The sequence below is a fragment of the Lactuca serriola genome, chromosome 3, assembly GCF_051521515.1.
Source record: "Lactuca serriola cultivar US96UC23 chromosome 3, Lser_US96UC23_V15, whole genome shotgun sequence".
Lineage (NCBI taxonomy): Eukaryota > Viridiplantae > Streptophyta > Magnoliopsida > Asterales > Asteraceae > Lactuca > Lactuca serriola.
In genome coordinates, this window is record NC_136410.1 from 71,879,223 (window position 1) to 71,951,311 (window position 72,089).

At 37.5% G+C, this 72,089-nt stretch overlaps 2 protein-coding genes, 1 non-coding gene and 1 pseudogene across 3 annotated transcripts; all 4 read left to right on the plus strand.

Moving 5' to 3' along the window:
• The first annotated feature begins 16,955 nt into the window (after positions 1–16,955).
• LOC145095377 (protein FAR1-RELATED SEQUENCE 5-like) lies at positions 16,956–18,910 on the plus strand. Its single transcript, XM_079033266.1, has 3 exons — positions 16,956–18,077; positions 18,154–18,403; positions 18,480–18,910. Exons 1-3 carry the CDS (start codon positions 16,956–16,958, stop codon positions 18,908–18,910), a joined length of 1,803 nt encoding a protein of 600 aa, XP_078889392.1.
• Positions 18,911–22,776: 3,866 nt separating this feature from the next.
• Positions 22,777–24,228, plus strand: LOC145094507 (amino acid transporter AVT1I-like; annotated as a pseudogene).
• Positions 24,229–44,866: 20,638 nt separating this feature from the next.
• On the plus strand, positions 44,867–48,537 carry LOC145092586 (uncharacterized). The gene is made up of 13 exons (XM_079030534.1): positions 44,867–45,024; positions 46,053–46,224; positions 46,325–46,454; positions 46,557–46,659; positions 46,743–46,866; positions 46,971–47,036; positions 47,121–47,159; positions 47,249–47,329; positions 47,399–47,446; positions 47,522–47,572; positions 47,672–47,740; positions 47,842–48,099; positions 48,171–48,537. Exons 2-13 carry the CDS (start codon positions 46,072–46,074, stop codon positions 48,432–48,434), a joined length of 1,386 nt encoding a protein of 461 aa, XP_078886660.1. The 5' UTR covers positions 44,867–45,024; positions 46,053–46,071; the 3' UTR covers positions 48,435–48,537.
• Positions 48,538–66,490: 17,953 nt separating this feature from the next.
• On the plus strand, positions 66,491–66,597 carry LOC145096686 (small nucleolar RNA R71). The gene has a single exon (XR_013704056.1). It is a non-coding gene; the product is annotated as a small nucleolar RNA R71 (small nucleolar RNA).
• Positions 66,598–72,089: the final 5,492 nt, after the last annotated feature.

Sequence of the window (72,089 nt, forward strand, 5' to 3'; positions counted from 1 at the left end):
CCGAGCATTTACGTTTGTCATCACAAAATCATCGAGGGGCCCAAAGATATCGCTTTTATCCTACTTTGGATAAAAGGAATGGATAAACTTTGATACAATGCTTGCTTGCACTTACTCACCGAATCACACACAACAATATGTTTTATGACACCAAGTTACTAGTGTGTTTACATATTATCAATGTGCAACTGATTTGCAAGATACAACTCACACATTTCGGTTTCAAGAATATAAGATGTTATCGTCTCACCAATCACTCGTCATACAATTCATGGAGTGATCCAAGTGAGCGTGGGTTTAATCCAATGCCCAAATCATATTCATAAGCACTCATGAACGTTGCAGCAAACATTTGCTTATGTCTAATACCTTATAGACAATCCACACACCAATTCACGACAATCTTCATTCATACCTACTTCCAACATATGAACGACTGTGGCCCATTTGAATAATTCGATTATTCTTATTAAATTCAATTATTCTGGAAGTCAAAACATGCAAATGTGAAACACAAGAATAATACTAATCACATATGGCCTCAAACCTTTGAGTATAAATAAAATGCCTTTTATTTATCACCATATTGATTACTCATTATTTGTCGTTTCGGGTAATCAACTTTTTACTTGAATTACAACACTTGTCCCATGCTCCTAGCATGCACACAATGTTTACCTATGGTTCTTACTTTGTGAAATAGATCACATTGAACACATTTCCAATCATTCTCATTTCACAACTCCAAATCCTTTTTCATAAGTGTAAGAATATCAAATACTTGCCACTTATAGAATATGCTAGATTCTAACACTTTATGCAATGATCCTTTCGTAATATCATTGCACCAAAGTCACAAAGACTATTGCCAATGATATTACAAAATCTTCTATCGGAGATTGTTACAAGACAATTCCTTAGACATGATGTCTCTCACTCAAAGTACATTCCTTTGAACATCCTTTTGCATAAAAGTTTCTAATCTAGACATAGATTTGTTAATATTCAATTCCCAATATGGACATGCTTCCATATTTTCCATATGACAACTCATTCTTAATAGAATCTTTTCTATTCATAATAATGTCGATATGGTCCATCCAATACCATGCTTCCAACTACTCACAAGCAACCAATCCTCATCAAACTTTGGATTATCCTTTGATAGTTGTTTAATTATTTTAGTCAAAACCAATTCTAGTCCCTTTTCCCTCTAAATGCGCTCGACATTTGGAAAATTTTAGAATTGTAAAATATCAAAGCATTTGCAATCGATCCTATACCTGAAGCGTATGGGACACAACGCATAATGTTTTATTTGCTATGTTCTCAAAATTTGAATTGTGAAGAGGAATGTCGTAATCATAATCGAAATTTTAAGAACACACTATGTACCCTTGACTAAATTTATTAACACTTCTCAACCTAATCCTTTAGATTTGAAATGAAGCATAATATGCTCTCCCTTAATTATAGCAAAACAACTTTACAACCCTTACGACTTTGCAAGGTATAACTCTTGTTTTCTATAATTAATATTGTCAACTTGCAATACGTGCCTTAATAATTATACAATCATAACATTTATGCTCCCACTATCATGATGATTATTATAAAATATAACACTTATGCTCCCACTAGCTTCGACATGTATTTAGAAACAGCTTAACTTTCAGAAAAACAATGCTTATTGAATTTCTTAAGTCCATGTTTCTAATACTTAATGCTTTGATAATCTTTTATCAAGGCTTCTTGAACTTATACACCTTTGCCTTCGATAGTTCATATGTGTGTCGAAACACTTAAGACTAATTGCCAAACCTCACAATTCAAAATATGGAAAGGGATACCGTAACCATAATCGAATTCGAGAATGCAATTTTACAATCACTATCTTCTTAAAATCTTTCTTAGTGAAAGCATTTCCTCACAATCATTTTCATGAAGGAGGAAATCTTATGACATTTAGATTTAAACGGTGTATTTGTTCCTATCCATGTGAATTTGTTAAAACCAAGGTTTACGACAAATTCAAACTCATATGGATCGAACTTTCTTAATCTCGATTTCTTGCCTTATGGTAGCACAGTTGCCCACCACGTCTTCCAAGTAGTTAAGCAGCTCACCGTTTCTTATCAATGTACTTTCCATTGATCAAGGTCCTTGCCTTTTTTGCATTCAATTGAGAACTCATAGGACTCACATGCATAATTAACTTTATTGGATTGACACAGAAACAAAATAATGTCATCACGATAGGTTGTAAACCTCAACTCGTGTGCTAGTGATGATCGATAAGGTTTATTTGATTTGTTCTTGAAACCTTTCAAGACCATTAAGACTCCCACTGACTCCTTGACATATAAGATTCTCTTGTCAAAACATTTCTTGACAAACAAATATTCAAGAGTTAGTGTAGTTTTTATCAAACACTTCATAAATTGGTCCTAGTTGGTCTTTGTCTTATCCAAGACATCACAACTTTCCACATTTGATGAATGTTATAAACCTTTAATACTTTTCACTCATTGTCACAATCTTAACTTTAAGACTTGTTATTGGAACGAAGTATGATAGACTTCTTGATTTAACCATTTCCTCAATTCTTGATTCCTCTTCTTACACATACAATTGTACTAAGACTCACTTAGAGGATTAATTGAGATATGGTTCTTAATCATTAAGACCTATCATAAAGCATAAAAGCTACTCTCCCTTCTTCTTAGAATGGAGAAACTTTTATCTTTCTGCCTACTTGATTCTTCTTATTCGTTCTGCTATTGATCTAAACCCTTTAATCAATTCAGAATTACACTTAATCTTGTAAGTATAATCATATTTACTAAGCTTTTAGTAAATCATGACGAATATCTTTGTTACTCTTATGGTGAACTTGATCAGCACACAACTTTGTGTACTCAATCTCCTAGTCCTTCACTTGACACTTTGTCAATGAATTAGTCTAATTTCAAAATATGAAATTTCTCATTCATCGTGCAACCAAGTTGCATGATTCCAAGTTTCTGTCCAATTGAACCTTGGGCGATGAAAACTCTCCCTCTTTGGTAAATTCTCGACTTTCCATAACATAATAAGAACCAAATCCATTATTGCTAATAATAGAAACATTTTAACATCAATTTTTCATACACGCCATTGTAAGGATAAATAAATAATATAAAATCCAAATTTATTTTATTGCGGAAAAATTTTGTCCTTACAATGCAATTCATTGAAAAACTATGCTAATACATCTTTCTTAGCAATCTAATTCTAACTCTAAGTAGTAGCTTAAGAATCCAATCTTCAAGAAATGCGATCAAAATCCATTCCTTCACGGTTAGATTCTGCTCACTTCTTCCTTTAAGCTTCCTTTCTATTCTTCGATCTTACAAAACATCAATTGTAATCTTATCACATTATGTATTAAGAATCTAGAATAGAAGCTTAAAAGAGTTAGTCAATGGATTTTACCTAAAGCAAAGTCATACGTTTTGACTCTCCCATCTCTTAGATCTCTTAGGTAAATAGGGAAACTTCGTCTCTAATGCTCCTTCTATTGGCAATAAAAGCAAATTGACTCTATTGGAACAGGACATGGAACTACTTCAAACATCGCCTTTCTCTTATGATCAAACTTTTTGATCATAGCATGTCTTTCGTTGCCATTGTCTATATCCATAGAGGTCTTGAAGGCAGATTCACCAATCAACTTTGCTTTTCTATTGCGCCAAACCATTTCTGATTCAGCAGCAATATGCATATATGTGAGATCTATAAGGGTCACGTCGCGGTTCATCATATAGTACTCTCTTACGAACTCACTATATGAGTTTGGAAGTGACTGAAGAACCCAATCAACAGCCATTTCCTCACAGACAACGGATCCCAACATTCTTAACCTATCAATGTGTGACATCATCCCTAGGACGTGTGCACACACCGACTTTCCTTCTTTATGTTTACTTGCCAAAAAGGCTTGAGTGATCTTGAACTTTTCAAGTCTTTGAACTTGTGGATCAGGGAGAATAATTTGAGAAGGATGAGGAAGTGAATTATGATCTCTTGTTCCTCGATCGAATCGTGGAATATCATCTTCATGTGGAATGCTTGTTCCACGGGATTTAGGAAAACCATAGTTGTCGAACTTTGACATCTACAAAACAGGAGAAAACGAATTCAAGTTAGTTGATTGATTGAGTCCTTAGTAAATCACCCAAATGAGATACTAAGGCTAGGACCCAACACAATATTCTACAACTCGGGAGAGGGATGTCGTAACCCAAATTGCAGAACATTTGAAGGTAAGTGAATGACGATTCACTAATTTCCACCATGAAAAACGAAAAAGAAATTTAAGTTTTAAATCTATGAAAACTCCTAGACCCTTTGAGATTCATTGAACTTTCAATGGCATGTTTAAATCTCGATATGCCCCTCTTGTTTGTGACTGGGATGTCGAGTATCACAAAGCGGGTGTGAATAACCATGCAAACTTACATGGTGCTCTCACATGTTACAGTCATCTATTCGATGTGCCGGTAAACCACACACGCTCCACCGAACTATGACAAACATTGAGTCACCCTTTGCTACCTTTGCTCAGAACCATTTAGTGTGCCGGTAAACCACACACGCTCCACTAATGTCTTCGCAAGGGCACAAAGTGTAATTTCATGGAATTGCATCAATTCACTTTTGCCTAAGTAACTAAGATTGGGAATTTTGAAAACATTTAGTTACTTTTTTAATTCATTATATTTATAATGGAAGGTTTCGTCCTATCCTACCTGTTCGGCTAACGACCCTCCACTAGTCAAGAGTGCGGTGGGTAAGAGTGGATACCCATTCAATCGCCATTTTATAGGTAATTTCCTTAAACACCCCTCATAGACCAGCTTCGTGAATGAGGCCTACTAACGGTAAGACTGACTTTTACTCATACATATATATATATATATATATATATATATATATATATATATAATGTTAGACTTTTAATGTTATATATAGTATAGGGTGTATTTTATACTTTTAAAATATTAGGTGGTCAAATTTAACAATTATACCTTTAATTCAATTAAATTGTAAACCAAAACTTTTATGGATTTATTAAACCTCTTTTAATTATACACTTTAATTAATTAATAAAACCATAAGGGTGTGATTTGAACTTTTTCAAAACTATACTAGAGTTTTAGAATTTAACATTCCTAATTAAACTTTTAATCAACTTTTAAATTCCAAAACTTGAGGGCAAGTTTTGAAACATTTCAACACATTAGAGTTTTGAATTTAAATATACATCAGAATTAAACCATTTAATCAAAATTTAAATTCCAAAACTTGAGGGCAAGTTTTGAAACCTTTTTCAAAACATTAGGGTTTTAACTATTTAAATTTCAAAACAACAAAACTTTTGGGTTCAAATTTAAACTATAAAACCTAAAGGGGAAAATATGAAACTTTTCATAACAATAAGGATCAAATAACAAATAATCTTAATTAACACTTAATTACATAATTATCCATATTTGATTTATTTAATGATTTCTTGCAAAGCAATTTATCAATTTAGTCAAAATAATTAAACAATTATCACATAAGGAAATAATTATCTTATTAATTGATAAAAAATCTTCAATTAGATCAAGAATATAGTCAAATATATCATAAAATCGGATTTATATTGATCTAACAAGATAAGGTAACTATCCATAATCAAAAACAGCAAGAAATCGCGAAAATATCCCCATCTGACGAGTTGACTCGTCGAGTCAGGCTTGGACTCGTCGAGTCTGCATGGACTCGGCGAGTTCAGCTATGGACTCGGCGAGTCCAGCCTCCAGAACACCAAAAAATCGAATTTTTCAGATATACAATGCATCAATACAATTGAAACCATTCTAGGCTCTGATACCACTAATGGGTTTTGGTCATAAGACATCCTATGTGCTCATACAAACCCTAATGCTTGGATCTAGGTTTCTTTATTGTACATGTTTTGAATCCAATACTATAAACCCTAATTCTAGCATATGGAAATCGATATTAACATATAATTAGGTTTATGATATTACCTTGATTGTTATGTAGCAATAACAATCCCAATTCCTCCTTGAATTGACTTTGGAAGGCTTAGAGTCACAAGTGTCACTCCTCTAATGGCTCACAAACACCATAAGCAAGAGGATGAAGAGGAGAGAGGATAAAGGCTTCCCAAAAACATGTGAAACCCTAGCAAGAAGCTTAGCCACGTTTTGGTCCTTAAGGGGTCTATATATAGTGAGGCTATTAGGGTTATCTATCAAGGAAACCCTACTTTGGTTGCTTAAGCCCTAAGCAACCCATAGACTCCTTTAATCAAGCCCTTGGATGATTTCCTTATGGGCTTCCCATAAGAATTCGTCCACCTCTTGATTTAAGTCAATCCATGGCCCAAATTGCAATTATCTTATAATTACAATTCCAATCCCTTAAGTTTAATTAATCTCTTTTAGTCACAAAACTAATTACCAATTAATTATTGACTAATATTAATTAAACAATATGATTTCTCCTTTAATATATTATTCCCATAATATATTAATAAATCATATTTAATCTTTTCTCTCCATAATTCATCCTATCAAGTTGCTTTGGTGAAGGCAACCCAAAAGGACCATGCACCATCGGGTCAAGTAGATACCAAAATAGTTATGGACTTAGACACTAATCCAACAAATTTCACATTTTGCCTAAAGTAACTATGATTTGCGAATTTGAATAAGCATTTAGTTACTTTGTACTTCATTATACTTATAATGGAAGGTTTCTGTCCTATCCTACACGTTCGGCTAACGACCCTCCACCTGTCAAGAGTGCGGTGGGTAAGAGTGGATACCCAGTCAATCGCCATTTTATAGGCAATTTCCTTAAAGACCCCTTATAGACCAACTTCGTAAATGAGGCCTACTAACGGTAAGACTGACTGTTTACTCATACATATATATAATATTAGACTTTTAATGTTATATATAGTATAGGGTGTAGTTTACACTTTTAAAATACTAGGTGGTTCAATTTAGTAAATTATACTTTTAATTTAATTAAATGCAAACAAAACTTTATGGGTTTATTAAATCTCTTTTAATTATACACTTTAATTAATTAATAAAGCCATAAGGGTGTGATTTGAACTTTTCAAATTACTAGGGTTTAAGAATTTAACATTTCAAAATTAAACTTTTAATCAACTTAAAAATTCCAAAACTTAAGGGCAAGTTTTGACACATTTCAAAACATTTAGGTTTAGAATGTAAATATTTCAAAATTAAACTTCTAATCAAAACATTTAAATTCCAAAACTTGAGGGAAAGTTTTGAAACTTTTCAAAACATTAGGGTTTAACTTATTCAAATTTCAAAAACAAAACTTTTAAGTTCAAATTTAAACTATAAAACCTAAAGGGTGCAATTTGAAACTATTCAAACAAGGCAATTATCTAATTTTGACCTAGTCAAATATCTTGCAGGATAATTCATCAAATAACTCAAATAAAATAAACATTATCTTATAAGGTAACAAATATTTGATTAAATGGTAATTATCTACTATTTTGGTAAGGATATTCACCCAAAATCAATAAAAATCGGATTTTATTAATTAAAAGTGTTTATGGTAAGTATCCCAAGCCAAAAACAGCAAGAAAATTGCCAAAAAAACGCTGCCAGATCCTCAGACTCGTCGAGTCAGAGACTGGGCTCGCCGAGTCAGCCAGACCCACCGAGTTCATCTACTGACTCGCCGAGTCGGACAAGCAGAAGCCAAAAAACTTCGTTTTCCAAGCAAAAAACGATCAATTAAGCATTAAATTCACTAACAAATAGCCCTAGTCTCTGATACCACTGATGTGTTTTAAGCTCAACATCAATCCTATGGTGTACATGCAAACCCTAATAGCTTTTGAATCTAGTTTGTCTAATGAACATGCAATTGAATATCCAAAGCTATAAAACCTAGATCTATCATATAAGAACTGAAATAAGGGTTTAGTAATTACCTTTGATTGTTATATTGTAATAACAATCAATTCCTTGCTTTGATTGGCTTCAGAAAGCTTAGTGCCTCAAGTGTTGCACCTCTAATGGAGTCACAAACACCATTAAGCAACTTGGATGAAGAGGATAAGAGAGGAGGCTGCCCAAAACATCTAGAAACCCTAATCTAAGAGTTCACCACGTTTTTGGTGCCATAAGGGTCCTTTATATACTTAGGCAATTAGGGTTATCAAGCTAGTAAACCCTAATTTGACTGCTTAAGCCCTTAGTAGCCCCTGGACCATTCCAGAACTCCCTTGGACGATTTCTTTATGGATCTCCATATAGAATTCGTCCATTTCCATCTAATGGATCCTTAGCCCAACTTTGTAACTATCTTATTATTACAATATTAGTCCCTTAAGTTTAATTAATCTCTTTTAGCCACAAAATTAATTATCAATTAATTATTGACTAATATTAATTAAACAATATGATTTCTCTTTTAAAATATTATTCTCATAATATATTAATAAATCATATTTAAACCTTTCTCTCATTAATTCATCCTACATATTGCTATGGTGAAGGCAACCCAAAAGGACCATGCTCATAATCGAGTCAAGTACATACCAAAATAGTTATGGACTTAGACACTAATCCAACAGTTAAGCACCTAAGAGTGAGATTCGGATTCTTTCCGACTCAGGATTAGGGCTTGGTCCAGTTGATGCGCGATCACAGGAGTTCATCTCATCGGAGATTACTTATAGAGCTATGGGAATAGACCTCAATGGTCTTTCTTTTAGCCAAGGAAGGACTTTAGAAGCTCTCGGTAGTTGCCTCGAGGCCTTTTGGTCCAGATTTGTCGCGGGGGAAGTTAGGGGTTCATTGGAAACCCAAGATATGTGGACCTTAGAATCTTTTGGGAAGGAAGATTTTATAGTTGGTTCCTATCATCAAGACCAGGATTCCGTCAGATGTTTGCAGGAATGTCATTTTGTGCCACTTCAAGGTGGATATTGGGGACCTGTATCGCTTCGGAATTGTGAGAGAGTTGGATAAGTCAGATCTCAAGTAGGTTCTCTGTTATTGCTTGGGTTTATCAAGGATTGTCATCCTGCATGCCGAGAAGTACTTGATGAACCTACAGAGGGATGTATTTTGTGAAATGGGTCCCGCGTATACCGTTCGTATCCTGGATCTTGGTCGGGATCTGTTAAGGAGTATTATTCAGAAAACATTGGTTCAGGATTAGAGCAATGGTTCTCTAGTGAATTCAGAGTTCAATGGTTCTATCATTTTTTGGGTATGGTCGTTAGCTGTCTAAGGAAGAACTTGGGAGTTCAATGCCCTACCGATTATAGGAAAGGGTGGGTAGCATGAAGATAGTGGAGCCGGTTGCGAGTGTTAGATGCATGAGTGTTTGGATGTTGTATGTTCAAGAGGAATGTACTTTCGTATGGGTTATGATTAGTTAGAGTTCAGTGATGCGGCCAGATTAGAGGTGAGAACGAGGATTCGTCAACCAGAGTGAAGATTAAGGCCTCTGGTTTTCAGCATGGGAAGTGAATTAAGGTGTCAGACTGGACCAGATTTCATGAGTACTCTTCAATATTTTAATGGATAGGCGATCTTAGGATGTAACCAGTGATTGATCGCTAGCATTAGTAAGCACAGGGTGTCATCAGTAGGATACTAGGAAGCGAGAAGGATTGGGAGTCCTTCAATTCTCACGAACCGTGAAGACTTAGCCGAAGCTAAGTGTGGGAGAATCAATCAAGTGTCCAGGAGTAGAAATAGGTGTGAAACTAGGATGAGTTTCACATCCCCGTCAGGGGGAAAGGCGGTCGAATGGCCGTCTAGGTTAGGGATTGGGTGAGTTGGAAGTTTAGAAGACGTTCCAACGTTTGGTTCATGTTTTCCCTTGGCATCAGATATCAGGTTTTGGGAACCAGGTTAGAAATCTAGTTAGGACTCAAGTTCGGTGCGTGTTAAGTCGAGTGCATGTTCGACCATTGTGAAAAGTGTTGTAAGACTGCGGGGGCAGCCGTAGCATTCACTAGCGATTAGGTAGCATGGAAAGTGTTGTAAGACTACGGGGGTAGCCGTAGCATTCACTAGCGATCAGGTAGTATGGAAAGTGTTGTAAGAGTGCAGGGGTAGCCGTAGCATTCACTAGCGATCAGGTAGTATGGAAAGTGTTGTGAGACTGCGGGGGTAGTCATAGCATTCACTAGCAACAGATAGTGCTTGAGTGATGTAAGTCTGTGGGTGTAGCCGCAGCCTTCACTTGGTTGGTAGATAGCATGGGCGTGTTGTTAGGACGCAAAAGGAACAGTAGTACCCACCAGTTCGGGTGTAGCAGTAAGGATATGGAAATCCACGGATTAGATTTCAGAATTACCCAAAAGGATTAGATCAGGTTGATTTAGTGATACGACTGTAGGAGTGCCACTACAGTTGTGGGATCAGGGAAGTAATGGACTGTATAAGATTGCTTGTGATATAAGGCTACCATCGATTAGGTAGCAATCACTTTTAGCCTGTAATTGGTGACGTCAGGATTCGACCTATGGACCCGGTCGGTTGGATCGGGAGGTTGTTAGAGCCATTGTGGCATGATAACTAGTGGCAACTAGTTCCATAGAAGAATTCCGTTCGAAGGTCGTGTGACACGACTAATTGCGAGTCCTTTGGCTCCGTGACCGAGCCGGAACCCGGTATTTCAGGAGACTGACGGATGAATTGAGACCAGGGAGGTCTTGATAGATTTTGGGGGCAACTATATAGCAGCGTACTGCTTCAGGTAGTTCAGCATTCCAGCATTTGGGTAGTGATAACATTTTTGTTCAGTTTGCGAGTACGGATGGAATAGTTAGATGATTAGGGGAGTGAAAAGTCACTCATATAGAAAGTATTTGAGCCTTGGCCAAGTATTTGTGGTCTACAAGGATAATTGGGTCTATGACCCTGTTGTATAGTGGGAACCTCGAGTTATCAGAAGTTGACTAGTCAGTTGAGGGATAAGCGGGCTGGTTCCATCGGTAATGATTCAGTATGATTGGTCTGTTAGGGATTCAATCCATCTTGAGACAACAGGTTTTAGATGAAGTAGATGTGATCTTGTTGTGAGGAATTCGTTTACTTGAGGATTTTGGGGCTTGCGAAGATTGGTCACGGCTACCTTGGGAATGCTAGGGCGTGCTTAGTATGGTGATCATGTTACTGAGTGGTTTAGTGCATGAGAAATGGTAAGGAATGATTTCGAGGACGAAATCTAATTTAAGCGGGGAGAGTTGTAATACCTCATTTATTTATTTAATAAATAAATAAAGTAATAAATGCATAATAGCCCTAAAAGCGGAATAGTGTAGCAAGAAGTTAGTTGCGGGGGTTAAAAAGTCATAATTGAAAGTTTAAGGGGCTAAAAATACACATTTCGGATTGATTTATAAAGGATTTTGAAGTCAAGGGTTGAATGGTAACTTTTGGACTTCATTTGAAAATAAATTGAAGGGGATGGACTGTTTAGTAACTGTTGGATTAATAATGCAAAGAATTATAAGATCAAGGGTGTAATAAGTAAATATGGGAGCTGTTTTGGAAAGAATTTTATGGAGAGGGACTGTTTATGCCATTATGGCAATAAGATTTGAGGGCATCGGGTATATAGCCATAACCCACCGGTTCCTTAACCCTGACCCTACAGAAGTGCAGCCGCCATCCTCCCACCCTCATCCCCCACGGTCTCCGACGCCGCACCTCCGACTACCGTCGTCTAGCTGGGTTCGGCCACTACCACCGGACCTGTCTCAGCCGCCATTACCATGAAAACCTGACTACCGTTCCAACCTTGCCACCCTGCCATCATACGTCGCCATAACCTCCTCTGCTGCCTTCGGTGAAGTCGTGAACGGCCGCAGAAGCCCCCACCTAGAACGGAGGCGGAGCTGTGACCGGTGGACTCGAGTCGTGTGCGATCGGAATGCTCAAGGTGAGGCTACTTTTCATCTCCTTCATCTATTTTTCTATCTATTTGGGGTCGTAACCACTGTTGGTTGCTATTTCAGTGGCGTTCCGGCAATCTCTTGTCGCCTTGTAGGTGGTTGAATGCTTGTGTGTAGCCTTTAAGGGCCGCTTATGGAGCTAATCGGGGTGTATGTGTGTTAATTTGCTCATGGGAATCAAGAAAACTGTCGCCACCACCATGAGGTGGTGGTTGTCACCGTAATCCGCCGCTGTTACCGCTTACATTGTTGCTGTCCTCGCCAACCACCACCAGGTGGGTGGCTGGGGTGTTTGTTGCAAATTAGAAGCGTGTGTTTGTGTTTTGTGTGACTTTGTGTAGCTGGAAAATCGAGGACAACCACCACCACCACCGTGAGGTGGTGGCTGCCGCCACGTGCCACCGCCGGCCACCACAAGGGTGGTTGCGGGTGTGTATTTATTTAGTGTAGTGTGTGTGTGTTTTTTTTTTGTATTTTCTTTATAAATTGTAAAATGGAATAATGAAAGGAAATTGAAAAGCACCACCTTAGGGTGGTGGCTGCCACCTCCTGTCACCACCGGCCAACATGTCGGGTAACGGTGTGCTTGCCTCGTTGAGTTTGATTTGTTTGGGGTGCTTGAAACCCTAATGGGCCTTGTAAGCCCTAATGGGCCCAATGAAGCCTAATGGGCTTAGTAGAAACCCTAATGGGCTTAATGACATTCTAGTGGGCCTAATAGGCCCAATAAAGCCCTAATTGACCTAAAAGCCCAACAAAATGATAAATGGGCTTGTATTTGGGTTGGAAAACCCTAATGCCAATAAAACCCTAATTTTGGGGAATTAATCGAGACACACGGGAATTATTTAATAATTTGAGATATTAAATAATAGTCATTGGCAAAGATTAATCTAAGCAATATTGGAATTAATGGATTAAGTCCTTAAAGGGTTAAGTGAGAAACACTTAACCCTAATCGTCATTTGATGTGAAACCCTAATTTCACTTGGGTTTACTATTGGGCCTTTCTATTGGGCCTAGATGATTGGGATAATAATGGGCCATCCAAGAGCAAGCAATTGAACTAGAATAATTTAATGGGCCTAGGGTAAGGCCTATGTAAGGGGTTTGGGCCCAATTTGGAAAATTAGGCCACAGATGGGCCACAATTTGGGCCTTGATGATTACATGATGTTGGGCATTAGAATAAGACCATGTACAGGCTTGACCCCAGTTTGGAAGGTTGGGCCATATGTTGGGCTTTGATTCCTAGTTGACTTTGGGCCTAAGGATTGGGCCTTGGGCTTGAATAAGCCAATGTTAGGGTAATGCAGTAATTATCCCAACTATGTACTTATGGTCATGCAGTGAGACTTAATTATTAATTGGGTGTTATTTTGGTGTTGACAGTTCGAGAATCAGTCATTCAGTAGTTGGGGTTGAGTCTGTGGGATTTCAGCAGTGTGGGATTGAGTCTGTGAGACTTCAGCAGTGCCAAGTGAGTCTTCTTACTATACCTTACCTAGAGTGGTAATTATCTGTGACTGGAAGGTCGTATATGCTTATATGTGATATGTGATATATGTTTTATGTGATATGCTATGTTATGAGTTGCCTGGTTCCGAACGGAAGTTCAACAGAGTTGGGCCGGAAGGTCAACAAAGTAGGATCGGAAGGTCAATAGAGCAGGATCGGAAGGTCAATAGAGCAGGACCGGAAGGTCGTCAGGGTAGGGCCGGAAGGTCTACCAGAGTCGTGGAACCAGAAGGTCCACTGAGACACATTGACCGGAAGGTCTAGTAGAGTTATAGCCTCGAGTGGCTAGTTATATGTATGCGGTATTCTGGGGAGCTCATTAAGCATGCGTGCTTACTGTGTTATGTGTTATGTGTTTCAGATACTTCGTTTCAAAAGAGAGGAGCCGGCTTGGTCGCAGCGCATCACACTATGTTTTCCGCACATGAGATCTTTGGGATTACACTCTGATATGGTTTTATGATAATATGTTTTGATTATTTACACTTTGGCCTTGACATGAGATATTAATATGAATGTTTTTATACTATTGGTTTTATATAATAACTTAATCAAAACGATATTTTTGGCCTTGAATTTTAGGATTTTACACATAAAAGCGCGTCGTAAGGTTACGAAACACAAGGGCGTGTCGTCTTCTTCTATAACATGGGCTTCCTTGATACGCATTACGTATCATAAAGGAACATCATAAATGCGTGTCGTAAATGCATGTTGTAAATAGACGACGCACAAAAGTGTGTCGTCTGTCGTTATGACAGGGCCTTCCTTGACACAATTTGTGTGTCGTCTGAGCGTTTTACGACACGCATTATGTGTCGTAAAAGGGTGTTTTTGTAGTAGTGAAGTTAACGCTGTAGTGTTATATTTAAATTAACAATTTAAGTATTTTGTCCAAACTGTTCAAAAGTTGTAGCTTTAAACTGATAATGGTTTACATACAACAACATATTAAATATAATAAAATAAATATAATACGTTAAAAGTTAAAGACATAAATTTATAAGTAGAAGTAAATATATTATTTTAATATTGAAATTTAGTTTAATTATGATTACACTTTAAGTTTGATAATTATTTAACCTTATTAACCAACTTATAATCATTATTATAAGGACACTACAATTTATCACTTTCAACTATTTACAAAATATTCTTTGGGTTATTTAAGTTAAACTAAAATTTATATTTAAGTTAATCATGTAATGTTATATTTAAATTTATAATTTAAGTATTTTATACAAATTGTTCAAATGTTGTAGCTTTAAAATGATAATGATTTACATCTAACAATATATTAAAACAAATAAATTAAGTATAATATGTTAAAAGTTAAAAAACATAACTTTAAGTAGAAGTTAAGATATTCTTTTAATATTGAAATTTAGTTTATATATGATTACACTTCAGTTTTATTATTTATTTAATCTTATTAACCTACATATAATCATTATTATAAAGAAATTAAAAAGTCATGGGAGTTTCAAATGAATGTGGTGAAAGGAAAAAATGTTTCCTTTATAAGGGGAATGACTGCACCTTGCTCAAAAACACATATATAGTTGAAGTCTTCACAAATATATGTTTTCTTAAATATAATAATAACGTTGTTGTTAAATTTGATATAATAATTCATATACTAAGTTGATATAATATATTGATTATTTTGAATTATATGATAATATAGACAACTATTAAAATTGCATAACCTGAATCATTTTAAATTGACAAAAATGCAAAATTGGTCCCCGTGGTTTGCAAAAAAATGTGGATATGATCCAAAAAGTTTCCGAATTGCACCATTGATCCAAAAGACAAAAATGCAAAAATGGTCCCTGTTGTTTGTTATTTTTTGTGGATATGTTCCAAACCTTTTAAAAATTGGATTTCTAGTCCTTATTGAAAGGTTTGTTTGTGGAACAAGTCCCTGGGGTTAACAGTCGTTTGTTTGTGGCTGTTAAACCCCTCACATGCATTGCACACGAGGGCATAAATGTCATTTTACTTGAGGGACCATTTTTACAATTCCTGAAATAAACCCGCGTGTTAACGTCTTAGCGCCATATTACACACAAAATCACAAAATATTTAGTTATCTCTTCCACTTCCATCTTCTTCGTCATTCGTTTTTAACGCAAAAACCCTAATCAAGATTTGGTCCAAGGTGTTTACTTGTTTTTGCTTTTCAACTGTAAATGGTGTTCGTAATGTGGGTGATTAGGCCAAAAGGTGAGACGTATGACATCACAAATGAATATGGTTAGTTTCACTTATCCTCTGTTTACGAAATTTTGTTAGGTTTCTTGATGATCTGAAGAACAGAGCCAAAAATACAAACATCTGATAATTTCTTACTTAATGTTTTTTGTATCTTGTAGAGCGTGTACCAACAATGTTCAGCATAAAGCTACACCATGGTGGAAATTTTACGAAGCTTCCAAACACAAAATATGTTAAAGGTGAAGTGCGATATATTGATTTAGTAGACATTGATGAGTTCTCAGTTCATGAACTAGACGCAATGATGCTCGAGCTAGGTTACTCTGTACCCCCAGTAATATATTACCATTTTAAGATTCCTCATGAAGACTTGGATTTTGGCCTCAGAGCTTTAGGGAATGATGATGATGTCTTGAATTTGGCTCAGTATATTGGAGATAACAAGGTCATTGAAGTGTATACAGAACATGGACAAACTAATTTGCTGACCTATTTTATGTCTCCAAAAGGAAAGCAAAAAGTTATTATTAAGGAGGTCTGTGATGGTGATCTTCCAAAAGAAGCAAATGTACCTCAAGTACCAGCAAAGGATAAAACCCCAATGATAGATGAAGCTAATGATCAAACACAGTTGGCAGGGTATATGTCCTTGATACTCTTTGACAAAGTCCCTACAGAAGTTTCACCATAGTATAGAAGAAATGGAAGGGTGAACTCAATAGTTGGTCAAAGTTCTTGTGCCAAAAAGCTTTGTTTAGTTGAATTGGATGATGTAGTAGAAGATCAAGGTGGTGATCATGCTAAATTGGATGATGTTGTACAAGATCAAGGTGGTGAGAATCCTAAATTAGATGATGCGGTACAAGATCAAGCTGGTGAGCATGCTAACATGGATGATGTGCTTCAAGATCAAGAGGTTGAGCATGCTAACATGGATGATATGGTACAAGATCAAGGTGGTGACCATGATAACTTTGATTATGATGACTTTCATTATGAGAACTTTTCTCATGATCACTTTGATCCTTTTGATGGAGAACATTATCAACCACCAGAAGATGAGAATGTTGAAGACCATCAGTCTGAACATGAAAAGTCTGCTGACAGTGATGATCTTGGGCAACAATCAGAAGAATAATATGATGAACTTGTTGATGATGAAAACAATGTATCAGAAGTGGAGGTGGATATGAATGAATTTAACCTCAATCTTGATAAGGATTATGGTTTTGTTCAAATGGATGGGTTTCATAACGAGGTTGGGACAAATGATGAACATGAGGACATAGAAGTCATTGACAATGATAGTTGGGATTCTTTAGATGAAGGGTCAGAAGATGAAAGGAAAAGAAGGTGTGTTCTTAAAAATCTGGCTAAGGAGAAAAGATGCAGTCTTGGCAATGTCCATAAGGCCAGTTTTTATGTTGGGCAAAAGTTTAAATCAAAGAAAGAATTGAAAGAAAAAATTGACATGCACGCACTAGGAACTAGGAGGAATTTATATTATAAAAAGAATGACAAGCTTAGACTTCGGGCATTGTGTAGAGGTGTACTCCCTGTCATCAATGCAAGTGGGGTGGTGGGCCTTAATACCAAAAATAAAAGCAAGGGCAAAAAGGTAAATTCAGAAAAAGTAAACTGTAGTTGGTTCCTTCATGCTTCTAGGTCAAACACAGAATCTCCCTGGTTTGTAAGGACATTAAATGACAACCATACTTGCCTTCAAAGTAGGAAGATTAGAGCTTGCACTGCTACTTTTATATCCAAGCAAATCATGGACCAAATCGACACGAATCCAGGGATTCCTCTTAGAGCATTGCAGGAACAACTTCAAAAGGACTTCGAGGTTGGTGTTTCTATTGACAAAGTATTCAGGGCCAAGGCTATTGCAACTAAGATCGTGGAGGGTGACTATACGAAACAATATGAGATCTTGAGGGACTATATCCTTGAATTGCAAGCAACCAATGTTGACACAACTGTCAAGATTGATGTTTACAGTGAACAAAACCCATCAAACCCAATGAGGAGGTTTAAAAGAATCTACATTTGCTTAGGTCCCCTGAAAAAAGGTTTTAAGGCTGGCCTCAGGGATCTTTTGGGTTTCGATGGTGCGCATATGAAAGGACCATTTCCTGGGCAAGTTCTAACAGCAGTTGGGTTGGACTCTAACAATGGTATTTACCCCCTTGCTTATGCCATTGTTGAGACAGAGACCAAAAGTAGTTGGGTATGGTTCTTTCAGTGTTTAGGAGAAGACTTGGATCTTGGTTCAAACTCTAACTTTACTTTTATCACAGATCGACAAAAGGTATCTCTTTCTAGCTTGTATTATTAATTACTTATTATTATATAAACTAAATACTTAATTATTGTTATTGTTCTAGGGTTTAATACTAGCAATAGCCCAACTATTCCCATGTGCTGAGCACAGGTATTGTCTCAGGCACATACATCAGAACATGAGAGTGAAATGGAAATTGAAAGAGTACAAGGATCATTTATGGAGATGTGCAACTGCAACCACTGTACCTGAATTTGAACATTGCATGAAAGAATTTAGCAACTATGACAAGGAGGCATGTGAATGGCTTAGAAAGATTCCTCCAAAACACTGGGCAAAAAGCCATTTTACAGGTACATAAATTACCATAAATTACTATATGTTAAATGTGTACTTGTACTTAAAACAATATGTTAATTTTTTTAACAGGCAGAGCAATCTCTGATATACTGTTAAACAACCTTTGTGAGGTATTTAACAGCAAGATAATAGAGGGAAGAGATAAGCCTATCATAGGTTGTTTGGAGTATATTAGACAATACCTGATGAAGAGAATCTGTAATGTTATGAAGGTGATGGACAAGGCAAAAGGGCCTTTAACACCCACTGCAACAACCATATTGGATGTAAACAAGTCTCATGCATCACATTACATTGCTAGGTGGAATGGGGGTGAGAAATACCAAGTCATTGGGGCATGGCAAGACCAACATGTTGTAGATGTTAGGAACAACACATGTACTTGCAGAAAGTGGGAGCTAATAGGCATCCCATGTAAACATGCCATTGCAACCCTTTATGAAATGACCAAGAACTCAAAGGATGTTGGTGACATTTATAGGTGGGTCAATAAGGTATAGTGGTTGGATACATGGAAGAATGCATATTCCTATAAGGTAGAGCCCATAAAAGGAAGAATAATGTGGCCTAAAAGTTTGTGTCCCACCACACTTATCCCTCCAATACATCATAAGCAACCAGGTAGGCCTACAAAGAAGAGGAAGAAAAGTGAGGATGAAAAATTGAGTCAGAGTCAAAGAGGGAGTCAAAGTCAGACTGGTACTCATGGTGTAAGTCAGGAAGAAGGTTGTAAAGTGGGTCCCGATGGAGTTCAAAAATTAACAAGGAAATATGTTAGTGTAACATGTGCAAAATGCAAAAACAAAGGTCACAACTCAAGGACATGCAAAGGTCAAGGAGGTGGAAGTTAGTTGGAAGTTGGAGATCAAGGTTGTGTTTGTTTTGGCAGATGTTATTTGCTACTTTTGGAAGTGTTTTGATGTTAAACAACTTATGACTTATGGTTATTTTGGTTTTCATTAGTATGATAAGTATTAGAACATATATATATGGTTGCATATTTTGGGATAATGTAATTGCACTATATGCTTGTAGTCTATTATGTAATTGCAGCCTTGGTTATTATGGTTTTTGGTTATTGTTGTTTATTATAACCATTACAGTCAATTATTCACATTAACCATTCTTTCACCTTACAAAAACTACAAAGAACCTTACAAACAACATAAGCAATTCCATAAAATTCATATTTATATCAGGAAGTCATTTACTACATAAACAACTTACTTTGACCTTACAAACAACTACAAAGAACCTAGGTCAAAGTACCAAAAACCATTAATCCACCAAAAAACCACACTTTTATCGAACTTCAACAAATAAAAACCCACCCCATTGACCTATTACCTAAACCTAAACAGACCTTATGAACAAAATCACAAAAAACACCCAACTAGCCAGAAACATGATCTTTAGAGCTGTGCACCAAGCTTGCATTCGGTTAATATTTCTCAATAGTCCAGGAATAATGACTTTAGACCTTTCACACATGGGGGGATCAACCCATCCGATGAAGCGACAAGCAGAATCCTTCAAAAAGGGGAAAATAACAAATGTTATTTGTTTACAAATCAAAATGGGTGCAAACGAATTTCTTTACCTTTTGAGGGCAAGCATAGAAACGTCTGCCTGGGTTCTTCGGTGTCCATGAGCATTTAACAACAACAAACTTACCACAAAAACAGAGAACCATCGTGTGATTAACTGACACCCCGACTATTAACAAAGAGAGATGAGAGAAGGAAGAGAGAAGGAAGAACAACTTGAAAGTTGCAGAACAACGTTTGGGGAATAACTTGAACGTTGGGGAAGAACGTTGGGGAAGTCTTTATATATTATTTCAGGAATTGTAAAAATGGTCCCTCAAGTAAAATGACATTTATGCCCTCGTGTGCAATGCACGTGAGGGGTTTAACAGCCACAAACAAACGGCTGTTAACCCCAGGGACTTGTTCCACAAACAAACCTTTCAATAAAGACCAGAAATCCAATTTTTAAAAGGTTTGGATCATATCCACAAAAAATGACAAACCATAGGGACCATTTTTGCATTTTTGTCGATCCAAAATCACAAACTTTCTGTGGATTTAGTCCTGAACAAATTAAAATGACTCTTTTACCCTTTTCATTTGTTTTTTCATTTTTTAAAATCAATTTTATTATTATTTTTAATTAAAAATTCAAAAACCCTCCCATACCTCTCTCCTCAACTCTTATCAATCCCTCATTCATCATTCTTTCGTTTTTAGCAACGTCGAGTCGCCACCTTCTCGTCGGAGATGAAATCCACCAGTTCTCGCCGGAGCCGAAGATAAAATCTACCACTTCTCGTCGTTTCCGAAGACGAAATCCACCACGAAGAGGTAAGCCATAACACGACCATCATCGTTCATCCAAAGCAAAATATATCTTTACCGAAGGCACCACCTTCGACAACGATTTGGTTGTAACACCATTGGAAATCTAAATTCGTTTGTAGCCCCACCAGAAATCCAGATTTGGTTGTAACATCGTCGATGATTTGGTCGTAACACCACCAGGGCCTCAAATGGATATTTAGTGAAATAAGTTATAATCAATTTTTGTATACATGTTTCATCTTCCCACAGAAGCATTTCGTCGAACAACTTGAGGGCAAATTTAGTCAAAGAAGTTGATTTTGTTGTTTCTTGACTCAAAACCTAAACAAGCACATACTAACGAAAATCTATCAGTAAAATCAAAAATATAAAACCCACCAATTGAAAATCAAATCTCTCGGTTTGGACGATAACGAACAACTGATGTTCATCTTGTTCAATCGATTCATTCTAATCACACAAACATCAGTATGATTAGGGAGAAAGAGAGACAGAATAAGCGAAAACCTAGAGCTATCGGGGATTAGCCTACCACTCATTATCTTAATCTTCCTCACGTTCCTTCTGTCCAAAGTCGATCTCGCAATTACCTTTCTTCATTTCCATCTTCTTCATCTTTGAGGATCTAATTGCTTTGGTGTGTGCCTTACCGGAAATCGGAGAAGATGAACAAAAAGGAATGCCCGTCGAGAAATAGAGAGATAACAATGTCTAGGTGTATGATTGGAGACGAGATGTGATGGATTTTAATTTTGTTTTAATATTTAATAAAAATAAAAACATAAATGAAAAACAAAAAATAAAAAATTATTTTAAGGGCATATTAGTATTTTCAAGTGGGTTCGGACCAAATACACATAAAATTAAGTTTGAGAAGGACCAAATCCACGGGAAGTTTGTGATTTTGGACCAGTGGTGCAAGTCGAAAACTTTTTGGACTTTATCCACAGTTTTTTGCAAACCATAGGGACCAAATTTGCAGTTTAGTCTTTTAAATTTATTTGTTTAACGTTTTAATTTCTATCATTATAATTATTTAAAACATCAAACATTGTTTTTTGTTTTTAAAGGTAACAATATGATCATTTATATAGAGTTATTTTTACTATTTTTATGGTAAGTTATATTAAGCTATTTATTTGAAATTTTTTAATGATTCTAAAAATATCTTTAGGAAATATTTTATTAAATTGAAATTACAATTTAGTTTTTGTATTTAGCACTACAATTTATTATTTTTAACTATTCAAAAAATATGTTTTGGGTTTTTTAAGTGGAACTGAAATTTATATTTAAGTTGACCATGTAATCTTATATTTAAATTAACAATTTAAGTATTTTATCCAAACTATTCAAAAATTGTAGCTTTAACTGATAATGGTTAAATACAATAACATATTAAATCTAATATATTAAATATAGTATGTTAAAAGTTAAAGGCATAACTTTATAAATAGAAGTAAAAATATTATTTTAATATTGAAATTTAGTTTATTTATGATTACACTTTAAGTTTGATATTTATTTAACTTTATTAACCAACTTATAACTATTATTAGAATAAAATTGAAAAATCATAGGAGTTTCAAATGAATGTGATGAAATGAAAAATAGTTAAGAGTTCAGATTGATGTGGTTAAAGAAAAAATATTTCTATATTATGACAAGATGGAAAGGGTTAAGTGTAAAGTGGTAAGTTAATGAGGTTACGAGAGCTCTTTATTAGATCTATAGGGGTTAAGATGTAATTTGCATTAATATCAATATAGATTAGGGTTTTAAATGTATTCAGTTTATAGCTTCCGTTTCCTCTGTCAGTGATCAACTGATCGATCATACGAAAATTACGGTTTGCTTACAAACACAAAATTCTTTGTTTTCTTGATATAGATTACTACCGTTCATTAGCTATTCATCAAACGATTCAGTTGATTAGAGTGTATATTTCAAGAAACGTTCTTTCTTACCTAAAATTCCCAGATCTGTTGGTTTACAAAAGGGATCAAATGCACACCAACAATGTGGAGAGAATGGAGAGTCAAAACCATCATTTAGAGTCACACGAACCAGGCGCCACCTTCCTAAGTTCATCCTTCAATGGAGTCAACATTTTATCTGGTTAATATACCTACAAAAGTTTTGTAACCTTTATGCATGATCTCATATTTCCCAACTAAAAAGTTAATGTTATCGTTTTCATTTCTCAGGTGTTGGGATACTGTCAGTAGCGTACGCACTCTCAAAAGGTGGGTGGTTAAGCCTACTGTTACTACTCTTGATAGCTCATCTAAGTTTCTACACTGCATTACTTCTTCAAAGATGCATGGAATCGGACCCACTTATCAAAACCTACCCTAACATAGGCGGAAAGGAATTTGGGAGAACAGGGAGTGCGATTATCTCTGCCTTCATGTACCTAGAGCTTTACTTGGTGTCAGTTGAGTTTCTAATTTTGGAAGGTGACAATTTACATAAGTTATTTCCAAAAAAAAGTTTTGACATTTTTGGAAAGAAAGTTGGAGGGAAACAAGGGTTTATTTTGTTGACTGGTCTTGTTGTATTGCCTACAACTTGGTTAAGAAATTTAGGTGTTTTGGCATATGTTTCCGCTGGTGGGGTGATTGCAACTGTGATTCTGGTTGTGGCTGTATTGTGGGGTGGTGTATTTGATGGAATTGGATTCCATGAGAGAGGAGAACTCTGGAATTGGAATGGGTTGCCAACTGCGGTAAGCATGTTTATGTTTTGTTACTGTGGTCATGCTGTTTTTCCAACTCTATGCAATTCCATGAGGGATAAATCCCAATTCCCGAAGGTAAGTATATTTTTGTTTATATTACACCTTAATTAATCATCATTCTTAAATACTTAGAAAAGACAATATCAAGTACTAAGAAGACGAGCATTTTAAAATTTTGAACGTAGAAATTATTGCAGGTTCTACTTGTTTCCTTTAGCGTGAGCACTATAAGCTATGGATTGATGGCGATATTAGGCTACTTGATGTTCGGAGAACACATAGCATCACAAGTGACATTAAATCTTCCCACAAAAAATATAAGTTCAAAAATAGCAATATACACAACACTAATGATCCCCATAGCCAAATATGCCTTAATCATAGAACCAGTTGCCACATCAATAGAAGAAACACTTCCCTTTCGAGAAAGGAAGATGATGAGTTGTCTCATTCGGACATGTCTTGTGGTCAGCACAGCCTTCGTGGCATTGTTGGTCCCCTTTTTGGCTATGTGATGGCGTTTATAGGCGCATTTTTGGGCATTTCCATGTCGATTTTGTTTCCATGTTTGTGTTATTGGAAGATTGTCATAGGGTTCAAGAGATTTGAGGTAGAAATGATGGTGATTTTGGTTATCTTGTGTGTTGGCATGTTTTTTGAAGTGGTGGGTACTTACACGGCTGTAACAAACATTATAAATGAGGTTCAAACTAAATGAATCGAACACTATATTCTTATTGTTATTCAAAATTGTAGGGATTTGTTAGGCAATGTACGTGACTCTTAGGCATTCAGAATATCCGATCGACTTCAAAAAATAGTATTGAGTTTTAAATTTGGAAAACAATAAATGTTAGAAACTAAATTCATTTTATAATGTCTACCAACAATACTCTCCTTGTCCTCTCTTTTAGAAAAAATAAAATTTTGTTTCCTTTCAGAAATTAAATGAGCTAGCTTCTGTTATAAAATTAATTACTTCTCGAATTCTTTGATATTTCCCCGTATTTGTGTGCTGTTGTTATTTACCCGTGATTGGATTGGAATCTTGATCTCCAATTCTCCATCACCTTGATTATCAACAATGCACTAGTTCAAATCCTTTATAGGATTCTATATAATTTATAAGGATGATTTTATTTGCTCAATATTGAGTTTCTGATTTTTCATAAAGTGGACATTTATTCATAGCGTAGTAGCCACATGATTAGAAATGTCTAATTCTTCGTATTTATTTGTTATGTTTGATGTTTGATGTCGAATTGTATATATGTTAGATATGATCTACATCTCTATGTTTGCTTTGGTTAGTATGCATGGTACATCTTTGTTTCTATTTATGTGTGTTCTCGATCTTTATGTTTGATGTTAGATATGTTTGTACTTAAACGATGATTAACTCTTAGTCAATTGTTGTCTCAAAGTCCCAATATTAATGAAGAACAAGATGCTTGTAGATATAATTTTTTACTTTTGAAAATTTTCAACCATCTTTACCCTTAGTTTAACTTTCTTATAATTTTTTATTCACACGACTTCAATACTTCGATGGAGGGACAAAATGTGCCTCTATTATTTGCTAAGAGAATGAAACTCGTGTTTAGATTAAGCATTTAGACAAACACAAAGATGATAATAAAGATGCAAAGAACAATACAAAACACAAAGATTTATTGATAATCTTGAATGTATACTTTATGACATTAAGATTAGGGAAAATGACATAAATGTCCATTTAGTCCCTAAAGTTTTTGTCGGGTTTTATGAGTCCCTAAACTAAGATATGACCTGCTCTTTTAGTCCATGTCAACTTATAATAGCCGGTTCAGTGACTTTTTAGATAAAAAAAACTCACATTGTGTCCCTATAAAGCCAAAAAAAACAAGTTCGGGGATTAATTCGTAACAAATAATGATTTAGCGACGACATGTGCATGCGATCTTCATAAATCTTCCCATTGCTAATTTATTCTCTTAATCCTTCGAGCAAAAATCAAAAAGGTTTTCTATTTATTTTTTGGTACCAAATTTTGATATGGAGGATACGAGGAAGAATGAAATGCTCCGAAAGAACCAATAGCAAATGAGTTCGAGCTAATTGAAGCGAATCAACAAATACTTGGTAGTGCATTTATTGCAGAAATTTTATCGTTATCTTCAAACTTGTAAACGTTGATAAATAAAGTTAAACTCAAGTGAAAAAGATTTGAGTTAGAAATTCATATGATGTGTCATTTATTGATTATTTAGAATTAAAAATCGCAATGATAGTCAAAAACTCAATCAAATTATGCTATGACTCCATCCTAAGTTTCTTAATCAATTGATTGTTATTACTGGATTATAAATCAATTTTTTAATACTTTCGATCTCCAATTGTGCCATTTCTCGATTATTTAGAAGAGCCAAAATTAATCATGGTCTTTTTATATTAGTGGAGCAGTCGACACAACTTAATGTTGCACTATTAATAGATATTGGAAAATAGAAATAGATGGAATAGAGCCAGATGAACCTTTTTTTAGTTATAAAATACGAATTGATCCCCAAACTTATTTTTTTGAATTTATAGGGGCACAATGTGAGTTTTTTTTGGTCTAAAAGGTCATTGAACCGGCTATTACAGGTTGACAGGGACTAAAAAGGCAGGTCATGACCTATTTAGGGATCCATAAAGCCCAACAAAAACTTTAGGGACTAAATGGGTAAATCCTAGAAAGTTTGTAGGGCATTTATGTCAATTTACCTTAAGGTTACAATCAATATCGGGAGGTCCATATATAGTAAACGACTAACAGTTTTGACCTGAATTCTTCTAGGTTAGACTCGTAGGTATATGACATCACCTACATAAGTTGGCCTATGGTTGTACTAGGTTGACTTGGTACCCAAGCTACTAAGTCAATATGAGACTCGAAATCCAGAAGGGATCATAAAGACTTAAGCAATGTAAAAACCGAATGTAAAATGCACTTTAATCCTTAGCTTTTATGCCAAGACTCCAACTCCACTTCTTAAACATTGATTGGAGCTCTAATAAACGTATCTTTACTTTGTGGCTGCACTCAAAACATTGTCTGTAAGTTCGCTCTTGAAGCCTCACCTATAAGGTACCTTTTAGCCTGTAACAACGTGAATTTTCAAAACAATTTTTCATTTTTAAATCATACTATTAATCATCAAAAACAATATCAAACACAATGTATTCAATGTTATCATAACAATCAAATCCCAGAATCTCAAACATAATCTCTATGAGTGTGTACGGATCATGTCGGCGCCTTCCCGCGATCCTCGCTAGTACCTGAAACACGTAACACAACAACTGTAACCATAAATGCTTAGTGAGTTCCCCAAAATACCACATACAACACATACGCCTTTCCAGGCCATAACTCTGTGGGATCTTCCGATCCAAGTGTCTCAGGGGACTTCTGTCCCGAATCCCGGTAGACCTTCCGGTCCTACTCGTATCGACCTTCCGGTCCGTAACCTTCTGACCTTCCGGTCCATATCATCTTGACCTTCTGGTCCTTATCATACATAACATACATTGCACATACATATCACATAACCGCATATAGCACATACATCTCATAGCATACAAGACCTTCCGGTCACACATAGGTACCCTTCAAGGTATAGTATAGTGAGAAGACGCACCTCAATGAAGTCGGATAAACTCTCGTGCTCAACGTCCTGACCTAGCCTCCTCCTATCATTCAAATAACATTCTCGATCGATACTCTCTCATAGTCTCATCTCTAAAAATTGGGTAGAAGGCCATTCTACCCCTCCCTGAACTCTCTTGAATCAATCTTGACCAGAACCCTAAGGTCAACGAAAGTCAACGATCAAAATTTGACCCGACTCGTCGAGTGCACATGGGCGACTCGGCGAGTCCATGCGGGTCCTCTGAATCCTTCTAGCCTCTCTTGGCTCGTCGAGTCATCCTTCCACTCGACGGATTCCTCCTGTCACGAATCGTGGGGCAACGCCGACTCGACTCGTCGAGTCCACTTATAAACTCGGTGAGTTGCTTCCATGATCATACTCAAATGACCTTCTGAGGTCAGATCTGCTTCTCTAATCCATAGATCTGACCTTCCCAAGCATAATAATCATGTAAAGGTCGAATCTTGGTACACATGCAACACACCCAAAGCTTCTTTTGGTGAAATAACCTCTAAAATGGCCTCCTAGGCTCATAACTCAAAAGGTATGGCATAAAGCAGAGTGGTAAGGACTCTCTGGACCTCTTAAGGTCCAGATCTATGAACCATTTCGCCTTGGGACCTCACATACTCCAAATTCAACTAAAAGAGGTATAAAGAAAACCCTAGATTCCACTAGAATCATTATAAACATGAGAATGGCACAGATTGTTACCTCCAATAGCTTCCTCTGATCAAATAGAAGTGGATCCAAGCTCCTCAGCCCGCTTAGCTTGTTTTACCTCCTTCCTTCTTGCTAAAACACACAAGAAATGGTGAATTAGCCTTCCTCTTGCACCACAACGATCTCTCTGCTCTGTAGGGTTTCTCAGGGGTGAAGTGGCCGCAAATGGAGGCTATAAAGGCCTTTAAATAGGGCACAGACCCCCGAGATTAGGCTTTTAATCCACAGTGCGGACTCATCGAGTCCCCACTTTCTGACGCATCGAGTCCGTTCATTAATCCAGTCAGCACACGCGATCTTACTCGACGAGTCCACGCCTCAACTCGTCAAGTCCCTCTCTTTTACTCAAAAGAATAAATGATCAAACATAATACCTGGAAATCCGGATGTTACAATTCACCCCCACTAGAATCAGACTTCGCCCTCGAAGTCTTGCTCCACAAACAACTCTGGATGCTGCTCCCACATCTCCAACTCCGGCTCCCAAGTCAGCTCGGACCCTCTCCGATGTTGCCACTGGACCTGAACCAGGGACACCTCCTTGTTCCTCAAAACCTTGATCTTCCGATCCTGGATCGCGATTGGCCTCTCAGCATAATTTAGGCTCGCATCCACCTGAATATCCTCCATCGGCACCACCGTCGACTCGTCGGCTATACACTTCTGTTGGATAAGGTGTCTAAGTCCATAACTTATTTGGTATATACTTGACCTGACCCGGCATGGTCCATTTGGGTTGCATTTCATCCGAACTATTTATGGATAATTTTATGAGAGTTATACACATATGTCTATTAATATATTATAAGTTATAATATATTAATATGAAGTCATGTTATTTAATTAGTCTTAGTCTTAAATTAATTATGAATTAATTTAGAGATTAAAAGGAAGACTAATTAGATTGTGGGTTATTGGTTTTATATAGTGTGGGCTAACACTCATTTGTTAATGGGCTAGGCTTGTATGGAAGTCCATGGATGATCCATGGAGCTTTTAACCCATGGATCCTTGGAAAAGGAAAGGTCATGGGTTATTAGGGTTTCACCCTAACCATGCACACTATATAAGCATGCTTATGTTGCATGAAATGGCTAGCTAGCTTATGTGTGGTTTTGTGTGTGTGGCCGATTTTATAAGTGTGTATACACTCTCTCAAAGTTTTCCAAGAGTTTGTGGTGATTTGTGATTCCATTTGAGGCATTCACACTATTGGTGCTTGGCCCTCAAACTCCTTAGGAATCAAACTCATCATCAAAAGGTATGTAATCTCATCTAATTCTTTTATGTTTAAAAGTACCCCATGCCATGTTAGATAGGTTATGAACCTTGGAAAAATTATTATTTTGCATGTATTTAGACAAACATAGATCCAAGGTTTATTAGGGTTGCATGCACACTTAGGAAGTGTTAGATTTCTCAAAACCCAACAGTGGTATCAGAGCCTAGGCTTGCTTGTTTGAATACTTGATGCAAATTGCTGAAAATCGAAGATTTTATGCTGTCTGCACAGCTGACTCGCCGAGTCCATGAAGGGACTCGACGAGTCCAAGGCAATACTCATCCAACTAGACGAGTTGGTTCATGCACTCGACGAGTTGGACCCCCAGACAGCATATCTTCGAGTTTTGGTGCTGGAATTGGTCTAGAATCATTACATTAAACTGTTTTGGACTCATAAAACCTGTTTTTGATGTGGTAATGATGATGGTGGACCAATTTCAAAGTTATAATCAAAATTTCAAGTTTATATGTGTTCATATGATTCTTGAAATTGTTGATGTGGATGTTCATGTTCATATGAGTTTTGTTAGATCATAGGAATTATTTGCAAATTGATTGTTAGTTAATTCTTGATCTTAATGTGTTTTAATGGAATTCATAATTTGTCCTCAAGTTATGGAATTCCAAAAGTTTTCTTTTAAATGTTTTTTTTAAGAAGTTGTAGGTTACATTTTCTTGAAGAGTTTTTCCCATAAATGTTTTATGGTCTCCATAACTTGTCCTCAAGTTATGGATTTCCAAGAGACTCTTCATTAAAAGTATTAAACACTTAATTAAAACTCATAAGTTATGAATATCCAAAAGTTTATGAATTGTTCAAAACTTGCCCTCAAGTTTTGGAATTTGTAAAATCTCACACAAACTTTAATTCCATACCCTAGAAGTTTTAAAAGTTAAAATTCTACCCTTATACTATTATAAGATTAATGGTTAATTATTATATATATGTATAAGAACAAGTCGTTTTACCGTTAGTAGGCCTCATTCACGAAGCCGGTCTATAAGGTGGGTATAAGGTTGTTGCCTATAAAATGGCAATTTAATGGGTGTCCACTCTCACCCACCGCTTGCTTGATCGGTGGAGGGTCGTTAGCCGAACGGGTAGGACAATGACTTTAAATTCTCATTAAAAGTATAATGATTATTATAAAGTAACTAAATATTTTTTATTTCATTCCCAATCTTAGTTACTTTAGGAAAAATGTGAATTTGGTGCTAGCCCATGGAATTCACACTTTGTACCTTACCAAGTCGTTGGTGGAGCGTGTGTGGTTAACCGGCACACTAACTTGGACTAGTAAGGATCACGAAGGGTGACTTAATGTTTTTCATAGATCAATGGAGCGCGTGTGGTTAACCGGCACATTGATTAGGTGATAATATTAAGGGTACCAAGTGAATTGGTATGGTTATTCACACCTTGTTTTGTGATCCTCGGCATCCCAGTCACAAAATTTGAGAGGGCACACTCGAGATTGAAACATGCCATTGAAAAGTTCAATGAATCTCAAAAGATCTAGGAATTTCAAATCCAATTAAAACCTAATAAATTATTTCGTTTTTCATGGTGGAAATTGGTGAATTGTCATTTGCCTACCTTCAAATATTTTATAGCTTGGATTACGACATCCCTCTTCCAAATTATAAAATATTGGGTTGGGTCCTAGCCTTAATATTTCATATTGGGTGTTATATTAAGGACTTTGAATCAACTAACTTGATTTTCTCCCATTATAGATGTCTGGTTCAGACAACTATGATCTTCCCAAATCTCTTGAAGATGGTGTCCCTCAACATCATGCTTCACTTCCTCCACCTCCTCCAATTATTCTCCCTCACCCACAAGTTCTTGAAAAGTTTAAAGTCACTCAATCCCTATTGGAAAGCATAGTCTATGTGTGCTCACATCTTGGAGATAAAGTCACATATGGACAAGCCGGGAGAGTTGGGTGTCAAAGTCTCGTGAAAGTTGGATGTTCAATCACTTTCTTAGTAACATAGTGAGTCTCTTTGGGACTACTATGAGACAGACTATGACATAACCCTTAATGGTCTTATCTATTTTCTTGATGTTGTGGAATCAACAATGATTTGGAACACCAGTAAAGCAAATTTGATTAAAAGAACAACTTCCCAAGTCTTAAATGGACATTGACAATGGTAGCATTGGATATCTAGAAAAAGATTTCTCTTCCCAATGGAAAGGGATCGGCCATAGTCAACTCGGTTGACCAAATGGTAAAGAGAAAGGCTAAAGTCTGAGATAGTCTCATGTACCATTACTAAAGGGTCCATGTGTTTTGTTGCCAAAGGAAGGGGCATTGGTTGCGAAGCTACACTATTCACCTGAAAGGTCATAAGATTGATCAAGTCAAAAAGTTTGACTCTACTTCAGTTAAAGTCCACTGACTAACTCTATTAAGTTTCTATTTGGAGATTCTTATTACATAATGTGAATGGGTCACATGTTGATGTTTTTAAGAATCAAAGAAAAGATAGGAAGCTTAAAGTAAGTATATGTTGATTCTGATTGCGAAGGTGGGTTTCGATCGCATGGTTCGGTAATCAGAATTTTGAGTTGTTGCTTAAGAGTTATAATATATTGCTTATGAATAGATAACAACAAGGTTTTCATGTGGATTGTAAGGATAAGTTTTTCCGCAAAGTTTTAAAATAAAAGAAAAAAAAGGTTTTAATTTTATTTATTTTAAAAATATCCTTACAATGGCAACAGTGGAAAATTGTTGCTTATATGTTTCCAGTAATAGCAATATTGGAAAGTGGATTTGATTCTTTCATTTGTGGTAGTGTTTGAATTTACCAAATGAAGAAAGTTTTTCATCACCCAAGTTTCAATTGGACAGAAACTTGGAATCATACAAGTTGTATTGTATGATGAATGAGAATTTTCATCTTTGAAAATTAAGACTAATTCTTTGATCACATGTATATGTGAGTCAATTGAAGGACTAAGGAATTAGGTACACTGGGTGTGCGCTGGTCAAGGTCCACCACAAAGATTGATTTGTCATGATTTACTAAAGATTAGTAAATATGATTATACTTATGAGGTTAAGTATAATTCTGTAACATTGGAAAGGTTACAATGTATGACAAAACAAATGAGAAGAATCAAATTAGGCAGAAAGATAAAAGTTTCTCAAATCTGAAAGGATGGGAGAGTACTTTAGTATCGTATTTCATGATCATCTTAATGATTATGAAACCATATCACAAATTCATACTCTAAGGACGTATTAGTGCATTATTATGGCTAAGAAGAGAGGTCATGAATTGTTGGATTGGTTAAAATCAAGAAGATGAGTCATACTTCGTTCCAAAACAATTCTTAGAGTCATACTCCAAGATTGTAACTTTGAGTGACATAAAGGAAGATTTATTAACACTAGTCAAATGTAAGAGTAAAATGTTTTCTACTCTTGTACATTTGAGATTGGTAAGTTGTGATGTCTTGGATGAGACAAAGACCAATTAAGACCAATTGTGTGAAGTGTTAGTCTTGATAAGAATCCGCACTGTCCCTTGAGTATTTGTTTTGTCAAGGAATGGTTCTTGACTGGGGAAACTTATATGTCAAGGGGACAATGGGAGCCTTAAAGATCCTGAAAGAGTTTCAAGATTTAATCAAGAGTAAAACCTGTAATTTATCACTAGCACACGACTTAAGGTTTTCAACCTATCGTGTTGACATAATTCTTATTTTTGTACCTACTTCAAATAAGTTGAATTTGCATGTGAGTTATCAGAGTTCAACTTGGAAGCATTGGTGGGCCTTGTGCTACCAAGGTGACAAGAAACTAAGACTGAACAAGTTTAATCCATGTAAGGCTGAATTTGTCACTAACCTTATCTTGTGATTATGGTTTTGACAAATTCACATGGATAGGAACTCATACACTATAAAATCTAAGTGTCATAAGGTTTCTCTCCGATTCATGAAAATGATGGTGAGGAAACGCTTTCACTAAGTAGATTTTACGTAGATATCAATTGTGTTATTTGCATTTTCAAAAGTCGTTAGTGGAACGCGTGTGGTTAACCGGCACACTAACATGGACTTGTGAGAAATGGCAAATGCCTAAGCAATTGAGACTATGATTACGACATCCCTTTTCATAGTTCTGAAAATTTTTAGACACACATGTGAGCTATCTAAGAAAGGGTGTATGAATCTAAATTTCAGAAGTCCAACAAATTTCTGGAAATATGTCAGAGCTAGTGGGAGCATAAGTGTTATGCTGATAATCATCATGTTAGTGGGAGCATGATTATTACGTTTAGTGTTGCAAGATAGCAATGTTAATTATAGAAAACAAAGTTTCAATTCATGAAGTTGCAGGGGTTGAAAAAGTCGTTTTGCTATAATTAAGGGAGAGGAAATTATACTTCATTTCAATTCTAAAGCTTAGATTGAGATTTTAATCATCTTTAGTCAAGAATATATGTATGAATTTTATGTCTGAATGGTTCAACTTGAAGAAATTCTATATATATTGCGTTTTCAAAATTTGATTATGATTACGGCATCCCTCTTCATAGTTAAATTTTGAAAACATGGCAAATAAAAAAAAATATTGTAGCAAAAGACTGGTCTAGTATCATGTCTTTATGTCAAACATCATGAATCGTGTCCCATATGCTTCGGATATAGGATCGATTGCATGTGCTATAATATTCATCCTTTCTAAATTTTCCAAATGCTTAAGGCACTGAGAAGGGAAAAGTCTAGAACTGGATATGACTAATGTGATTAAGCAATTGTCGAGGACAAATCTGAGGTTCGCCAAAGATTGGTTGCTCAGGGACAGTTGGAAGTATGATGTAAGTTATCGAAAGGACCATATTGACATATTCTGAAAAGAAGTAACTCTTGTTCGGAAGTGATAGTCAAAATGGGACTATGGAAATGTCTCCATAGGTGGAAGTTATTCAATCTATGTAAGATTAGAAAACCTTAATGCAAGAAGGATGTTCAAAGCAATGTACTTTGAATATGAGACTTTCGTTCCATAGAAGTTGACCTTCTTTGGAATACTCTGTAATGACTGGTGACAAGGTTTTGGTGACTTTGTGCATAATCATTACAAGAGGAACATTGCATAAAAGTTTAAAATCTAACAGATTTTTTGGTAAATGATAGGAATCGGGGATTCTCACATTTACAATAAGGATTTGGGATTGTGAAATGAGTATCAATGGAGTCATGTTCAATTGATCTACATCACAATGTAAGGATCATAGACAAACATAGTGTGCATACTTGGAGTATGGCATAACTATTGTTTAGAAAAACAAAGTGTACATGCTAGGAGCATGGGACGACTGTTGTTTTTATTCAAGTCTTAAGTTGATTGTTTGAAACATTATACAATGAATAATGTGTAATCAATATGGTGATAAATAAAAGGTGGTTCTATTTATATTCAAAAGGGTTCTGAGACCATATTGGATTCGATTATTATTGTGTTTCACTTTGCATGTTTTGACTTCCAAAATAGCTAGGTTATTCTTTCCGAATGACTAAGTTATTTAAACACTCCACAGTCGTTCATATGTTGGAAGTAGGTATGAATCAAGACTGTCATGAATCAAGTTTGTAGATGGATAAATGGGTTTAGTCATAGCAATGGTTGCTACAACATTCATGAGTGCTCATAAGTTATGAGTATTGGATTAAACCCACGCTCACTTGTATCACTTCATGGAATTTATCTCGAGTGATCGTGAGACGGTAATATCATATAAATCTTCAAACCTAGAGATATGAGTTGTTACCTATGAGTTGGTTGTGCATTGATTGCACGTAAACGCATCAGTAACTTGAAGTTATAAAATGTGCCTTTGTGTACAATTCAACAAGTAGTAGAACAAGCATATGAGTCGAAGTTTATCTGTTCCTTCTAGAAATAGAAGCGATATCTGGGCCCCTCGATGATTTTGTTGTGACCTATATACCCGCCGGTCAGAACTAAATTGATGTGTTCGATTAAGTTCTTTGTCAGACAAATCGAAAATCGGGAAACAAACTGGTGGACAATAAGTACGACGTTGTTCCATGTATTTGTCCGGCTGATATCATGAGAACAGAGGATTATATGATCACTTATCTAAAATGGCGCTTCATAGTTCAACAGAGTTTTCGAGAGCTACGATTGCTGGTTGGTTCCTGAAGTAACATACGCAAATATAGTTATTAGACTTATCCAAGTGGGAGTCTGTTGGATAAGGTGTCTAAGTCCATAACTTATTTGGTATATACTTGACCTGACCCGGCATGGTCCATTTGGGTTGCATTTCATCCGAACTATTTATGGATAATTTTATGAGAGTTATACACATATGTCTATTAATATATTATAAGTTATAATATATTAATATGAAGTCATATTATTTAATTAGTCTTAGTCTTAAATTAATTATGAATTAATTTAGAGATTAAAAGGAAGACTAATTAGATTGTGGGCTATTGGTTTTATATAGTGTGGGCTAACACTCATTTGTTAATGGGCTAGGCTTGTATGGAAGTCCATGGATGATCCATGGAGCTTTTAACCCATGGATCCTTGGAAAAGGAAAGGTCATGGGTTATTAGGGTTTCACCCTAACCATGCACACTATATAAGCATGCTTATGTTGCATGAAATGGCTAGCTAGCTTATGTGTGGTTTTGTGTGTGTGGCCGATTTTATAAGTGTGTATACACTCTCTCAAAGTTTTCCAAGAGTTTGTGGTGATTTGTGATTCCATTTGAGGCATTCACACTATTGGTGCTTGGCCCTCAAACTCCTTAGGAATCAAACTCATCATCAAAAGGTATGTAATCTCATCTAATTCTTTTATGTTTAAAAGTACCCCATGCCATGTTAGATAGGTTATGAACCTTGGAAAAATTATTATTTTGCATGTATTTAGACAAAAATAGATCCAAGGTTTATTAGGGTTGCATGCACACTTAGGAAGTGTTAGATTTCTCAAAACCCAACAACTTCCTCAACTGAGACACGTGGAAGGTATCATGAATCTGGCTCAACTCTGCAGGTAGCTCTAACCGATACGCTACCCTGCCCACCCTTGCGGTTACCCTGAACGGACCAATATATCGGGGCCCCAGCTTGCCCCTCTTCCTAAATCGGATCACTCCTTTCTAAGGAGATACCTTCAGGAGTACGAAGTCTCCCACCTGGAACTTAAGCTCGGATCGTCGCCTATCCGCATAACTCTTCTGGCGACTCTGAGCTGTTAACAACCTCTGCCTGACCTGCTGTATCTGCTTTGTCGTCTGAAGCACTATCTCAGTGCTGCCCATCACACGCTGCCCTACCTCTCCCCAGCAAATGGGAGTCCGACATCTCCTCCCGTACAACAACTCGAAGGGAGGCATACCAATACTCGAATGGTGGCTGTTGTTATAAGAAAACTCAGCCAACGGCAGATACGTGTCCCAACTTCACCTGAAGTCCAACACACATGCTTGGAGCATGTCCTCGAGCGTCTGAATCGTCCGCTCACTCTGTCCGTCCGTCTGTGAGTGGTAAGCGGTACTGAAATGCAGCCTCGTACCCAACTCGTCATGGAACTTCTTCCAGAACCTGGAAGTGAAACGTCCATCTCGATCTGACACAATCGAAAATCGGTACTCCATGCCGCGATACCACCTCCCTTACATACAACTCTGCCAATCTCTCTGCAGAAGAGCTCTCACTGATAGCAAGGAAGTGAGCGCTCTTCGTCAGTCGGTCGACAATCACCCAAATCGCATCGACACCCGTCGTAGTCCTTGGCAATTTGGTGATAAAATCCATGGAAATTTGTTCCCACTTCCACTGGGGAAACTCAAGTGGCTGCAACTTGCCATGCGGACGCTGGCGCTCAGCCTTAACCCTGCGACAGGTCAAACACCTCTCAACAAAACATGCAACATCCCTTTTCATACAGGGCCACCGATAAATCTTTCTTCAGATCCAAATACATCTTAGTGGCTCCGGGATGGATCGAGAACCTCGATCGGTGCGCCTCCTCCATCAAAGTGGTACGTGCCCCGCCTGCATACGACACCCAAATCTGACCCTGAAAGGTCATAAGGCCACGACTATCGGTAACAAACTCAGGTACCTGCCCGATCATCCGCTCTCTCTTGCGGTTCTCTGGTATCACGGTCTCTACCTAGGCCTCCCGAATGGTGTCCAACACCGGAGTCATCACTGTCAACCGCATACAAATGTCTCGAATCGGGGCACTTTCCGCCCTACGGCTCAAGGCGTCAACTACAACATTAGCTTTGCCTGGGTGGTACAGGATCTCACAATCGTAATCCTTTACCACGTCCAACCATCTCCTCTGGCGCATATTCAGTTTGGCTGATCCATTAAATACTTCAAGCTCTTGTGATCCGTGTATATGGTACACCGAACCCCATACAAATAGTGACGCCAGATCTTGAGGGCGAACACCACTGCTCCCAATTCCAGATCGTGGGTGGGATACCTCGACTCATGAGGCTTTAGCTTCCTCGATGCATACGCTATCACATGCCCCCTCTGCATAAGTACTGTACCCAACCCCGATATCGATGCGTCAGAATACACCACAAAATCCTGCATCCCTTCCAGGAAGGCTAACACCGGGGCTTCGCATAATCTCTGGCGAAGTGTCTCAAACGAGGTCTGCTGCTCCGGACCCCACGAAAAAGCAACACCCTTCCGGGTCAACCTGGTGAGAGGCACGACGACCTTGGAGAAATCTTTGATAAGTCTTCGATAGTAGCCAGCCAATCCTAGAAAGCTCTTGATCTCAGTGGGTGATCTTGACACCTCCCACCTCATAACCGCCTCAATCTTTTCCGGATCGACCAATATCCCATTCTGGTTAATGAGGTGTCCCAAGAACTGGACCTCTGATAACCAAAAATCACACTTGGAGAATTTGGCAAAAAGCCTCTCCGACCTCAATACCCCGAGAATCTCTCTCAGATGATCCTCGTGCTGCTCTCTAGATCTCGAATATACCAGAATATTGTTGATGAACACAATCATCGATCGATCCAACATCGGCCTGCACACCCTGTTCATAAGATCCATGAATGCTACCGGTGCATTGGTGAGCCCAAAAGGCATCACCACGAACTTGTAATGCCCGTAACGAGTTCTGAATGCCGTCTTCTAGATATCTTCATCCTGCACTCTCATCTGATGATATTGAAACCTCAAGTCTATCTTAGAGAACCAAGACGCTCCCTGCAACTGATCGAACATATCGTCGATCCTCGGTAATGGATAACGGTTCTTGACCATCAACTTGTTCAACTCTCGGTAATCAATGCACATCCGGTGTGAACCATCCTTTTTCTTGACAAAAAGGATCGACGCTCCCCAAGGGGAACTACTCGTTCTAATAAACCCCTTCCCCAGCAGCTCCTGAAGCTGCGAGGATAACTCCTACATCTCTGGCGACGCAAGGCGATAAGGCGCCTTGGCGATAGGCGCTGCCCCTATAACCAAATCGATGCGGAACTCTACCTGCCTCTCGGGAGGCACACCCGACAACTCCTCGGGAAAAACATCCGGGAACTCTCGCACTATCGGAACATCATCAGTCGAACTTGGCCTCCCAGCGGCCTCTCGTGTATCCATCACATAGGCAACGCACCCGCTGCAGCCTTGTTGTAAACTCTGCCTCGCCCTGGCAGCCGAACAGAATGCTGACCCACATCGGGTACCCTCGCCGTACACCGTAAGCACTCCCCCACTAGGGTCTCGTATCGTCACCAATTGTCGCTCGCAGTCTATAACAACCCCAAATCGGCTCGACCAATCCATGCCCACTATGACACACACGTCCCCCATTGCAATCGGGATTAGATCTATCAAGAACTTAACACCGAAGATCTCGAGTACACAACCTTGAATCACATCTGTAGCATACACCGCTCGCTCGTCAGCTATAGAAACTCGCAGAGGTCGACTCAACGCCTCTCGTCAGATACTGATGTGCTGACTAAATGCTAAGGAAACAAATGACCGACTCGCACCTGTGTCAAATAACACCAAACCAGGTACAGAATTCACAAGAAAAGTTCCTACGCATATGATAATATAAGCTTAACACCTCAAACCCAACATAAATAAGTGAAAGAATACATACCAGCCACGACATCGGGCGCTGCGCGGACCTCCTCCGCTGTCAACTGGAAGGCTCTCCTGTGAGCCTTCGGTGCCTCGGCCTTTACCGGCTGAACCTCAGTAGCTCGCACGGCGGCAATGGCAGATCCCTGCGGCGCTCCCTGTGCTGTCCCCCGTAGCTGCAGACACTCGGCCTTCCGATGGCCCATCTGGTTGCAATGAAAGCAAACCATGAATCCCTTGGGGCAATCCTTGGCTATATGCCCCTCCTTGCCACATTTGTAGCAAGCACCTGATCGACAAACCCCACCATGTCCCTTGCTGCACTTCCCGCAAGTGCGGCCCTTCTGGCCTCCAAATCTCGGATCGGCGAGCTTTGTCTGCTTGGCTGCCGGCTGAGACTGTGCCGGGCGCCGATCCATCCCCTGAGACTCGGCCTCCTCCCTGGTCTGAGTCTCCAACTCGATCTCCTTCTTCCGGGCATTTTCCTGGAGCTCAGCAAATCTCCGGTAAGTCGAGTTCGACATGAACTCCCGAATATCCCTCCTCAAAATGCCTAAATACCGGCTCATGCGTGCCTGCTCGGTAGACACCTGCTCAGGGCAGAACATCGCCCTCTCATGAAACTTCTTGGTAACCACAGTAACAGAATCAGTGCCCTGCTTGAGGGACAAGAACTCCTGAGCCAACCGTTCCCTCTCCACCGGGGGAACATACTCGTCTCTGAACATAGTGGTGAACCTCTCCCAGGTCACCTCTGAAATCTCTGCAAGAGTGAAGCTCGCCGTCACGAACTTCCACTAGCCCTTCGCTCCTAAGCGAAGTTGGTTCAGCGCGAACCGTACCCTCATATGCTCCGGACATGAACATGTGTAGAAGCATCCCTCGATATCAGAAATCCATCTCATCGCAGCGATTGGATCCTGCGTACCGTCAAACTCTGGTGGCTTCGTGTTGCTGAACTCCCGAAACAACAATGAGTCACCTCCCTAGGGCCTGGCAGCAGCCACAGCTGTGGTAGCTGCAGCAACCGCAGCTTCAGTCACTGTTGCGTACCACTCATCAAAAGTCTCAATCAATGTGGTCTTAATAGACCCAAACATCTCCGGAATCTCGGCTCGAATCGCCGCTGCCACCTCATGGAGGATCATCTGATGAAGCTCCTCGTCACTCACGCCGCTCGTCTCAGGTTTGTGGCATGTCCCAACCATGATGTCTCTGAAATACAACATAAAAATATCAGAGACTCGCTTGAGCATACTCGCACTCGATACTCCACCCTACTTGTCTCCTAGTACCCTAAGGATTCTTACTTGGGTTGCGCACTGATCTGGTGTCTTCAGTAGTACGGGCCCTATACTACTGTCCACACCGCATCAGTATTTACTCCAAGTCCTCCTCCTTGGATCCTAGATCACAAGTACTCTACATCTCACTAGCATAGGCTACCCTTCGGTAGGCCTCTCATAGACTCCTCATTGCTACCTACTCACTCTCAAGCATCTCATAGCAGCATAAATCTTCCTAGGCTAAGGCATCACAAATCAGGCTACTCTAGTCAGAATATGAATACCTAGCCTACTTTAGCATAACATATCATAGCATATCTCATAACACATAATGTAAGGGTATTTTGGGAAATCACCGTTCGGGCGCTGGTTGACCGTACACACTGCTTCTTTCTGCTTTTCTCAAATCCTTTTACTTCTTTAGAAAAATTGTTTATTTTATGAAAAACTTTCTCAAATCCTCAGTTTGAGTTCAGATACACCCGAAGATGCACCCGAATCCTTCAAACCAAGGCTCTGATACCAACTTGTAACAACGTGAATTTTCAAAACAATTTTTCATTTTTAAATCATACTTTTAATCATCAAAAACAATATCAAACACAATGTATCCAATATCAAACACAATGTATCCAATGTTATCAAACACAATGTATCCAATGGGAACTCACTAAGCTTCGTGCTTATGGTTTTCAGTTTTGGTTTAAGGTATTTCCAGTTACAAAGAGAAGAGATCGGGATGACTGCATTGCACACACCATGATGTTTAGCCTGGGATGTCTACTCTGATGTTTTGATTTGGAAACTCTGATAATAATGTTTTGAAATACTTTGACTCATGTTTTGATGGAATGGTTTGATAACTATGGTTTTATTTAATGGTTTAAAACGAAATTTTAGGTCATGAATTTTTGGGATGTTACAGCGGGGCCCGTTATGCGAGTTAGTGACGGCCTATTATACTCATTGAGTTGGGTCCTTTATGCGAGTTAGGGCGGGTCCCGTTATACTCATTGGGCGGGGTCGTTATGCGAGTTAGGGTGGGGCCTGTTATACTCTTTGGGCGGGGCCCGTTATGTGTTTTATGTTTGGTATGCGGTATCTTGGGGAACTCACTAAGCTTTGTGCTTACGATTTTTGATTTATGTTTCAGGTACTTCCGGCTCCAAGGGGATGAGTTCAGGATGACTGCATTGCACACACCACATGGTTTCCGTTTTTGGGATGTTACTCTGATTGATATGTTGTTTGATACACTTATTTTCATTTGGGTTGTATGGATAATGTTTTGGAATACTATGTTATTTAAATTAAAAATGAAAATTTTGGATCATATTTTAGGACGTTACACTCTCTCTTTTGATTATGTATGTATGATTATGTTTATATATATATATATATATATGTGTGTGTGTGTGTGTGTGTATGTGTGTGTATGTATGTATGTTGAATCTTAATGCACTAAGTAAATGCCTCTAAGTTAATAGATGAAAATAGATGATAAATATATATTAAAATCATGTATTAGAGCATGTATGTATATAGAGTATATGTATGGGGTATACATTAAGAAACATGTATTAGATCATGAACGTAAACCTAGAGTATGTATGTATGTGAAGAAAAAGAAAATGGTATTGTGTAGAATACCTATGTGCATGGGATGAAGAGAGAGATTAAGTACTTAATGAGTTAAGTACTAGATGAGTAGTACACGATCTCTTGTTGAGATAAAGAGATAGAACGTCCATGAGACAAGTATTATGTAAGATTATGGTAAGACCAGAACAATTGTTTAGGTAGCAACAATGTGTTAGGTTATGGGGATACAAAATCCACAAAGGCAAAACAAAAGCAACATATAAAATTGATCCCATAAACCAAAGAAAACAACCATAGAAAGACAGAAAACATACCCTATGAGCCTTTTCTTTTCTTGCCAAACAACCAGATGTATAGAACCTAAAGTGTGATTCCTCTGATGTAGTCGCACTCAAGGAAACAACACAACAACTTTGACAAACGTTAGAAACCGTAGCACACTAAATAATAAATGATTAGGGTTCTGATCAAAAGACGCTTCATTACCAATAAGCTTTCATGTCGCGACGAGAGCGATTCCGGGACTTTGAGAGTTGGGGTGAGAGGCAGTCGAATTCTAGAGTTTTTATCACTTAGGTTTTTGATCCTAGGCTCCTCTATTTATAGGGGAGGGTTAAGAATCCTTATTGGATAATTACTTGGTCACTAAGTAATTATCTATAAGATTTGACTTTCAAATCTTTACACTTACACCCCTAAAGTCTATAAATTTCTATTAATTATAATTAAATATCTAATTAACTAACAAATTAGTTCCCTATTATTCTTTCATGTCGTTAATTGCTTAAATTTGTCATTACGTGTAACCCAAAAGGACTCTATCATTAATAATGGACACTAGTTCCAACAGTCTCCCACTTATACAAGTCACCTACATTGTATTTTCTTATAGATAAAAAAATTCCGACGTTGTTTTGTTTTCTTATAAGATTATTTTAGAAAATTAAAAAAGATTTTTTCCAAACCTATAGCGACGACAAGTCGTCGACATATTTTTTTTCAGAGGCATATGGGACTCGACTATAGTAGAAATATGACTCGACTTATACTTTCCAATTCTTCATTAGTATTGGGACGCCAAGTCTTACTCAATGTTAAGCCATGTTGCATAGGTACGAGACCTTTCTTAGAATCTTGCATCTTGAATTTCTTCAAGATCTTATCTAAGTATGTACTTTGGCTTAATCCAATTAGTCTCTTAGATCTATCTCTATAAATCTTTACTACAAGTATGTACGTTGTGTCTCCCAAGTCCTTCATACATAAACATTTCAAAAGCATATTTTCAGGCCGAGTACATATCATGATAAATATGATCGATCTTATAGTATAAACATATGGAACTCGACTCATCAATTCTTGTTCTTCACTAGAATTGGGACACCGAGTCTTAGTCACTATCACGCCATGTTGCATGGCTCATCTTTGCTTCTTGAGAATCCATACTCTTTGACTTTCTCATTAAATCAAAGATTCCAACTACGATAAGAAACATCGCCCCCCCCCCCCCCTAATGGAAATGGAAACCATCATAAAAGAATGACTCATATTCCGCGGGAATGTTCCATTCCATTCTTTTATGACAACAAAACATAACTTTTTTTCCCATCAAAACGCTCCATTCCATTCACTTCTTGATTACTACATACAAACCCTACTTAAAACTTGAAATTTAGGGACAAAATAGTCAAGTGACTGAACAAATCCCTTGTTCGATGATTAAAATAACAGTTAACGTTATTTTTGAAAAAAAAAAAAACTATTTTTAATATTTTCAAGTTGCCACCAAATCCTAAAAATGTTATAAAAAAAGTAACAACCTCTAAATTTTGGATTTCTACTTCCAATTCCATGCATAAAATTTCATTTTTAAATTTACATTTTTGACCAAATTTTATTTTTTTGTTACTGGTTCGAATTATAATTTTTCTTACAAATATGGCCCTTTTTCTTTTACAATTTTGTTCAAAAATCACAACCTTGTTTTGTTTTTATTTTTTTCTACCTTTTTTTAAATGTTTTAAGATTTTTTTACAAGGTTTTGAATTTATTTTACAACATTCTTTAACATTATCAAAAACTTTCCTATACGAGCTTTTAATTATTTAGTGTTAATTTTTTTTAAACAGAATAACATAGTCAACTCAAGTATAATTAGAGGAGATATGTTTCTCCTTACATTTTGATATTCAGATAGTTTTCGGCTCATTACAATGTTTTACCACCTTTAAAAAAAAATTTAATTTTCTTTTTTTTAAACTTTCTTTTAAACATTTAGAAACATTACATTTTAGAAAAAGTTATAAAAAAGGTAAGTAATTTTTATAAACAAATTTAAAACGTTGAAAAAAATTTGAATGATTATAAAACAGTTATAAATATTATAAAAAGAAGTTGTAAAACATGTATAAAAAATTATAAAAATACATGTAAATCTATGAAGAAGAGTATTTTTTTTGGAGGAAGATATAAAAGAAGTTTGGATCATTTCAAAAAATCACTATTTGACTATTTGTTTCCTTGTTAAAGTTTAAAAATATCAACGAACCTAACATTGACAAAGTTTTTACACAAGAAAAAAAGAAAATCTTGGTCGCTCCTGACAAGTAGAACCCAAACCCGATTGAAATCAAAGATATATCGAACTAAAACCTTATATTTGACCCGGATTCTTTCTGTCCAAATCCCCAAATCGGACTCAGTTTTAGATTAGTCGGCGAAACCCTAACCGAGGCTCGTGCCAGAGCAGAGGAGAGATTCAGGCTTCCGACTTCCTTCCGGCTTCTTCTGCTTTGAGCTTAAGGTGCGATTTCGAATTCTATCTCGGGACTTCCTCTGTGATTTCTCTTATCTTTGCTCGTAATTGATTTGAGATTTGTGTTATTTTGTGTAATTTTTTTTTATGAATCTCTGCTGCTAGTGACGATGAAAACATCAGGCTATTGATATATTTATGCTTCATTTTGTGCTATATTTTCTTATTTTGTTTGACAATCATAAAAGTTTAGGTATTTGCAGCTTAAAAAAAGCTTTATATGTCTTTGAAGTTTCTATTAAATTATATTGCTTCTTAAGCTTAATGTGTTTAAGTGTTGAGTTTCTTCATTTGTGTAGTTTTAATTGGTTGTGAAATTCCTGCAATTTAATATACGTATGAAGTATGCATTTTATGTGGCTCTTTTGTATCTCCATAGCCACTAGGGTTCATGAGGCACCTTATTATGGTTTCTGTTGGCCAAGGTCTTCAGGCAACATGCTTCTTATAAGAAACCACTATTAAAAACAACCAGAAATCTATCTGAGACAAGTTCTTAAATTCTGTGAAAATGACAGCAAGTTCAGGAAGTTCACCAAGTGTTTGGCTAAGATGTTTTGTATCCACATTTCTGAATCATGAATCATGATCATGATCATCCAAAGTTAAGAATGTGGATCATGAATGTCCACTAGCTACAAAGTGCTGCAATAGTACATTTGTTTTGTCTTCCATGGAATTTTAAAATGAACACTTTTGATTTTGACATTCATCATTTATATTTATACTTTATATTAAATAGTTATGCCTCTCCACTTAGTAAGTAATGGTCACATGCTTTGACACCGATTGCAATGTAGTTGTCATTCATTCCATTTACTACTGTTTCCACAATTTGAATTGAATGAAACTATACTTCTATCAAACTGTAACATTGAATTGCTGAAACCAAAACCTAATTTCAGATAAACTAACGGGAAGGGAGACTTATATATCACCATAAGTGAAGGAACTGATACTATTTAACTAGCAAGTAATGTGTAATTGTGACATTGTGTATGTCTGATTGTTTGTAGTTGGAGATGATCTGCTGATATGAGTAGATTATCCTTTAGGCCAAGGCCCCTTGACATTCACAAGAAGCTTCCCATTGTAAAATCTATAAAAGATTTTGAAGATGATGATACCCCAACATCTACACGTACACAGATGCTTCGCCTTGTTGCTGAAGCTGATAATGATACCCAGGTTCTTCTTCAAGTTTATTTTTTCTTTATATGTCTTTTTTTTTTTTTTTTTCAGTTTGAGTTTCTTTTAGGTTGAAATTTTATTTTTAAAATATCTTTAGGTACACCAAGCTGCTAGTAAGAAAACAGTTTCTGAAATTCCAACTCCTGAGTATGTTATAGTGGATACATATGAAAGAGATTATTCTCCCACATTCAATCAACCAGCATCTTACCTACGTGCAAGGGGAGGTCTATACTCTATAAAATACCAAACTTTTAATTTTTAGTTATATAATTTACATTCTCCATTAATATATATTCATGTTAATAATAAAATCATAATATTTCCAGCACGAGCTGAACTTGGAGACTTTGTTGAGTATGATCTTGACAATGAAGATGAAGATTGGCTTCAAGAATTCAACAAAGAAAGACTAATCCTTCCAGCTGAAAAGTACAACTCCTTTTATGCTTCTTGTTCTTCTCTTTCATATTCTTTAACTTCAAATTTCTTTTTTTATTTTTTTTATTGGGCAGATTTGAGACTATTATATTTAAGTTAGAGGTGTTGGATCATAAGGCTCGTGAAAGAGCAGGAGTTATAACTCCTACACTTGGCTCACCTATACCTGTACTTTTGACATTTGATGCTGCAGTTGAGGTATTTTTCATTTTTAGTATTATTATGATATTATCACAATCTATATAAATCTTATATTTTTTTTACAATTTGCACTCATATATTGACTTTTATATATTTGTAAGGCCCTTCAAGCTCTTTCTATACAGTATGGGGTATTCCAGTCAATTTACAGTTACTGGAAAGAAAAGGTATATCTCATTTTTTTTAACAATGAGTACTCTTGGTTTTATGCTTTTTAATTTTTGCTTACAAATTTGTTCCTTTTTTATCAGCGTGAAAGATGGCTTAAACCTGTTCTACGCCGCCTGCAGGTTAGTTTCCTCTTTCAAATGACCATTTTACCCCTGAATGGTAAAAAACATTTTTTTTTTAAATTTCCTTTTTGTTGTTGTTATTACAGCCACCTCCTCCAGTTAATGACACCAACCCATACAATGTATTTAGACCAAGGGAGAAAGCTCACAGACTTCATACAAGAAGGGTAAGTCTGTCAATTCTTCATATGTTTACATAATCTAAGATATTAAAAAATGCTTATATATATTTTCAGATGCAAAGAAGAGAAAACAATGTCCAATCATTTGAAAAGCTTCGCCAGGTCAGCTTTTTCACCTGTATATGTTCTCAAACTATTATCTTCTTGTTCTTATCTTACATTTTATTTCTCAATCAGGTGAGACGCAACCTTGATCAAGCCAAAAACTTACTAGAAGCTTTAATCAAGGTACCCTCTCTCTCTCTCTCACACACACACACACATTTCTTTTTATTTTTTATTTTTTTGGTAGTGATACTGACTAGATGAAGAATGTTTGCACAACAGAGAGAGGAGAAAAAGAGAGATGTAATGGAAAGTGAAGTGAGCTTGCAAAGGATACAAATGAAATACAAGGTAAGTTATAGTGGAATGAATGTCTTTATTAACTTTTTATGATACGATATTAATATATAATAGACATATTATGGATTTATTTTTTTTTTATTTTTTTTCAGAATGAAACAGAGCTTCTAGAAGACAGTTTAGCACTTCCCGAAATGCCATCTTTCCATCAACAGTCCAAATTTGTTTCAAGTGAAGATGAATATTTGGAATCTGATGATTTCCCACTCAACAACAACAACAACAACCGAATTCGTTTTCAGCCTCATGGTTTAATAGACACACCAAGGGTGATTATGCCTTCTGGAGTAGGAAGCATGAAGAGAGATATAAGAAGAAGACCTGTTCCATATTCTTGGCTACATAAATTGGTACATCTTTTTTTTTCATACAAAATATATTTTCTACTTATATTAATTATCAATTTTTGAAATGTTTACAGGATCCGGTCGAGCCAGTGTTGCTATTTACAAAACCATTAGTGGCGGAGAAGTTGGCGGCCGCAGGGATAGTGCCGCCACCGTCCGGCGGCGGCGGTGGCGGTGGTGGTGGTCATAATTTCCGTGGGAGGATTGGAAGAGGGGGGAGAATAGTTTTTGATAGGTGGAATCCACTTATGCATACTCCAATCGAGTGTGGTGGTGATTCCCTCCTTTATATGCCTCCTAAACCGAGATCATCCACGCATAATTCATCTTTTCAGTGAAATCAAAATTAGTGTTGTATTTTCTTTTGTGTTTAACTCAAGCTCGACACTATTTATTTTGTACATACAAGGAAATAGTTGCAACAAAATGTAGCTTCTAATCTCTCTTTCTAGTTGTGGTTTTAATACTGATTTTAACAAAAACTGCTTTGCGTAAATAGGATTAAGAAACCTCAAGGGTTTAACATACTTCAATTTGGAAATCTTTGATGTACACAATAGTTATTTACCAACTAACATGTGATTCATCCGTTTCTTATTTATGTACTTGGCAAGCTCTAACATATGCAAAATTATGGGTTGGACTATTTTATTATTTCTAACGTGATTTTTGCCAAGAGCAATACAAAATGTGTTTGTTAACCAAATTCGGATTTAATAAAAAATAATAGTAAAATAAAGCGATGATAGAAAAATAGTGAAACAGAATGCTACAAGATGTAAATGACGATTATTCCTCAAAATAAGCAAATGAAATAATAATCCTAAATGTATATAAATACATCACAATATACGTGTTCGAATTCGAACCCCAAGTGAGAGAGAGTTGGTGGTTCATGGAGAGAGAGCTCAGCGTGGGCCGATTTTGTATGCAGCAACGAGGGCCAGACGTTATATTCAGTAGGGTTGTTTAAGAATTGTCGCTTATGTTATGGATACCCGGGATAAGGGTAAGGCAACTGTGGATGATGTACCTATTGTGCGGGATTATCCCGATGTGTTTCCAGAGGATCTTCCTAGGGTGCCTTCGGAGAGGCAGATTGAGTTCAGGATTGATCTGGTTCCAGGTGCGGCTCTAATAGCCTAAACACCGTATTAGTTGGCTCTTCCCGATATGTAGGAGTTGTCTACACAGCTGCCAGAGCTCTTAGACAAGCGATTTATTCGACCGAGTAGTTCTCCATTAGGAGCATCGATCTTGTTTGTGAAGAAAAAAGGATGGGTCTCACCGTATGTGCATTGATTACCTGAGCTGAATAAGGTAACCGTAAAGAACCGTTATCCACTCACGATGATTGATGATATTTTTGACCAGCTTTAGGGTGAATCTTGGTTTTCCAAGATTGATTTGCGATCGAGTTGTCGTCAGATGAGGGTTAGGGATGAGGATGTGCAGAAGACAACTTTCCAGACTCGTTATGGTCATTACAAGTTCTTGGTGATGCCTTTTAAGCTCACCAATGCTCCAGCCATGTTCATGGATCTCATGAACCGCGTGTGCAAACCGATGCTGGATCGGTCTGTGATTGTGTTTATTGATGAAATCTTGGTTTATTCCAAGACTTAGGAGCAACACGAGGAGCACTTAAGGGAGGTGCTGGAGACTTTGAGGAGGGAGAAACTTTTCTCAAAGTTCTCCAAGTGTGAGTTCTGGTTGTGCGAGGTGCAGTTTATGGGGCACCTTGTCAACCCGAATGGTATTTTGGTAAATCCGCCCAAATTCGAGGTCGTGATGCAGTGGGAGGTTCTGAGATCTCCATCTGAGATTCAAAGTTTCCTTGGGTTGACGGGTTATTATCAGAGATTCATCCAAGATTTCTCCACGATAGTTGTTCCTTTGAGTCAGTTGACAAAGAAGACGGTTACTTTTTGCTGAGGGCCTGAGCAGCATGCAACTTTTGAGACCTTGAGACGACGGTTATGCGAGGCACCGATTCTGACCCTGCCGGAGGGTGTCGATGATTGTGTGGTTTATTGTGATGCGTCGATCACAGGATTGGGGGCGGTGTTGATGCAGAGGGGTCGCATTATCTCTTACGATTCGAGGCAACTGAAGCCTCATGAGGCGAATTATCTGACGCATGATTTGGAGTTGGGGGCCATGGTTTTCACCCTCAAGATTTGGCGGCATTACCTCTATGGGGTCTGTTGTACTATTTACACGGATCACAAGAGCCTGAGGTATTTGATGGATCAACCAAATCTGAATATGAGGCAACACCGATGGTTGGATGTGGTGAAGGATTATGATTGTGAGATCCTTTATCATCTGGCGAAGGCTTATGTGGTGGCTGATGCTCTCAGCTGCAAGGTGGTCGCGACTCCGATCAGAGACATATGTTTGAGGATGACCGTGATTACTCTGTTGTTGGAGCGGATTCGTGAGGCTCAAGTCGCGGCTATGAAGGAAGAGCACATGAAGAGTGACCATATTGTAGGTTAGGTGGCTTCCTTCGATTATGATAGCCATAGATTGTTGAATCCACATCGTCCGGTTTGTGTTCCGTATTGGGGTGGTCTGCGTAAGGTTCTAATGGAGGAGACGCACAAGTCTAGGTTCACCATTCATCTCGGGGTGACGAAGATGTATAGGTATCTTCGTCCTGATTATTGGTGGCCCTGCTTGAATTGGGATGTGGCTTGGTATGTGGAGCGGTGCTTGACTTGCAAGAAAGTCAAGGCTGAGCATTAGAGACCTCATGACAAAATGCAACCGTTGGATATTCCCGTATGGAAATGGGAGGATATTACCATGGATTTCATCACGAAGTTACCTCGAATTGCGTGCAGAGTGGATTCGATCTGGGTCATCGTGGATTGATTGACCAAGAGTGTGCATTTCATTCCGATTCACGAGAGTATTTCTGCAGAGAAATTGGCTGAGATTTATAGCATAGAGGTTGTGGCACGTCAAGAGGTGCCGGTTTCGGTGGTTTTTGACAGAGATATCCGGTTTACTTCCAGGTTTTGGAAGAGGTTTCATGACGAGTTGGGTACTCGTCTCCATTTTAGCACAACATTTCATCCACAGACCGATGGTCAGAGCGAGCAGACTATTCAAACCCTAGAGGATATGCTGTGGGCGTGTATATTGGATTTTGGTGGGAATGGGGTTACATATCTTCCGTTAGCGGAATTTTTGTATAACAACAGTTATCACACCAACATTGATCGCCCTCCTTTCGAGATGCTCTACGGGAGGAAGTGTAGGACCCTAATTTGTTGTGGGTGAGGTTGGTCAGCGGGTTATGGGGAGTACCGAGGTGGTACTCAAGACCACTGAGCTGATTCAGCAAGTTCGAAGCAGCCTCCAGACAACTCAGATTCGGCAGAAGAGTTATGCCAACAGGCGCCAATCAGATTTAGAGTTCTAAGTGGGGGATATGGTTCTACTGAAGGTGTCACCTTGGAAAGGTGTCATCCGGTTCAAGAAGCGAGGCAAGCTGGGTCCCAGGTATAATGGTCTTTTTAGGGTTTTGGCCCGGGTGGGCCATGTTGCTTATCATAGGTTACTTATCGTTTGGATCCTCCCGATGAGCTCATTCAGATTCATAACATGTTCCATGTCTCTCAGCTGCGGAAGTGCTTAATGGATGATTCCATAGTGGTACCATTGGAGGATATTCAGGTGGATGAACGCCTGAATTATATTGAGAGACTGGTGGCGATCCTTGATCGGAAGATGAAAACCTTGAGGATAAGGTTGTTGAGTTATTGAAGGTGCAATGACAGAACCGCAAGGGTTTGAAGTGGACATGGGAGCCAGAAGATGATATGAGAAAGCACTATCCAAAATTATTTGGGGCAGCATACTTTGAGGACGAAGTCTGATTCGAGTGGTGGAGAACTGTAGCGCTTGTTATGGGAATGTTCCTTTTTGGTCCTTTGTATTTTCATTATTTCACTTTTGGCCCTTATTGTTAGTACTCGGGGCGTACCACAGGGTACGCTTAGCGTACTAGCCGAGAAGCTAGTATGTGGGGCATACCATGTGTGTACGCTTAACGTACTAATGCGAGGATGGATCACGCCTTCGGGCACGTATGCGGGGCGTACGTACGTTTTAATCAAACTCTAATTTAGGGTGTTGCACCCTATATTAGCTCCTTAAATCCCTAAGATTGGCCTCTTTATTAACCTCCATTGCCCTAAAACCCTAATATTGAACCCTAATAGCATCTTTGAGTTCTCTTGAGCCTTGGTCTTGATTTTTGGTGGTTTATTCTCCTTAAAGTGATAAAAGAAGAAGTTGGAACACTCATTCATTGGGGGGGGGGGGGGGGAGCTTAGAGATCCAAATTTAGCTCCATCTTTTGGTGAATTTTGAGATATAAAGTTCATACCTTGGATACTCTTTGTTTAGATCTCTTCATGTTATGGTTTTATGCTTCTTTGTCCCTTTTTGATTGGTCTTGATGGGTTAAGTCCGTTTTAAAAGCTAAATCTTGTAGATCTGGATGTTTGAAGAGCTCCTTAAGCTTAAGGGTGCAAACTTTATGGTGTTTATGGTCTCATGCATGCATTAAGTCGTCTATTAAGTCCTTTTGAGCTTTAAGAGCTTCATTAAGCCATGCATGCACGTAAAGTTGGCAACTTTACGTGGTAAACCACCTCAAGGATGTCAGATCTAAGTTTTGGAGTGAGTCTTAATCGATTACGAGAGCTGGAAAATGCAAGTTGGCCAAATAGAGGAGTACAATGGGCGTACAAGCAGGTACTCTTAGCGTACAAGCCCTAAAGCGAGTACGTTGCGCGTACGTGCTGAGTATGCTCCACATACCCATCCAGCTTGGGCTTCGATGTTGTGGGCTTCTCGGTAATGGGCTATATTGGATTTTGGTTGCCTTGGGACTTTCTGGGCCATCAAAATTCAAGTGATTGGGCTAGGAATATTTTTGGACCTTGGATTAAGGCCCATGAAAGGGTTTGGGCCCAATTTGGAAAATTGGGCTGTATTTGGGCCTTGGGTGTTTATTTGGAATTTGGGCGTTTTAGATTGTTGGTTTGGGACTAGGCTTTGGGCCAAGTTGGGTAAAGGGTAAAAGGGTATTTTACCCTAGTTTAGACTCTCAGAATAAGTTGGGATCCATATATTAATTGGATGTTATTGTGATTGATAGCTCGGGGATTTATCGGACCAACAACCATATATTTATCAGTGTGATTCAACAGTTAGAGGTGAGTTTCCTCACTATGTTTAGTGGGTTGAAGACACCAATTCCGGCCCATGATTTTGTTATGTTAGGATGCTAGATGTGTGCGTGACTCTTGCATGTGTTAAATACTATTATGCTTACCGAGCGGGGCCTGATGACCATTTTGTTTGCTATGTATCTTTATGATTATTGTATGCCTATGTGTTCATATGCTATATGTTTATATGTATGTCGGGCGGGGCCCATTATGTGTTTATTATGTATGGTATGTGGTATCTTGGGGAACTCACTAAGCTTTGTGCTTACGATTTTTATTTTATGTTTCAGGTACTTCTAGTTCCAAAGGGAAGAGCTTGAGATGATTGCAGAGCACACACCACTCGATTCCACATTTTATGTTTTGCTCTGATATTGATGATGTATCGATACATTTTGATAACTTTGGTTTTATGATAATGATATGGTTTGATGTTTATTAATCTAAAAATGAAAAATTTTATGGTCTTATTTTTGGGACATTACAAAATAATCATTGGAAATGCTTATGCAGTCTGTTATTTGCTACTTCATTTAATTTTGATTGAGTTCTTAAGAGTAAGAACCAATGCTTAACAATAAAGCTCCAATGCACCCCGAATGCAAGGGCCATATAATTGCCTTCTACATGCGAATATGAAATAGTGGAAAAGCTAAAAGCTATAATTACTATTTTGGATACTCTTATTACATAATAGTTAAATATACTAGAATTCATGGTAATCAAAATGATAGAATATAATTAGAAAATCCATTGTTTCCAACCAAAGAAAGATGGAAGTATGATATAAGTGACACTTTCAAGATAATTAAAGAAGCTTTGAAAGCATTAAGTGACCTCGTAATCACCAAGATGAGTAATAACTTCAAAAGAGTGAGATTACAATTGAGGTGACCAAATGAAATAGTCACGAAATTAAGTAACTTATTAATGTTTAAAAACTTAAGTGGTGAGTGATGGAGCTCATAGAAAAGTGTTGGGTTGAAGATTCGTCTATGTGTTGCGTCATTGGGCTTGGCTGTTAGTCCATTTATTTTGTGCTTCGGTTTTGGGCCTGTCCAACCGTGAGCTTGCTAGGTTTATTATATAAGTATATGCTTGCATGCATATTAGGAAAACGATTTAGAGAATAACGATCATCACGATAGCTTTGCAGATTTCTTTATCGTTCTTGTAAACCTCCAACTCTCTACAGTTGATGTTCTTGATCGAGCTCTTCTGAGGGTTATTTTATAATCATTCGACACCTTTGATTCATTCTTGACTTGTTCTTTATTTTCGTGTTCTTGCTGTTTAATAATTATTTACCTGTTTGAGATCTAATCGATCTTCAAGATTAAGTTTTAATCTCATCAATTGGTATCAGAGCAGGAGGCTGTGTAATCGATACACATCTTTTATGTGAAAAGGTTTCAATTAGGGTTTTTCCGCAATTACTGATATTTATTGAGCCGTCATCTCATTATTGACGTATCTTGATATTTATTGTTTTGCCCTAATCTGATTTGTTACAAGTCTGATCTTTGAACAGGTTTTTCGATCATAATGGACGAGTCGCAATCGAATCCCATTAATATTTCCAACAGCATCGGTTCAACCACGAAGATTCCCATCCTATATACCCATGATTATCAAGTCTGGGTGCATCACTTCGAAGACTGCGTTATAGGATCTGAGGATAATGGATACCTCATATGGGAAGCAATAATTAATGGACCTTTTTCTCACTCTGCAACGTCAAGGATTATTAAAACTCAAAAGGAGTATAATGATCTGCTGAAGTAGAGTTGGGAAACTCATTAGAAATTGCAAAGTAGAGTGCTACTATGAATAAATGTCAAAGTATTGAACATTGATAAAGAGTTCATTCTTCTTTTAGTAATTCCGGGTATATAATCATTTTAAAGGGTAGATAATTGTAACATCTACAAATTTAGATGTTTAGAAAGACATAAGAAATAGAAAAATAAAATTGAGAAAAGAGAAAGGAAAAAAGTTACTTTTATATGTACTTGGTATTTCATAAACTTTAAATTTTTATCTAGTAGTCATAGTGAAATAAAATGCAATTTTTACACCTTATATATACAAATTTCGGATTTAAATGAGGGAAAAAGGAAGAAAATATATCAGGGAATTTAAACATTTTTATGCAAGAAAAGGGTTAAGTGTTTAAAAATGGGACAAAGTGGTAAATATGTCCGAAATGGTTTATATGCCCTTATAATGCACATTTAGCCGCTGAAATGGATTTGAAATAATATTGGAATGCTAGATTAATATAGTCATTGATTTTATAGGAGCCGTGAAGCAAGTGGTAAATTAAAGTAAGTTAGCAAAAGTAAAGTAGGTTACCATTTGTGAGAAATTATGACCCAAATGGGTTAGGTTATACTTAGTAAACTATATGAAATAGTTATGGGACATTATATTGATGATAAATACAATTGATGTAATTAACTAGGTTTGATGTGAGATCAACAAGCAATATGACTTTTTCCCATATATGGCAATTTCTTATAAAAATGTTTTTATGCAAAACTCTTATTCTATGAAAGTGTTTTATCTATGACTGTAAGATCACACCTTATGATTCGATGAGTCAAACACCGGATACATTGATCAGTCAGCATCAACATCTACATATTGATAACGTCAGCATATCAAAGCTATCAAGGTCAACTTACAGTTCAGTTATCCGATTGTAATCTTTTTTATATTAGATAATGATATAGATAAGTATAGAATAGATCACAAATTCGGTATCTTTGTGATAAGATCGGTTCTTAGTATAGATTAGACAAAATCCCTTCAATAGGGATATACATGTATAAATTAGTATATATACAACATTAGGGTAAACCCTAATGTTGTGATCGTGGCTTTGTGTCAATTGTCTTTATGAAAAACTCGTCTTCTTGGTGAAGATAAAACTCTTTCTTGGTGAAAGAACAATGTGGAGATCTTCTGTGTTATTTACTTTCTGTTTATTATTTGCTTAGATTAATTTTACGTTTGTTATTCATACTTGAAGTGTATCTGATCGATACAAACCTTCAATTGGTATCAGAGCGGGTTTTTGATACACTCAAGTAATCATGTCGTCTTCAAGGAATTCCAAATCCTTTAGTCTCAAGAAAATTCCTCCCTTCGATGAACACAACTTTTCCATGTGGAAAACCAAAGCCATGGTGGTTCTTGAAACCATGGACTATGAGATGTGCAAAATCATTGAAAAGGGTCCTCATGTTCCCATGTATCAAACTATGGCCAACAATGCTCAAGTTGGTCCCTTGAAGCAAAAACTGGAGACCAACTATGACGACGATGACAAGAGGCTGATAAATCTTAATGTTAAAGCTAGAGCTGCGATAGGAAACTCTCTTCCCTATCACGTGTACCATCTTGTGCAGAATTGTGACTTAGTCTAAGAGATGATGGAAACGCTGACTGTAGCCTGTGAAGGTACTATAGAAGTTCAGGCCACAACCATCTATAATCTGAATCAGAGATATAAGCACTTCTTTTCTAAAAAAAGTGAGTATTTAACCCAAACCTTTAATAGGTCTAACTGTTTGGTTAATGATATGCGCAGGTTGGGAATCATTAAGCATTCCTCTAAATTGGTTTTAAAGTTTCTAGAATCTCTTGGAAAAAGTTGGGAATATCACACTGATGTCCTTAAGAATGGTGAAAATATTAATGACATGGTTCTAAATTCCTTGTTTGGTAACTTATAAAACTACAAAGAGACTAAAGATCTTTGAAAAGAAATCATGAAAGACTCAAGAAAGGAGAATTCTGTTACCTTGGTATCTCGAAAGGAACCACTAAAGCACATTGGCAACTCAGATAACTAATGTGCACGGAAGTACCTACTAATTTTAATATTTATAACCTAACAAACTTAGACTAACTATGCACTTGTAGGAAGTGTACCTAGTCCGAATACAATATAGCTTAGGTAAGTCGGGTGTCGGTCACAGGGAACGGTGTTATTAATTAATCTATTCACTACTAAATTAATCTAACTATTAATAAGCTAAAAGGGGTTTTTATCTAATTTTGCAAGTTTAGGTGAACTTAATTCTTTAACAAAAACTCAATCAATAAACAAAACACTTCTGTTGGTTCGAATCCGCTTTCACTCAATGGTTATACATTAGCTAGGACTATTACTGTTGGTTACCAATTTAAGAAGTATTAGCAATTTAGTTCTAAATCTAAAAATTTTAATCAATTCACGTAAATCTATGTGTGGTCACACAATAGTTAACACATAATCAATTATTAAATAAGATTGGAGCCATGAAAGATTGATTAATCAAAACACAATTACAGTCATAATATGAGTTCTCTAACACAACTTAATTCAATGATTCAATTACTTATCTAAGATTGGTTTGATCTTAGCTCTAATAAACTAGTGTTCACTATATTATTAGGTATTCAGATTCATGCAGATTTGTGTTCACTAACTACACATAACAAGAATTTAAAGCAATCAAATAATTAATTAAAGCATGCTAGGTAAAATCAATCAACACAAGCGTATCACCAACAAGTAAAGTCAAATCTAATGCATTAAAACCATGAGTTCCAGTTTCATCTAGCTAACAGAAGCAGCTAGATTTAGCTGGACATCCTAACAGCTAAACAAACAAAAACTATAATCAAAGACATGTTTAAGTGTACCAATTTATAAACCAAATTATGAACTTCTTCATTGGTGTTAAAACCAGCTTCCAAATCTTCTTTTCTTCTGAATTTCGTCTCGAGGAACCCTTCTAAGCCAGCCAAAAGTCTCCCCAATCGTAATGGGCAAAGATATTTATATTCTCTTCAAATTCACCGTTCACGTCGTGAGAATTTAAAACTCACGTCATGAACTCGAGGCAATCTTGATCAGCAATGATTCCTTCACCCGGATGCTTATCTTCTAACTCTTTCTACTCACGTCGTGAACCATCACCTGTTCACGTCGTGAGTATGTCTTTTTTGGGTGTTTTTCTTGTCCTTCAAGCCTTCAACCTCCAAAGTTCCATTCTTTAACGCTTTTAGTCCCTTTTCTTCAAAATGTATTCTTTTTGGCTGCAAAATATAATTTAACCTTATAAGTACCATTATTGTATGCAAATGACCAAAATATATATAAAAATGTACTTAAATAATATCTAAAAATATGTATAAATATGGCAATATCAAAATACCCCACACTTAGGCTTTGCTTACCCTCAAGCAAATCTACTTATTTAAACTCAAACCTTCATCACTAACATCACATAGAACAATCCAATTCTAGCTCAGCTATTATGCCAAGAACTCAATGCATGCATTTGTGTCTAAATTTTTTTCCTAAAGTACCCCCATACTTTAAATACTCACAATCTTCATAAACAATTACCCACTTCTTTCGAACAATGCTCACTTTATGCAACCCTCCGAATCCATCATCAGAAAGCTTTCTAACCTCAAGATATTTTTTGTAAAGCTATCCAAGCGTACATAAACTAGAGAATTACAACTTTTTAGAAGATACCACAACTTGGAGCTCTTGAATTCTTCTTTTGTTTGATGTTTAACCTTTAACTTCATTGAATTCACTTCTTTCATGATTTTTGGCATCTTCAAATTTTGATTCCTTAGAACTTTGATCTTTGATCTTCATACTTTGATAACTCCAAAATTCTTCAAGAATTTTTTCGGTAATTTCTCTCTTTTTTTACATGTATAACTCAATTTTTTTTATATCACTCAAAAACCTACATGCTTAAGCAAGGACGCTTAACTTCAACCTTTATTGGTTAAGACATATCTTTCCTAGATACATTTCAGGTTTAGGCTGCTAAACTTTTTGCATTCCTCAAACTAAGCAGGGTAATGTTTTTGTTCCATGATTTCACTAAAATAAGGGAGGCCACAAATGCACTATAACGTGTATTGGCTCAACTAAACATTTGAGCTCTTATTGGATCATCCCATATAACACTAGCAACTACAGTTCAAATTATTATTACTAGATTTAATTATTAAAAATTTCAAAATTTTACCAAATTAACTAGCAATTTACTTTTTCCTACCCCCTACCCCACACTTATTACATACAATGCCCTCATTGTATGCATAAAATAAATCAAAATTAAGAAAAAGGAGAAAAAGGAACAAAATCCCTTGGGATAGTGGCGTGATCATCTCCAAAAGTGCGAAAAGAATGTGCATCTTGAATACAGACTTTGAGAAATAGAAACTTGGATCTTGAATATGCGAGATAAGTAATGTATCGGCAAAATATGGAATTGAATCTTCAATCTTCAACAAATGTGGTGCAGAAAAATGTGCAAAATGGACAGAACAATGTGGGAATCACATAATGAATATAATGAATATGGAAAAATAAGCCATGATTATCTTCATAATAATCCCAAAAAGAATGGTGGTGAATCACATAATGAATATGGAAAAATAAGATTCCTTTTGTGAAAATTACAAAGTCACAACGTGAGTTATTAAGATTCACGACGTGAATTCGATGTGGAGCGGGTTCTGGAAAGTCACCATATACTAACTAACGAGGTGAATAACAAAAGAGTCACGGCGTGAAAACTGGAATCCCAGAAATATATTTCTTCCAACCTTTCTTTCAATTCTTATATTCAATCCCATGCCTTAATGGATAAAGACTCCTCTAACCCTATTAATTTCAACTCTTCTCTCTAACTTTCTTCTCGCTTGACTCACCCCACACTTAATTTAAATTATGGGTCTTGACTCTCGACTTTAAACACTCCCGGCTAAACACATATGCACTCATATCTCGACATCCTTTGTATGCGCTCCAAGCAATTCTGAAAAATAACTACCAAAGAAGAGAAAAGTAACATAATATCCTAATAGTTTTACAATCCCAAACAAATAAAAATAAAAACAAAATAAAACTAAACCAAACAAAACTAAAATAAACGATCAATCATCCTCATCATCCTCGTTCACCCCGCTAGTGCCCGCTCCGTCATCTCCATGTCCTCGATACTCCGTCCACCTCGGGCAAATTGGGTAATGATACCTCAAATGAGGCGGCTACTCCACCCCAAGGTGTCAAACCACGTTCTCCATGGTACCCCCAATCCAGTTGACACTCAAAGATAACTGGTCAAAATAACCAGCCATATCACCCCCAAAAGGTGCTCCTACCATGGATGCGGGTGGATGCATTGGTTGCCCTCTTTCTCCTCTTCCTCTTACGTTTCTGCGCCTCGGCCTCGGTTGTGGTTCAGGTTGGTTGGTCGGTTGCTCATCACCATCATCATTATCATTAAGAATCCCCCAATGTGTTCCATAATTCTTGACCACCTTCATTGTCTCTAAATACCCCATAGTAAACTCGTTCCCCTCTATGCATGTCAAAGAACGAGTGATGCCGGGAACAATGAGGCCACAATACCGGGCCAAACACGTAACAAAGTGCCCTCCACAAATAGGGCTCCCAGGACGGGCACTCATCGCATACTCCGCCAAGTAGCGGGCCAAGAAATACGGAATGTTACAGCACACGCCGGGCTGTCAAATGCACCACAAAAAGAACAAATTGACCTTAGTAACCTTATCACCATGGCGTTTGTGGTGAATAGAAAATGTGATAAGGCGATGTATTGGCGATTTGATGCTACTTTCAGGAGATACACCGAAATTGAACACACCGGCCACAATATTGAACCAAAACTCCGGTCCTGAAACCCCATCCGCATAACCATGTGTGGCCTCCCTAAAAAATAAAACAAACTCATGAGTTATGGTATCATCAACCTCGTACAACCCCATTCTTCGTGAAAACTCCACCAAAATGCACTCCCTATATTCCCCTCCTAGACGAAAAACCAAAGCTTGCGGGAAAGTAGGATCTTGGACATTCTCATGGAATGTCACCGTTGAAAAGAATTCCATGCATAGCTCTTTATAGACCCGCTCTTGGATTGCAAAAAAAAATGTACCACCCCTTGCATGTGAATGAAAATCCATCCCCCAAAAATATCTTAGTAAGATATTGGGACATCCGATCCACTAGCCCAACCTCTCTCAACCGTGCCAACTGAATAGTGGGGGCAATAGCAAACTCCCGGTTGTAAATCCATCCCAACCGATTGTTCCATCGCGTATATATATCCCAGGGCGTAGTTGTTGGAAAGTTGCAAAATGGTTGTAAACCCGCTACTCCAGTTGGAATGTCTCTTCTGGGAGCCATTTCTGAAAAAACAACAACAAACATATCCAAAAGAAACAACCCAACATATTAGAAATTAACAAAACTGAAGTTGTCCAGTCCAAGTATTCACGTTGTGAATCCTTTAGAATTCACATCGTGAGTTCGTAACTCAGCAACCAGAATCGCTAAAATCAGGAGGCAAATCAGGTCACAATATTAAAGGGGTTTACTCATATACTAATCCCAAGCACAAAGCATCAACATTCCAAGGCTATTACGGGAATTTTAAGAAATAAATTCGACATTTCATCTAACTAACAAACCATAACCCTAAGTTCAACTATTAGGGAAGAATTAAACTTAACAATTAAGAATCATTACCTTAGATTGAAGTATTAGGTAAGCAAAAACGAAAATGGAGTGGTTGTCGGCCAAAATCGGAGCAAAAGGGGGGACCAGATTTCTTGTTTCACTTCGTGAGGAATAAACAAAGGGGGTTCAAACTGATTCTTTATCCTTTAATCTATGGTCCCGAGAAGTTTACTGTTCACGTCGTGAGTCCTTAAGGATTCACGTCGTGAGTCCTGTCTGGGCTTAATGTTGGGCCATGCATTCCTCATCAAAAATGGATTAGTCTTGGGCCAATTAGTTTAATAGAAAATGGGCTGATATGCATCAATGCTATATTATCCGTTTATTCAGAACTCATGTCGTGAGTCCTTAAGGATTCACGTCGTGAATTCTGCATGAAATTTTTTTTATTAAGTAAAGTTTGTCTATTAACTAAATTCTTAATTATCACCACTTCATTTTTAGGGACCCCACACTCAGTGTTTAATTATGAATAAAGCGAGTTGGATGATATGATCTATGTTTCTAAGACTAAAATGCAAAAACTAAAAAGAAAAGAAGAAAAAAAATTGCAAACCAAACTCCGGTTGCCTCCCGAGAAGCGCTTCTTTTTCTTGGAGTCATGAGCCGTGTAACACCCTGATCCTCAGGTATTAATAATGATATTTTGGTTTGAATTTTTGAGAACCTACTCGGCGAGTTGGCCTTCCTACTTGTCGAGTAGTAGCGGGTTTGTCCGCGAAGTTTAATGATCTACTCGTCGAGTTCGTTATGGGAATTGACGAGTAGATGCTGGCAGATGAAACCCTAGATTTCGGGGCCTTGCATCCTATTTTAAGGGTCATTAGCCTCCCCAAGCCCCCCTTTACAACTCTTTACCTCCCAAAAACCCTGATTCGAGTGTGAGTGTGTTTCTTGGTGATTTTAAGCTTGAAGGAGGGATTTGGTGAAGGAAGCACTTGAGGAAACAAGCTAGAGGAAGCAAAGGGCTCGTGGGAATTCAAGATCTACTCCTGTGGAGCACTTTCTGAAGGTATTAAGCTGTTCCTTGGCTCATTTCCACCAAAAACCCTCTTGTGCATGGATTCTAAGAAAGGGGTTTTTGTGTTTAAGCCAAGATCTGAAGTTGTAACTTCAGATCTGGACTCCTTTTGGACTTGAGATGCATAAAGTTATCAGTTGAGCTTAGCATGTGCCTCCCCACAAGTGTATGACTTCATTCCAAGCTTAGATTTGCTATTTTAGGGTCTTAAAGCCGTGCATGCACGTAAAGCTTGCAACTTTACGTGGATAGCATGCCTCAGGAGCCTAGATCTGTAGTTAGGAAGCATTGCATGGCTTAAAAGAGTCTATATGGCTTGAGATCTGATAGGATTCGGTGAGTCACAGGGGGAGACTCGGCGAGTCATATGAAGGCAAGCATGGACTCGACGAGTTGGATGAACAGCTCGGCGAGCCCGATGAATATTGCTCCGGACTCGACGAGTTGGATGAACAACTCGGCGAGCCGGATGAAGATTACCTAGAACTCGAAGAGTTGAAGGAATAACTCGGCGAGTCAAGTAAGATATCCCCAATTGTTGGATGCTCGTAGACGTGTCGAGTTTCAAGCAAGGAAACTCGACGAATGACCTTAGATTATCAATCAAGGCCGTATGAACTCGACGAGTCAGCTCGATGACTCGGCGAGTAGATGTTATCCCGGGAAACTCGGCGAGTCACTAGTTGTACTCGGCGAGTTAGGGTCAACATGGACCGTTGACTTGATCCTGGCTGTAGTTGACCAAGATGGACTTTGGGGAAATGACTGGATATTGTATGACACTTTTTAGGCAGTTGAGTGGAGCAGCCCGTGGGGTATATTTGGTCGAAAGTGTCAGTTCAGCATTCGTGGCAGGTGAGTCTTCTCACCGTACCTATGGGTCTAAGGCACCAAGGCCGGCCCATTATGTTATTATGATATATGTGTTAGACATCCTGTGTTTTGTTATGTGATTGCGTGTTTTGTATGAAGACCCCGGGGGAAGCCCATGGCATTGGATGTAAGACCATGTGGGGTAGCCCATGGCAGTCCTAGGTGAAGACCATGTGGGATAGCCCATGGCATTGGATGTAAGGCCATGTAGGGGAGCCGATGGCGGTCCTAGGTAAAGACCATGTGGGATAGCCCATGGTATTCTCGTAGGTTTGATGTATGCATGGATTACGTGATATGTGTGTAGCTTTTATAGCTAACAGGATATATGATATATGGTTTGTGTGTGTGTGGTATGCTCTGGGAAACTCACTAAGCATTTCGCTTACAAGTTGTTGATTGTTTCAGGTACTTCGGAGCCTAAGGGCAAAATCAAGGCGTGATGACGTGGCGTGTACTCTACCTCTCTTTTTGTGTGTTTGGGACTCTCTGATGTTTTCAAAAAGTACAATGAATTTGTAATAATTGTGAATTGGAAAAAAAATGGTTTGGAAACTTATGGATTATGGGATGTGTTTGATTAATTAAAAATGAAAAAGATTCTTGGTAAAAATTGGGTCGTTACAAGCCAAACTCCTTGCCTCCTACGTTGAGTCCACCACCAAGATCTTTTGTTCCTTGAAACGCCTCTTGTAAGCTTGAACTCAACGAATATATGACTTTTTAGAATTCTCCTTTTTAGCCTTGACCTCGTCTCCATCAAGCTTGCGTTTGGTCCCTTTAGTCTCTACCTTACACTCCATAGCATCCTTCTCTTCTTTCACCACTGGATTTGTTACTTTTGAAGTAACCTCCTCTTCATCACTCATCATCTTCCTTGCTCACCCAAGAAGTTGGACTCGTGTAGGCAATGACTTCAACTAAAAATGGAATAGATGCTCTTGGTTTTGTTCTTTTAACTTGTTGAATTGTTTTGATTTCTTCTTCCATGAGCTTCTCTAATTCTTCAAGTTCATTGTCTTCATCAATGTTGAAAACCTCTTCTTGAGCATGATTCTCTTGAAAGCCATCTTCTATCCTAAAAATTTCCTTTTCATTACCAACCCTCAAGGTGAGCTTAGACTCCCGAATATCAACAAGAGCTCTAGCAGTGTTTAGTAGCGGGCGACCAAGAATAATTGGTACATTGGGATCTTCTTTCATATCCAATACCACAAAGTCTATTGGAAAAACGAATTTCCCAATTTTTACTAAAATATCTTCCACAATGCCCTGGGGCTGTGTCACTAAACGGTTTGCCATGTGAATAGTCATCTTTGTAGCCTTCAACTTCTGAATATTTAATTTTTCATAGAACGAGTAAGGCATCAAATTTATGCTAGCCCCAGAATCGGCTAAAGCATAAACCTTCATGTTATTCCCAAACTCTCATTGAAGACTGAGTCGTCCAGGATCCCCCATCTTCTTAGGTATTTCCCCCAACACAGCCTTTGAGCTTTGCTCACTTAGGATCACTTTAGAATTCTCCTTTAATTACTGACGAGTGTCTAATAAATCTTGTAAGAACTTAGCATATTCTTGAACTTTTGCAAGGGAATCAATAAAAGGAGTATTAATAGGAATACCCTTCAATTAATTGATAAACTCCAACTGTTCTCTCTCTCCAGTGGACTGAGATTAGATCTAGACGGGAATGGAAAAGGTGGTTCATAAGCTGGAACAAATACGAAATTATTGTGTTCAGACTGAGCCCACGACGTGGGCTTAGAGAGCTCATGACGTGAACTGGGTGTTCCAGCAGCTTCTTCATTTTCGAGCTTTGGCTTCTTTGGCTTTGGATCAGGCTGTTGTGGCTCCACTTCTAAGGCTTCTAGGAACTTAGAAATTGCCTCTTCTTCAATATCTATGGCCATCACATGAGATTGAGTTTTATTTTCAGGATTTTTTGGGAACATCTTCTCATTAACCAAAGTGGTAAGTTGACCAAGTTGTACTTCAAGATTATTGATGGAGGCTTGTTGATTCTTTATTAATGCTTACTGATCTATCATCATTGCATGATGATTCTTCATTATACTTCTTTGTTCTTCCATTGCAGCGCAGTAGCATCATGTCTTTTTTCTGAAGCTTCCATGAATTTCATGAACATGGTCTAATTTTGTTTTCTTCTCAATTGGTGGTTGCTCTCTTTGGTAGAAGCCCCGGCTAGTTTGCCTAAATTTCTCTTCTTTTTGCTTCTTGTATTCTTCATAAGGCAGCCACTCCTTCTTTGGTTTTCTCCAATCTTCTTCATACTTGTCCCCACTTGAGTAGCATACTTGAGCTTTCTTGTTCCCATATTCATCCATATTTCAATCTTTTGTCAAGTGTGGGCCACTACATCTCTCGCAACCAACTCGAATTGCATGAATTGATTGGTCCAATTGAGTCAATCTCCTATCCATAGTGTTAAGCATTGCCATCACAACAGCCATCTCTTCAGTTTGTGTACCTCCACCGCCTTTTATTCCATCACGCCCTGGGTTGTGATACTCACAAGAGTGCCTTGAAAACTCTTCAATCAGCTCCTTGGCCTAATTTGAGTTCTTCTTCATTAGTGGTCCTTGCGAATCAAGGAGTTATCTAGTCATGACATTCACCCCATCATAGAATATCGACATCTCCTGCTGAATATTGAGGTCATGTTGAGGTCAATTCCTTAACAACCCCTTGTAATGTTCCCAGGCCTCGTATAATGACTCCCCCAGATTTTGCTCAAAATTGGCAATTGCCTTCTTGAGTTTAGAGATTTTGGAGGGTGGATAAAACTGATCTAGGAATCTCTCACGCAACTAGGCCCATGTGGTGATCGTACCAGGTGGGAGTGCCTTTAACCAGTCTTTTGCTGCTCCCTTGAAAGTGACTGGTAGCATCCTTAGCAAAGCTGTCTCCCTTGGGATATTGAAAGTATTAAAATAATCCACAATATCGTTCACCTCGTCTAAGTGTTTGAAATCATCCTCGTGATCTTTCCTGTAAAATGGGATATCCTTAAGTGCAGTAAGGATATGTCCCTTCAACTCGAACGTGGCATTGCCAGGAATCGTAGGATGTACTAAACCCGACCCCACATCATCTCGAATGTGCTTCTTGTAGTCCCCCATGGCTATCTCATCAATGTTTTCCATCTCGTTCTCTAGCTCGTTCTCGGGCTCACTAGTATGTAATTCAAATTCAGGCTCAGTATCGTACTCGGACTCGGCTTGGACGGGTATTTGATCTAAGTGTTCAAGCTTGATCTTGTTCTTTGAAGATGAACTTGACTCCTCCGTTTTCTTCCCTGAATTAATTGAAAAGGATGATTTTAGTTCTTGTAAGGGTGTCTTCTTTGGTGTTTGATCTTCTTTCATGCTCTTATCCTTCTTTTTGTGAAGTGTAGACTCAGGATCTTCAAGTGGTGGTACCAAAGGTGTATTAGAACCTCTGGTCATGAACTCCTAAAATGAGACAAAGAAAATAAAACATAAAACTGAATAAGAAAAACGAATTGAAATAAACAAAACTAAGGATTGCAGTTCTCATGTCGTGAATCTGAAATATTCACGTCGTGAGTCCTGGATGTACAGAAAAAATTAAAAATAAAAATAAACAGAAAAATAACTTTTTGCAGGTTTTAACCTACAAAAAGGATCGATTAATTTAAAGCAAACAAAAAAATAAACTAAGCCGTTCCCCGGCAACGACGCCAAAAACTTGATGTGCACGGAAGTACCCACTAATTTTAATATTTATAACCTAACAAACTTAGACTAACTATGCACTTGTAGGCAGTGTACCTAGTCAGATTACAGTATAACTTAGGTAATTCGAGTGTTGGTCACAAGGAATAGTGTTATTAATTAATCTATTCACTACTAAATTAATCTAACTATTAATAAGCTAAAAGGGGTTTTTATCTAATTTTGCAAGTTTAGATGAACTTAATTCTTTAACAAAAACTCAATCAATAAACAAAACACTTCTGTTAGTTCAAATCCGCTTTCACTCAATGGTTATACATTAGCTAGGACTATTACTGTTGGTTACCAATTTAAGAAGTATTAGCAATTTAGTTCTAAATCTACTAATTATTAATCAATTCATGTAAATCTATGTATGGTCACACAATAGTTAACACAGAATCAATTATTAAATAAGATTGGAGCCATGAAATATTGATTAATCAAAACACAATTACAGTCATAATATGAGTTCGCTAACACAACTTAATTCAATGATTCAATTACTTATCTAAGATTGGTTTGATCTTAGCTCTAATAAACTCGTGTTCACTATATTATTAGGTATTCAGATTCATGCAAATTTGTGTTCACTAACTACACAGAACAAGAATTTAAACCAATCAAATAATTAATTAAAGCATGCTAGGTAAAATCAATCAACACAAGCGTATCACCAACAAGTAAAGTCAAATCTAATGCATTAAAACCATGAGTTCCAGCTTCATCTAGCTAACAAAAGCAGCTAGATTTAGCTGGAAATCCTAACAGCTAAAAAAACAAAAACTATAATCAAAGACATGTTTAAGTGTGCCAATTTATAAACCAAATTATGAACTTCTTCTTCATTGGTGTTAAAACCAGCTTCCAGATCTTCTTTTCTTCTAAATTTTGTCTCCAGGAACCCTTCTAAGCCAGCCAAAAGTCTCCCTAATCGTAATGGGCAAAGATATTTATATTCTCTTCAAATTCACTGTTCACGTCGTGAGAATTTAAAACTCACATCGTGAACTCGAGGTAATCGTGATCGGCAAGGATTCCTTCACCCGAATGCTTATCTTCTAACTCTTTCTACTCACGTCGTGAACCATCACCTGTTCATGTCGTGAGTACGTCTTTTTTGGGTGTTTCTCTTGTATTTCAAGCCTTCAACCTCCAAAGTTCCATTCGTTAACGCTTTTAGTCCCTTTTCTTCAAAATGTATTCTTTTTGGCTGCAAAATATAATTTAACCTTATAAGTACCATTATTGTATGCAAATGACCAAAATATATATAAAAATGTACTTAAATAATCTCTAAAAATATGTATAAATATGACAATATCAATAACTCAGATCAGTGTGAAGAGAGTGATGAAGATCTCACCGATGAGCTTGTTGCCAGCGCTGTACTTATCATCAAACACTACAAAGAAATCAGAGCAAACGGGGTTAAAAGAGCTTAGTTCAAGGGAAACAATTCAGAAAGAAGATCTACTTCTAAGAAGAGAAACTCAGGTAATTATTTTAATTTTGGTAGCCCTGAGCATTTTTCCTGGGATTGCAAGGAGACGAAAGAAGCCTAGAGCCCTAAGAACTATGGAGTCTTGTACAAAAAGCTAGTGGCTCATATAAAGAAGGAAAACATCTCTCTGCCAAAAGCTTTCATTGCTAAAAAGAGGATCATGAAGAATGGGTGGATGAAGAGGAGACATCTAAAGATGAGGGGTTGAATGTTAAGGGTCTCATGGCACTTGTCAATGATTCCTTTGATGGCATTCGTGACACTTTTGGCTCACATGGTGGTAAAGGTGTTGGAATAGTGTCTAAGGCTGTAACTATATCCGGTTGTGCATGGTCCTTTTGGGTTGTCTTCACCATAGCAACTTGATAGGATGATTTATTAAGAGAGAATAAATATTATTAATATATTATGGGAATAATATAATGAATAATATTGTTATTTGATTAATATACGTCATAGAATTAATTAGAATTAATTTGGTGACTTAAAGAGATTAATTAAATAAAGGGGTATAAACTGTCAATTGTTTGATAGTTAAGCTTTAGACTGTAAATCCATTTGGATATACTATGGACGAATTCTAAGAGGATTAGGATAGCTAAAATCGTCCATTAGAGTTATCTAGGAATGGATTTGGATAGCCTTAAGAGAAGATTATCCAATTAGGGTTTAGGTTGTAACCCTTAAGGAGTCTACAAGTATAAATAGACCCCATGGCATAGGGAATTCGATACCTCTGATTAAGTAAGAGAACTCTGGTCGAAATTCCTCCCCTCTCCTCTCTCCCAAATCATCCTCCTTGCTTTGGTGTTTGTAAGCCATTAGAGGAGTGACATTTGTGACTCTAGAAGCTCCAAGACCTCAAGATCAACAAGGAACTCAAAGGTATGATTCTAGATCTGTTTCAATGTTGTTATTTAACCTAATTAGTAATTAGAAGTCTTGGATTCAAAGCATGTTTATTAGAAAGCCTAGATCCAAGCATTAGGGTTTTGCATGCGCACATAGGAAAGTTCTTATGGCTAAAACCCATCAGTGGTATCAGAGCATAGCTTGGTTTTCTGTAAATTGTTGCTTGATTAACTGAAACAAACCTGCAAAATTCGATTTTTTGGTTTCTGAGTCATGGACTCGGCGAGTCTCAAAGTGGACTCGGCGAGTAGGCCTGACTCGGCGAGTCCCTTTGTGCACTCGGCGAGTCCAGGCGTCAGGAATGGCCAGATTCGGGATTTCTTTGTGTTTATCTTATCTTAACTTACCATAAACTAATTAGATCAATATTAATTCGTTTTTCTGATAAACATAACTATTATCTTGATCTAGTTAAAGGTAATTATCAACTAATTAAATATTTAATTTCCTTATATGATAATTAATTGATTATTTTGATTATTTTGGTAATTATCTTAAAAAGAAATCTTGAATAAATCAAATATAGATAATTAGGATATTAATTGTTAATTGGAATTATTTGTTATTTGATCCTCCATGTTTTAAATGTTTAAAACCTACCCTCATGTTTTGAAATTTACTTTTGTGATTAAAAGCTTTAATTTAGACAACTTAAATTTCAAGCCCTAGATTTTAAAAGTTTTAAAATACAACCCTATACTAATATGATATTACTAGAATAATATATATATGTATAACTAAATGCTAGTCTTACCGTTAGTAGGCCTCATTCACGAAGCCGATCTATAAGGTGGGTATAAGGTTGCGGCCTATAAAATGGCGCTTAATGGGTGTACACTCACACCCACCGCTTGCTTGATTGGTGGAGGGTCGTTAGCCGAACGGGTAGGATAGGGCAACCTCATCCTCTCATTAAAAGTATAATAAGAAATACAAAGTAACTACACATATTTTAAAATTTCCCAATCCTAGTTACTTTAGGAAAAGTGAATTGATGCAATCCCATGAAATTACACTTTGCACCTTGCTAAGATGTTGGTGGAGCGTGTGTGGTTTACCGGCACACTAATTGGTTCTAAGCGAAGGTGGCAAAGGGTGATTCGTTGTTTATCATAGTTCAATGGAGCGTGTGTGGTTTACCGGCACATCGAATAGGTGATTGTTACAATGAAGGCGCCATGTGAATTTGCATGGTAATTCACACCCGCTTTGTGATCCTCGGCATCCCAGTCACAAACAAGAGGGGCATATCGAGATTTAAACATGCCATTGAATAGTTTCAATGAATCTCGTCCGAACCTAGGAATTCTCAAAAACACTTAGGACTAATAGTTTAAGTTTCGTAATGGAGAATTAGTGAATCGTCATTCACTTACCTTCAATTTATTTGCATGTTAGATTACGGCATCCCTTTTCTAGTATGTAAATGTTATTGTTGGATCCTAGCCCTAATTTTCTTATTGGGTGATAATTAGGGATTCTTATTCTAATCTATCTTTGTCCTTTTCTAATTGTAGATGTCAAACGCAAACAACGCTGCTGCTAGTTCTTTCACGTTGATGAGCCTTTGCCAAAAGGTCACCTTCGATGGAACGAACTTTAGCAAATGGATAAGATACATTCGCACCATTGCTCGCTATGAGGACAAAGAGTATGTCCTTGATGAGAAGCTCGAGAATATCAATACCGAAATCGCTACTCCAGCCGAAATCACCGCCTTTGAAACTCATGAGCGAGATGCAACGAAGGTACATTGCATCATGATCGCCACCATGAACTCCGAATTCCAAAAGTCCTACGAGGACATGTACCCGTACGAGATGCATCAAGACCTATTGGAGAGGTACCACCAAAACGCGAGACAAGAGAGGTACGAGATTTTCACTAACATGATTTCCGCAAAGATGGGTCATGGAGAATCTCTTACCGTGCACTTGCAAAAGATGCAAAGGTATGTCGACCGCCTTCGCAAGTTAAATGTTGACTTCGGTGAGGATTTGGCGATCGACATGGTGCTTCACTCTTTACCTCCGATGTACAACCAATTTAGGATGACCTACCACATGAACAAAGAAGAGGTCACCCTAAGCAAGCTCCAAGG

Coding starts and splice junctions, on each gene's coding strand:
- LOC145095377 (XM_079033266.1), top strand. CDS start 16,956: ATGAATGAATTTAACCTCAATCTTGATAAGGATTATGGTTTTGTTCAA. Junction 18,078..18,153: donor TTATCACAGATCGACAAAAG/GTATCTCTTTCT, acceptor TTATTGTTCTAG/GGTTTAATACTAGCAATAGC. Junction 18,404..18,479: donor GGCAAAAAGCCATTTTACAG/GTACATAAATTA, acceptor TTTTTTTAACAG/GCAGAGCAATCTCTGATATA.
- LOC145092586 (XM_079030534.1), top strand. CDS start 46,072: ATGAGTAGATTATCCTTTAGGCCAAGGCCCCTTGACATTCACAAGAAG. Junction 46,867..46,970: donor CATTTGATGCTGCAGTTGAG/GTATTTTTCATT, acceptor TATATTTGTAAG/GCCCTTCAAGCTCTTTCTAT. Junction 47,741..47,841: donor GGATACAAATGAAATACAAG/GTAAGTTATAGT, acceptor ATTTTTTTTCAG/AATGAAACAGAGCTTCTAGA.